At 32.0% G+C, this 60,948-nt stretch overlaps 1 protein-coding gene and 1 non-coding gene across 2 annotated transcripts; both read left to right on the top strand.

The window, feature by feature from the left end:
- Positions 1-601: 601 nt before the first annotated feature.
- On the top strand, positions 602-1,408 carry LOC131174443 (L10-interacting MYB domain-containing protein-like). The gene is made up of 2 exons (XM_058137784.1): positions 602-925; positions 1,052-1,408. The coding sequence occupies exons 1-2, from the start codon at positions 602-604 to the stop codon at positions 1,406-1,408; spliced, it is 681 nt and encodes a 226-aa protein (XP_057993767.1).
- Positions 1,409-30,779: 29,371 nt separating this feature from the next.
- On the top strand, positions 30,780-30,886 carry LOC131175157 (small nucleolar RNA R71). Its single transcript, XR_009145319.1, has one exon. It is a non-coding gene; the product is annotated as a small nucleolar RNA R71 (small nucleolar RNA).
- Positions 30,887-60,948: the final 30,062 nt, after the last annotated feature.

Here is a 60,948-nt window from a genome sequence, read left to right as displayed (position 1 = left end):
AATTAGGGACCTGAAAGTAGTATGGCTCAAATTTATTGATCAGTCCTTCGAATTCTCATTACTACTGATTTGGTTTTGGTTGAACATTGTTCTTAATCCAAGATAGAACAAACTTTAAAATTAAACAATTAATATGAAAAAAAGAATTGTTAATTATGTTAGATATATAAAGTCTAGAATATGGTGATCTCGTGTTTCTTGGTATTTTTTCAAGAGGTCAATTTGTAATAGAAGTTGGTTGTACAGTTCTTTTATTAACTAAACAAGTCAATTTCCAATTCTCATGATCAATTTTAATGCTGGAATTAGCTATAATACTAGGAATTATTTGATGTTTATCATTGGAATTTGGAGATTATGGAAAGAGTTATTATTAGTTATCTCATGATAAATTCATGTAATACTGAAGGTCTAGATTATTATTTTTAGTTTTATTTGCCTTTCAAAAGCTTGAATTCTTACAAAATAGGAAACTTACTTTCATGCTTTTTTTCTTGAATTAATCTCAAATGGGGATTTATGTTTAATACTTTTGCATACTTTTATTTACTTGAATGTTATTTTTATTTGGAGTTAATAGCATTCATCTTTATAGGTTGATATGGCTACAAAAAATAAGGGTGCTGGAAGGGTTGCATGGAGTAGTGAACAATTTAACTTGTTTGTTAAAATTTGTGTTCGAGGCACTAATTTGGGCAAGAGAAATGTCGGTGGATGGGGTGACAAAGGATATACATGGTTACAGAATGAATTGAGGCAAGTTGGTGTAGAGTATACTAAAGAGCAATTAAGGCACAAGTGGGATTGGATGAAAGATCAATGGAAGATGTGGAAAGCATTAAAAGGGAATGAAACAGGATTAGGATGGGATCCCATAAAAGGCACAGTTGTTGCTCCTGATGAGTGGTGGAACGAAAAAATTAAGGTAAGTTAAATAAAGAACTAGCTTTTAAGGCTTTATTAAACAAATAGGCATTTAATTATTTATTAACACTAGTGTTTTGATTTTTATATGTATTAAGAAAATTCAAATTTTGCAAGATTTCGAGAGAAAGGAATTGGACAAGAGCTTTATGAAAACTATCAAGAATTATTTCTAGGAACTGTGGCTACTGGAGAATTTGCATATGCACCATCATCTGGAGTTTTATCAAATGAAACTCAGGAGACGCAACAATTTAATACTGCAGATCATGTTGAGGAGAATATTAATGCAGAATCTAATTTTGATGATGATTTAAATGAAATGATGAATGCTGGTTTTGGATCTGGAGGTTCATTCAGTCAAGCAGTAGGTGAAAATGTGGGTTTAGAGAATACAAAAAATGATAATAGTCAACATAACGTGCAAAAACAAAAGAGGAAAGAGTTGTCTAATGACCTTGTAACAAAGAAAAAAAAAGGATAATAAGGGCAAAAAGGTTTCAGGTGCTACACAGATGACTGATACAGTTAAAGAGCTAAAAGAAACTATAAAAGAGACCATGGAGTTTAAGACTGCAACTATGTGTAGTCTTTTGGGAGATCGCCCAGGTTGTTCTATTGAAGAAGTTATGAAAGATGTATTAACTTTGCCACTTATAGAGAAAGGAAGCGATATTCATTTTTTCTGCACACTATTACTTGATCAAAAGTCAAAAAGAGAGATGTACAATACTCTCGAAGATGCAGAAACAAAGTGGAAATGGCTTCAATTTCATTTCTCATTATGGACTAATGGTGTGTGGAAGCCTTCTACTTAGTAGATGCTATTGCTTGTATTTGCTATTTTTCGTATTTTCATTACTTGTTCGAACTCTTAATTATCAAGTTTAGCATTATAAAGTTTTAGTGTAATCATGAACTTTTAAAGTTAAAATATTTAGTACTTGATATTAATTTATATATGAGGTTTATTTGTTTTTATTTTTTCTTGATAGATATGAATGTTGTTCAGCGAATGATTTGGGATGATGATGACGATGAAGTTTGGTAGACAACCACATATGCAGTTGATATTATATGTTGCTATTACTTGTCTTATATTCATAAAGAACCTTGTATGGATTCATTCCATACAGGACTTGTATGGTTACAAGAAATAATGAGAGGTAATGAGAGAAGATGTGTTAATTTATTCAGAATGGATAAAGACACATTAATAAAACTTTGTCTAGACTTGGAGTGTCATTACAAATTAAAATGTTCTAAAAAAATGACTATTTTAGAAAAAGTTGGCATGTTTTTATATGTTTTAGCTTTGGGAGCTTCAAATAGGCAAGTTCAAGAAAGGTTTCAACATTCAGGAGAAACTGTCAGTAGGAACTTTCATGAAGTATTAAAAGCAATGCTGTGCTTATCAATTGATATGATAAAATCGACAGACCTTGTTCAGTAATATTCCTCCTGAGATACTGAATGATGACAGATATATGCCTAATTTCAAGGTATATTTTTCAAATTTTTTTCTTATCTTTATATGTAGTACTATATTACAAATATCATTAAAAATCATTAAGTATTTTAATTTTAAAATCTAAACGTTTGAAAACTAGGACTGCATTGGAGCAATTGATGGAACTCATGTGTCTGCTTATGTTCAAGAAGAAAATTTGATTCGATTTATTGGTAGAAAAGGGGTGCCTACCCAGAATATTATGGCTGCTTGTAGCTTTGATATGCAATTTACATTCGTAATGGTAGGATGGGAAGGTACAGCTCATGATGGACGCCTTTTCCAGTATGCTATCAATAAACAAAATTTAAACTTCCCCAAACCACCACCAGGTAAATGCGTATTTTATTTTCATTTTTCTCATTTCTTTTTTCAATTGGTCATAAAAAGGCAAGTACACAGATGTACACAAATATATACACACAAACCTTATACTATTATACATTAGTGATTTGTTTTTTTAATAAAATATATTTCATATGTAGGAAAATATTATTTAGTTGATGCTGGATATCAACAGATGGAAGGATATCTTGCACCTTATAAAGGTACTAGATATCATTTACCTGATTTTCAACGTGGTGGAAGACCAAGGGGACTCAAAGAAATTTTTAATCGTTGGCATTCATCTCTAAGATGTTGCATTGAACGAACTTTTGGAGTTTGGAAGGCAAGATGGAAGATATTACGAACAATGCCTCCTTATTCATTTTATGTACAAAGAGATATAGTAGTTGTGTCCATGGCATTACATAATTACATTCGAAGAAAAGCGTTGGCTGATCCAGCATTTGAGCGATTAGATAAAAGTCCAAATTTTATACCACCAGACATATTTCGTGATGTAGATGACATTCAAGCGGAAGAAAGTAGTCAAGAAAGTGGAGCACTTCAAATGAATGCATTACGTGATCAAATCGCTTGTAGTTTAATGTTGGCAAACAATGATTATTAATTTTTTTAAATAAATATTATTTACTATAGTTTCAAATATATTTTACTTTAAAATATTTAATTTTTATTTATATATTTCAATAATAATTAAATTTTTTGAAATAATAAATTAATAATATATATTTATTTTAATAATAAAATAATTAGCAATATATAAGAAATTAATAATTATATAATTATTTTAATAATAAAATAAATTACATGATACATACCCTTATTGGTCATTTTACATATGAACAGCAGCAGCCAACATAATTTTACCAAACACTTAACATCAATCAGTTACTATCAGCTATCAGCTATCAGCTAACAGTAATAGCTATCAGCTACTAGTTATCAGCTGCATCTAACAGTTAAACCAAACAGGCCCTAAGTTTGAGAACATTCAAGGCCTCCCTAATTGTTGTGGTGTGGTTGAAACCACTTGCGTCGTGATCCTGTTGCCTTCCCCGGACACTTTAAGTAATGTATGGCTCGATAATGAGAAGAATCACAGCATGGTTGCAGGCAGTTGTAGTGCATGTTTGATATTATGTTTGATATTGAGTTTGGAAGTATTAAATTATTTTTTTTAATAAAAGTATTATTTTAAATGTTATTAAAAAATTAATTTAAAAAAATTATTTTATTATTTTAATATTTTTATAATTAAAATTTATTAAATTTAATTTTAATTTATTTTTTAATACTCATTGACTAATATATTTAAAAAAATAATTTTCTCGATAAATAATTTTATCAGCTATGTCACAATAAATATTTTTTTATTTTCAAGAGCTTGGTTGGCCAGCAAAGAAATTAGTTTAACTGTTACTTGAGAGTGTTTCTGAGATATGATCTCTGAATGCAGGCTATAAAGATGCAGTCAGTTTCCTTTTTCTTTTTTAATATTGTTATTCTTATTTATCAAATTGTAAATAGCCTGGATAAAATGGTGGATTACTTGGCATTGTTCATGAAACCATAAGGCAATGGTTGGGACAAGACAGCAATGTGAGAGAGACATTCCAATATAGGACTCAAAGTTGCTCACAGGAGTTTCTAAGACTCCTTCACGCTTCAGTAATGGCTCCAGAATAGAACTTCATCTTTTTGGTTTTATTATGGAAATCTCATATCTCAATTATCTGGTTTTACTATTATTTTTTTTAGTGTATCTGAGTATTCTTTATGTCCATTTTATGACCTACAGAAGATTAATCTCTTCAGTTTATAGCTACGTTATTTGGAAGTATAATGGGCCTTATCAATTTTACTATTACTAGTTTCTTTCAAAACGTGCATTGCATGTTTTCTGCACTAGTTGTATGTACTTGTAATTTAATATTTTTATACGAAAGTTTTTATTAATTTTTATATAAGATAATATATTAATTATTGTTATTATGATTTTTTTATGACATATATATTGTATGTATATTTATAATTTTTAGATTAAGTCTCCATTTGTTTCATGGAAAATAACTTGTATAGAAAAAATATTTTTCATGAAAAATATTCCATTGTTTTGTATATAATGTTAAATTAATGATATGTATTTATTTCATATATGTATAAATGTGTTCACATTTTAATAAGATAATTAAAATTTTAAAAATGAAAATGACTTTGTTTTTTGAAAAATGAAAGTCATTTTCCTTAAAAATGATTTAGTTTTTCTTTGACCAATTTTTCTAAGTGCCCCAAACAGTAGAAGATGCAGAAAATGTATTTCAGGAAAATATTTTCTGTGAAACAAATGGAGCCAAGTTAATGAAATAAAAGTATGCCAATGAAAATAAAAAATTATAGAAGTGAAATTTATTATGAAAAGTTTATTATTATAATATAATTTTATAACTAGTGTTTTATAAATATTTAAATTTAACTATTTGTTAATTTGTTGGTTCATATATTTTCGTGTTAAATTTATTCAATAATAAAGTGTTAAGTTTATAAAGACTAATTAACTTTTAACATTTTATAATTTTTATATAATATATATATATATATATATATATATATATATATATATATAATTAGTGTGAAAAATTTAAATTTTTTTTCAATAGAATTTATATATATAATAGTAAAATAAATTCAATTTGGTATAATTTCATATAATGTTAATCATTTTATTTCTTATTCTTTTCAATTTGATTTTAATTTTATTTGCTAAAATTAATTGTTAACACCAATATTAATAAATATCAATATTATTAATTTTTATTTAATATATAATATTTTACATAATTTCATATTTTCTTGTGATATGGAAAAAAAAACTTTAAAATAAGATTGACAAATATATTAATGCAAATAAATTAATAACTAAAATTTTCTTTTTATACAAAAAATAAAAAATCTATGTTAATAGAATAAAAATTATAGTAAAAAATATAATTATTATTTAGTTTATAATAAAATATTTTGTTAAACTAATTTATAATGTATTTTTAAATTAAATTTTTTATAATTATTTTTTAAAAGTAAATGTCAAATTTCAATAAAAGAGATTATTAAAAATAAAAAAATATATAATTTTTATTAAATGATGTAACGCTTGTATTTATATTTAAATATAAATTTATTAAATTAAAGTAATGATTCTATATTTAAAGTATAATTTTTAATTTTTTTCTATGTATTTATTATTTGCTAAGTTAGAATAAAATTATGGTATTAAAAAATTATTATTATTTTTTTTTTATATATATATACACATTAATATTGTTAAATTTTTTTATAATGTGCCATTTTAAAATAAACAAATTAGTCTTATAAATTTTAGTTATCCTATTAATTACACTAATTTTATAATTAAACTTAATTTTTTAAAAATAAATATTTATGTATTTAAGTTTTTTTCTCATATATATTATTGATTTTATACACATAATTATATATTATTTAAAAATTTTACATTCATATAATTTTATTGTGTATTACATATTATAATTAATTTTTTTTATAAATCAACGAATATATATATATATATAAATTAATAAAAAAATTTATATGTTTGACTGACAAAAATTATTTTTTTATTTATTTATGTAAATTTAAATATTATAGTATTAAAATATTTCTCATAAATAATAATAATTAAGATAGAGATAAAAATTCATTAAGATTCATAAAAAAAGTTATTCACTTAAATTTTAAGTCATAAGAATTTTAAATTTATATAAACTCTAAAATTAAATTAAATAATAAAAATATTATTGTAAATACTATAAATATTGAAGGATAATTTACATATATATATATATATATATATATATATATATATATATATATATTTTTTGTTTGTTTGGCCTACTACTTCCTTCGCTTTATTTCTCTTTGTTTTTTTATAAAAAAAATTAAAAAAAAAAAAATCCTCTTCTTCTTCGGTTTTTCTGGCAATCCAGCCTTCCTGATCCTAACAGGACTCCAAATAGTTGATACGGCTTTTAACCAAACTCTACCGTTCTCTTAAATCTTTATTATATGTATCTTCTTCTAATCCAAATCTTCTGTCCAAGAAGAAATCCCACAAAACCAAGTTCGACCCTCTATGTATATAACTCTTATCAATTTCAAGTAAACAATATCCTTGTTTAAAGAGAAACTTTCAGCCTCCACAACAGCAAGAGGAGCAACAAGCTGCTGCGATTTATTCCTACTATAAGCAGCAACAACAACGACGATTACTTCCAATGGATCTACAATTTTATGCATATCAGTATCATCAACAACAGCGACAACTACTACGTCTACAGCAGCATTATCTAAGGTTACAACAACTAGGTCTGGTTAATCAATCGGCAGTGGACTACTCGCAATTCACAAACTTCTTGACGAACGATTACTCGTTCTTGACGCCGTGGAGTTGGAAGCCAGATGATCAAAGTGATGGAGGGTCAAATACTGGAGAAAAGGAGCTAATGGTGTTCCAACCTGGTTCTTTCTTCAGTTATGATGTGAGTTCGTATGGTTTTCAACGAAGGTTACTTCTGTTTCTTATGCAAGGTAGATCAAACTTAGTTTACGAATTGTATCCTCTTGAAGATACCCACATGAAGCCTGAGAAAGGTTCAAAACAACCCCCAAACCTTTGAACAAAGATTTTACCTCTTTTGAAGAGGAAAGATTCTCTATTGTTCCAAGAGACTAATCAAGCTGGGAATTTTCTCAAGTTAGAGAAAAAAATTTTGAATTTAGAATCTTGCATGGCTAGTGACAAGTTATGTACTAACTCAAGCTTAACCTACTTTACTTCTTATCTACTTGTTGAGGGTTGAGTCTCTTTAGCATTTAACTGTTAGAATTGCTGTTAGAAGAAAAAAAAAATATTTTTTTAATATTAGTTTTGAATTTTTGATCATCGAAACACTGAAATAGCTAAACATATTTTTTTCAAACTTGTTTTTTCAACATTTAAAATATTTTCTTTTTCTGAAAAATAGTTTTGAATTCCAAACTTTTTTTTTTTTTTTTCTGAAAAATAGTTTTGACTTTCAAACCGCAATGTCAAACAGACACTATGAACCTTCTTATTGTTATAATTTATTATTTTAAGTTTTCTCTAATGATTTACTCTTGTATTCATTTTAGGAGTAGGATTTAGTTTAAACTAAAATAATTAAAAGAATTGGATTGAATAAAAAATTTAGTTCTAATGAAGAGATATATAACTATCATTTGAACTCTTGTCTACAAGTTTAAACTTTTAAATTGAGTGATTCCTTAACATGGTATCAAAACCTCTTAAATCAAAAGGTTTAGAGTTTGAATCCAGCTGAATATTTCATGCTTCCAACCTGGATGGTTTTGCGAGCAGGAGTGCAATAGAGAGATAAAATTAATTTTGAAATCTTCATCTCTAAGCTTAAACTCTTAGGTTGAATAGTTTCTTGACACGTTCCTTTTATAAAATAACTAGGCAAATAGCAATGCTTTTCACGTGACTAATAGTAATTTTAATATATAAAATATTTTTAAAATTAAATTAAATAATAATGGTATATTACAACCGTTTAAAAAATGAACAAAAATTTAAAGTTGATATATCCCCTTTTTTTTTTAAATATAATTTTTTAAATTAGTGGATAATTAACTATCAAAATTAAAGAAAATTAACTCTTTTAAATTGTCTAGATTTTGATTTTCAATATTTTAAGTTGGTGAATGATTAATTTCAAATTATAAAAAATAAAAAGAAAGTTGTTACAATTCCCGATTACCAATAGTTGCTATTGTTACAATATCACGTGACAGACTCTGAGAAATACCTTTCTGCTTTATGTGTGTGTGTATGTATATATATGCTTTATGTGTGTGTGTATGTATATATATATATATATATATATATATGCTTTATGTGTGTGTGTATGTATATATATATATATATATATATATATATATATATATATATATATACATACACACACACATAAAGCATATATATATATATATATATATATATACATACACACACACATAAAGCATATATATACATACACACACACATAAAGCAGAAAGGTATATATATATATATATATATATATATATATATATATATATATATATATATATATATCAACAACATTAATGTCGACTTGACCTTGACCTTTTTTTTTATAATTTAAATATTTTCCAACGTATTGTTTACACCAAAAATAATTATTTTATTTAATAATTATTTTTAGGTCTAAAAATTAATTAAATTAATTAAATTAATTAAATTTTATTAATTTAATTAATTTGTAGCTTTAGATAATTAATAATTAAATTAATGGTGGTTCTAAAAGAAAGGAGTTGACAGTGGTTTCAAGTAATTCTAAGGAATGGGTAGGTGACTACAAGTAGCTGCAGAACGTGACAAAGTGTGTTCTAGAGTCTTCCAGATACATGTAGGCAGAATTATAAAAGTAAAATACACTGCAACGTGAAAACCCCCCAACAATATCAAACAATAATAACTTAACCAGATTCTAGCAGTCTTTTATCTTTATTTTATTAGTACTTTATTTTTTCAAAGCTCTTATATTTAATTTCAGGCCTTGTATTTTCCTTTTAGGCAATCAAAGCATTCAATTCTAATTCACTTACCTTTAATTACTTGTTATTTATGAGATTGATGAAGTTGCGTACAGTAAAGTTAGTTTTCACATTTGTTTGATTTGAGAAGTCAGAGCGCAATCCAATGTGATATACTCTTAGTATCTGGCATGCTCGTGCAACCAAAAGCTGTGAGATAACTAAATTGCTTCTCAAAAAGGCAATAATTTTTAGCATGCTCAGTGGGACAAAGGTCTCATTTCATTCGGCATTACTGTTATCATTTTCGTTTTTACTGGTAGCATCATGCCTCCAAATACCAAAAGTGGTCTTGGTAAATAAACTATCGATCTTAGGACATGAAGGAAGTCCTGCTACAGAAGGCTCGAACATGCATGTTCCTCTCATGGTTGAATGCCTTAAAGGGAGATCAGGTCCTTAAGAAGAAGAAGTTCAAAATCCATTTACTACAGAAACTGTATGTACCTTATCTATTGATCTAGTTTAAGGGTGAGATGAGATATGTGAATGAATTCTTAATACATTGGAAACTCTTGCATCGACCATCACTGGTATCTTGATGAAAGACATTAAATAGTGGTTAGAAACTCTTAACCAATTAGTGGAGAGAATTGATGCAAGTATGGCAAAAGTGGTTGATAAACTTAATTCCCCAGTTCCAGTACTATCCGATGGCCAAGTCTTTAACATGGCATCCAGTGGCACTAATGAGCTTAGGGGACAATCTCAACCCTGTACCCCCTACGGTAGTGCTGATGGAAGCCGCGCTAGCAGTGAAGAAAGATACCAGCCACCCTACAGGAGAAAAGAACCAGTAGCTAGCAAACCAAGAATAGTAGTGACAAAACTATTGTTCCCACCTAAGTTTTCAGTAACACTAACCTGGTCATTTACTTTAGTGTTTATGATGCAAAGGTAGTTGTAGGTCCTTAAGTGGTATAAGCCTCTCAATAGGCGCAAACTCTTCAAGTGACCTTTGGCTCGGGGGGGGGGGGGGGGGTGTGGTTAATAACTTTAGAGGGATTATATTGTTTGCTATGCAGGATCTCCAAACAATTGCACCAATCCCTCAGATGGCGGCACTTGTAGCTCCAATTCCAGTAGTACCAATAATACCTCAAGTGACTCCAGACTCGGGGGGCAATGGTAACATCATCATCATGGGAACTGATGCCCCTATGGTATAGATTCTTAACATTACAACTCCAATTGATAAGTCCCTAGAAAAGCGAAATTCAATCTTGCAAATGACAGAAGGCAAATTTAGTCTCTAAGTTCCTATAGCTTCTAATGATCAGTTCCTCAGGCCGAAGGAGCCAAATTTGACTTCCAAGAGTATCAGAGAACTCAAGAGGCACCAGCTTAAAATTTCCTTAGGAGGCAATATTAGAGAAATTAATGATCCTATGGTCCAGGTTCCCCATATGACAATTCATGTTGCTCCGATCTTTAAGGTGGCTATTCTTATGACATGATTCTACAAGTCCAAAGTTGTAACACCTTTCAAAAAACCAATGGGATAACACCAAGCGTAAATTAGCTAAGGATGACTCACGACCTCAAATAGCCAACTTTATGGCTTTTTCTAATAACCTTGCAAAAAATGGAATAAATAAAGCCAACATAATGAATACAGTATAATTGAGTGAGCATTGTTGCCACTTATGCAAAATAAATAGAGGAATAATGTGATAAGTAGGCTTCATGGCCACTTTCATTAATAAATAAAAAGCCAAAACACGATTTATTGTTTAATAATTATCCAAGTATTTACATGTATGCTAAATTTATTACATCAAAATATAATGATTACATCATGCAGAAAAATTCTTGGAGGAAGCTTGGAGTCAATAAATAGCTCTAAAATAAGGCTGGATAGACAACTCCCCAGTATTTGATATCGACACTTGACGAGGAAGTGCCAGAGACCTACACTTACATTCTTTGCAAAAATAAGAATAAAGAAATGAACACCTATGAAAAGCACTTGAAGAAATTAGCTCTTTAAGTGTACAATGGTCTTTGGAGATCACAGGTACTTAAAGGAACCTTAACAAGAGTGGATGAAGGCTAAGTGCCTATAAAAGTACATGTAGAGGTATCAGGTTCCAAGTACTTATATAGACACCTGCGAGTCAGTAAAGGTACTTGGTCAACAAAGATTTTGATAGTCTCCTTTGTAATACAAACATTTAGAAAATTGGCTTTTCAATATTTATCCAATTTCTAATACAATAACAAAAACAACTGGCAGGGGAAGCACATAATATAAAGATTCATCTAGTAGGCACAGAAGTGGCAGAAGTATTTACACCAGGTGCTGGCACTTAAATGCAGATGTCGAGGTACTACAGCAGGGGAGCTGGTACCTATAGAGCTATAGATACCTGCAAGGTGGCAGGTACCTGAGTGGGCGCTGGGTACCAGTTGGTACCTATCAATGAGAGGAGAGTATAATGCCATCTCTACAAATACAAAGGATATGATTATCATTCCTAAGCAATAATAATCAAGCAAGAAACATAGGTTTTGACATACAAGTTCAAAATACAACACTTATATTTAATAGATACAGACAATTAACAGGTACCTGCCAACTTATTATAGGTACCAATCAACATACTGTAGGTACCGATCAATATACCATAGATTCTGACCAATATACTATAGTTACCTAAGTAGGTAGTTGCAAAATTCTGAAATCTAGGAATAATCAACAAGACCCATTCAAAATTCTCCAATGCTACATGATAGGACTACATCAAAGAAGTGATAGAAATTTTCAATTTACCTAAAATCAAGAGAAACAAGAACACAAGTGCCATTAACTAGTGACCAAAAGCTGCGAATAACGACCGATGTTTGAGATGATGCCATCGATGGTGAAGAGTGACCCGATGAAACTAGTGAAGGGAGAATCGCACGGCGGTGAAACAACGTGGATCTAGTAGGAAAATCAATCGCCAAAGCTTGCCCAAATGGCAATAGAGTGCTATTCTATTCGAGGGATATGACGATCGGCAAGACAACGATGATGGGGCACCAATAAGGTTAGAGGAACAATCGAGGAAAATGATCGGAATTGATAGCTTGTTGGCAAGGAGACTAGAATCTCATGGTGATAGTGCACCAAATGGGAGAGAAAGGAAGGAAAAGAAAAAGAGAGAAAGAGAGAGAAAGAAAGGAGAGAGAAGAAAAAAAAAAATTTATTGGTTTCTCTTGGTTGGATAGTGGTAAGTGTGATAATGAAAAAAAAAAAATAAATTAGCTTTGAGTGGCCCTTGGAAAGGTAAATCTGCAGTAATTAAGAGGTTTGTAGTAATTAGAATTCTACGGGAACAATGATTTGCAGTGATTAGAGTTCTACAGAAAATTGAACTCTTATTGGATAGAGTTAGTTTAAAATTCAAATTTCCAAGAAGATCATAAGGAATACTGGATTATTTTTTGAATTTTGAACAGCAAGAAGATGAGTTAGAACCAGTTCTTGTCCACTCAGAATGGCTTAGTCAACCAATCCAGGTGCAGGGGGCAATTATTTACACCAAAAATAATTATTTTTTTTATTAATTACTTTTAGGCCTAAGAACTAATTAAATTAATTTTTTTTTGTAAAATTAATTTAATTAATTTTATTTTATTAATTTAATTAATATGTGACCTAAGATAATTAATAATTAAATTAATGATGGTTATTGGATGGTCATATGAAAAAAAGGAGTTGACAACATTTTCAAGTGGTTCCAAGCTATTCTAAGGAATGGGCATATAACTACAAGTAACTACAGAATGTGACAAAGTGTGTTCCAAAGTCTTCCAGGAGTCTTCCAGATACTTATAGGCAGAACTATAAAAGTCAAATATATTGCAACATAAAAAATCCCCCAACAACATCAACCAACAATAACTCAATCAGACTCTGGTAGTCTTTAATATTTATTTTATCAGGCTTTTATTTTTCTAAAGCTCTTGCATTTAATTTCAAGCCTTGTAATTTCCTTTTAAGCAATCAAAGCATTTAGTTCCAATCCACTTGCCTTTAATTTACTTGTTATCATGAGATTGACGAAACTGTGTATAATAGAGTCGATTCCCACAATTGTTTGATCCAATAAGTTAGAGCACAATCCCAAATGATATATTTAATATTTGGCATGTCCGCAAAACCGTAAACTGTGAGACAACCAAATTGCTTCCCGAAAAAGAAAAATGTATGATTTGAATTTTCAACCTCTAATTGAAGGGTACAACATGAATTTTTTTTAATCCAAAAATAGGAAAATGGTTGAAATTTTTTGCTCTAGTTTATTAGTTCTTCTAATTTTAAGATATTTTTATGGTTGAATTATATCAAATTACTTTTTATACATTTAGTGGTAATAACTTATTATTTTTATCAAATTTTGATTAAAGATATCATAATTAGAGTCCCAATTAATATTTTCAGTTATTAAATTATTAAAAATCGATAAATGTGACTCAATTGAAATCAATATATATTTTATTTTTATTATAATAAATTAAAAATTCATAATTTACTAAAAGTAATGGTAATTTCAATAACTTTGGATGACTAGTTCTAAAAATAAAGTCCTAAAATCAGAATCTGGAACCATTTTTCTAACGTTATATTTAGAACAAGGAAATAATAATTTTCAATTCACAGAATATAAAAATAAAAAAGTTAACAAAATTAATAATTACTCATATTTAAAAAAATTTAAAGAATAGAAATATTTTAATAAAAATAAAATAATACTTCTGAAAAAATTTATAATAGTAAAAAAAATTATTATCTCAAAAGAAAGCTGGGTGTGTTTAAAGAGAACTAATTCTTTTTTTTTTTTTTTCCTTTCAATTTTGTTAAACTCTGTAAATATTTACTTTCTGAAAATAGTAAATTAAATAATATTTCACTAAATTTTATTTTATTATTATTTTTTTAAATTTACTTGAAAGGTAATGAATTAAAATATAATAAAAATATGAAGCATCTTTCTTTTCAAAAACCAATCAATCGATTACTTTTCAAAAATATATGGAAATTTTTGTAATTTATTTGGCTTGCACAGTTGTACCCTGAAAATGATAATAGTGAAACACAACAGAAGATAATTTTCGAGGTTTCACTTAGCTATCTGTAATCTAAGGGAAGAAATAATGAGAAAGACAAAAAAATAAATTTAATAATTACAATTGTCTTCTATTTTGGTTGGTTAAAAAATAATTTAAAATTTATTATTATTTAAAATTTTTTAATTTGATTAATTAAATTAGTTTCCATTTAAATCCAAATTGTAATATATTAAGAAATATTGTCTATATTAAAAAAAAAAGAATGGTATCTTACGCTAATAACATGGCTTAACAGCATTGAATCTATCGCTAATCTAGTCTAATTCATCACTAATAATTTTTAATTACTCATATCCTTCGGTAACAGTGCTTAGCAATGATGTTTTATGCAACAAACAAAATTTGAAAATAAATTCAATTTTTAGTGTTATTATAATTAATATAAAAATAAAATTTTGTGTTATAAATTCATATTTATGATGGATGTCAATTTAGATTTTTAATAAATCAATTTGTCTTTTTTATAAGTCTATTTTAAGGAATAATTTGTATCCTATAAATAGGAGTTTTCTTAACTCTATAGTGATCATCTATAGACTCATCTTCTATCAATATAATAAAGTTCTCTCTACTTTTTCTTATCTTTGATTGTTGTTATTTTATAATACGTAATTTTACCATTCTAAGCACTTGTTTTGAAATAGACTTAAGGTATTTCCTTCTTTCTTCATCATGGCAAACCTTGCAAAACTTGAATTTGTGGCCCTTGATATTTTGGGCAAGAATTATCTGTCATGAATTTTAGATGTTGAAATTCACCAAGATGCAACAGGTCTTGGAGACAGCATCAAAGATAAAAATCAAGCATGAAAACAAGACTGTGCCAAAGCAGCATTTAAGGCTATAAGATTTTAAATCAATTAGTGAGTATAATTCTGCTATGTTTAGAATAATATCTCAGTTAAAATTTTGTGAAGAGACTTTTAACGATAATGATGTGTTAAAAAAAACATTATCCACCTTTCATGCCTTGAATATGCTCATGCAGCAGCAATATCGAGTGAAGAGTTTTTAGAAATATTCTAAGCCAATTTCATGCCTTCTTGTGGCTGAACAAAATAATGAATTGTTAATTAAAAATCATGAAAGTTGACCAATTGGTTCTACCCCATTCCCTAAAGTGACTACTTATTATTATAGACATGGAAGTGGTCATAGCCCTAGTCATGACCGTAGTTGAGTAAGAAATATGCATTTTAATCGTGGTGATCATATTTGTAATTCATCAAATTATAAGAATATGTCTCACCATCATAAGTGGAAAAAAATGATGAGAAACCAGAAACAAGACAGTATAAAAGTTCAAAATAAGTATGCTATTGGTGTGGTGTGAAAGGACACTGGTCACGTGCCTATCATACACCAAAATATCTCGTTGATCTTTATCAAGCATCATTAAAAAAGGAAAGATCAAAATGCAGGAGAAAATTTTATTTTAGAAAGTGATGATGTTGATATTGATATAAGATACCTGGATATAACAGATTTCTTTGAGCATCCTTAAAGAAAAATTGATCATTTGATTAGTGATGGGACTATCCATTAAGTCATTGAAATGCTTTTATTTTTGTCTGATTATCTTAGTTAATATTGTCATTACATGTTATTTTTTATATTTTACTTAAGGTATTTTTGTCATGTCATATTAATAATATTATGATGTTTTATTTTGGTAATGATTTTTTTTTTTAAAGTCTTACTTTATCTATTTCTCATATTGTATTTCCTTTTCTTTTTCTTTTGAAGATAATATGGATATAGATAGTTCAAAGTTTATGTTTGGGTTAAAGTTAAATGATGAAGATATGTGTCTAATTAACAACGCAATTACATATACCATATTTAAAAATAAAAAATAATTTTCTCATTTGCTTATGGAAAAAGCAAATGTTAACACAATATCTAGTAGTGCAAATTTAATTGAAAGCTCTAGAAGAGCCACCATATTTCTACCTGAGGGAATAAAACTCATAAACAATGAATTGTTTTCTTTCCAAGTCTCAAAGAAATTTATTAAGTTTCAAAGTTATCAACTGAAATGGATACCATAGACACTAAATGAAATGAATGTTAAATATCTTTGTGTTACTGATAATATCTCAAGTAAGAATTTTGTATTAGAAAAACTACCCACTTTGTCTTTTGGCTTTTACTATACAAAAATTAGTACAATTGAAGCACATCATATTGTAAACCAGAAGTTTACTGATCTAAACATTTTTATACTTTAGCATAATTGATTGGGACATCATGGATCCATAATGATGAGAAGAATAATTGAAAATTCACATAACCACACTTTAAAGAACTAGAAAATTCTTATAACTAACGACTTTTCTTGTGTTGCTTGTTGTCAAGGTAAAATGATTATTAGACCATCACAAACAAAGGTTGGAATTGAATCCCTTACATTTCTAAAATGTATCCATGGGGATATATGTGGACCTATACAGCAACCTAGTAGGGAATTTAAATATTTTATAGTCCTAAAAAATGCCTCTTCAAGATGGTCACGTGTGTTTATTATCAACTCAGAACTTGGTATTTGCAAAATTGCTACAATTTCCATATTATCCAATTAAATCTATTTGCCTTGATAATGCTACATAGTTCTCATCCCATGCTTTTAATGAATATTGTTTATCAATTGGAATAACTATTGAACATCCTGTAGCATATGTTCATACACAAAATGACCTAGCAAAGTCATTTATAAACATCTCTAATTGATAGCAAGATCATTACTTTTGAGAACAAAATTACCCATTTCTGTTTAGAGTCATGCTATTTTTCATGCAGCAGCATTTGTTCGTCTCAATCCAACAAATTATCATAAATTCTTCCCATTATAATTCGCTTTTTGTTATGAACAAAATATTTCTCATCTAAGAAATTTTTAAATGTGCTATATATGTGCCAATAGCACCACCACAACGCACCAAGATGGGTCCTCAAAAAAGGTTAGGCATATATATTGGATATGAATCACCCTCCATTATTTGCTATCTTGAACCATTGATAGGAGATTTATTTACGGCTCATTTATCTTGGTCCTTGTGTAGCCATATGTGAACAAGAAGTTCAAAAGATCATTCATTTGTAAAAAATAGCAAATCAAATGTCAAATGCATTTACTGATTCAAAAAGAATAACCAAATCACCTATACCAGCTACAAATATTCCAGTTCAGATTAATATCCATTCATTAGTGCTATTGCTAATGAATCTAAAGTACGTTTGAAGCTTGGTAGACCATTGGATTCTATAGATAAAGATCCTAGAAGGAACAAAATAACAAATAATGAAAATAACACTATTAAAGAATCAAATGAAAAGGATCAAGATATCATTAATCATCAAATTCTTACACAAATAATTCTTGAAGAAATTCATATACCTGAACCTCAAGAAATGAGGAGAAATCAATAAGTTTTGTTAATGTAGGGAGAAATTTAAATCGAATGGCAATAATAATCGATGATGTTTTTGCTTATACCGATGCACTTGATATTGTAAAAGATAGTGAGAATCTTAAAACTTGATCTTTCGAAGATTGTAACAAAGATATGATTGGCTGAAATGGAAAGATGCAATTCAATCATAATTGAATTCACTTGCAAAATGTGAAGTTTTTAGACCTATAGTCCAAACAACAAAGGGTGTGAAACTAATTGGATGTAAATGGGTTTTTGTGCGAAAACAAATTGAGCATAATGAAATTATAAGATATATAGGATGCCTTGTGCACAAGGTTTTTCGCAAAGACTTGGTAATGATCATGAAGAAACATATTCTCTTGTATGGATGTAATTACATTTTGATATCTCATATGTTTGGCAATACAAGAAAGCCTTGAAATGCATTTGATGGATGTGGTTACAGCCTATGGCAATATAGGAAAGCCTTGAAATGCATTTGGTGGATGTGGTTACAGCCTATCTATATGGCTCATTTGATAGTAACATCTATATGAAAATCCTCAAGTATTTAAATTGCCTGAAGCATATAAGTAAAATTCCTAGGAAATATATTTAATTAAATTACAAAGATTTTTGTATGGCTTAAAGCAATCTTGACGCATGTGATACAACAGCCTTAGTGCATATCTGGTTAAAGAATGCTATATAAATGACCCAATTTATCCATGTGTTTTTATAAAGAAATCACTATCTGAATTTGTTATTATTGCTGTATATATTGACAATATAAATCTCATTAGAACTCCAATAGAGTTCTAAAAGATAGTGAATTATTTGAACAAAGAATTGGAGATGAAATATCTTAGAAAAACAAAATTTTATCTCGTCTACAAATTGAACATTTACCAAAAGGAATTTTTGTTCATCAATCTACCTATACAAAAAAAAGATTTTGAAACAGTTTTGTATAGATAAAGCACACCTATTAAGTACCCCATTGGTTATTTGATCATTAAATGTGAATAAAGATCTATTCAGCCTCAAGAAGAAGAACTCCTTAGTTCTAAAGTACCATATCTCACTGTAATCGATGCACTTATGTATCTTGTCACTACTACAAGACTGGATATAGTCTATTAATATGCTTGCAAGACTGGATATAGTCTATTAATCTCAGGATATTAATATGCTTGCAAGATATAGTTCCACTCCTACTCGGAGACATTGGAGTGGAATTAAGCATATATAATGATATTTAAAGGGAACAATTGATATAGATCAAATCTAATTGGTTATGCAGATATAGGGTATTCATCTGATCCACAAAAAAGCAAGATTTAAAATAGGCTATTTATTCATTTGCGGCTATATCATGGTGATCTACAAAAAAAAATCTATACTTGCTACTTCTTTAAATCATGCAAAAATAATAGCAATTTATGAAGGAAGTTGAGAATACATTTGGTTGAGATCCATGACTCATTTTATTTGAGAGAAATGTTGCTTATCTTACAATAACATACCCACAGTATTATATGAAGATAATGCAACATGCATAGCCTAGTTAAAGGGAGGATTCATTAAGGGAGATATAACGAAACATATTTCACCAAAGTTCTTTTTCACACATGATATTCAGAAGGATGATGATATCGATGTGCAACAAATTCATTCAAGTGAAAATCTGGCAGATTTGTTCATCGAGTCTTTACCAACTATAACATTTGAGAAAATGGTATATAAGATTGGAATGCGTTGGCTTAAGGTTTTAAAAACAGATCTTCATGAGGGGGAGTTAAATTATTAGGCACAAAGAATACGATAGATCGAACAAAGTGGTGGGAGTTTAAAGGAGTAAAGCAAGTCAAGTTTAAAAATGAGCTTCTCGAGTCCAAAGCATGGAAGCTGGATGTGGAGGCCAATGGTATATGGATACAGAAGGCATCAAAGATTAGAGAAGTAGCTAGAAAAGTACTAAGAGAGTCTAGAGGACATGAACCACCCTCAAAAGAGAGATGGTGGCGAAATAAGGAAGTATAAAAGGCAGTGAAGAGAAAAAGGGAATGGTATAAGAAATTACCTAAGTGTGATAATAAATAGGCATATAAACAGTACAAGATAGTAAAGAAAGAGGCAAAAAAGGCAGTTAGTCAATCAAGAGCACAGGACTTTGAAAAGTTATATGAAAAAATTGAAACTAAAAAAGGGGAGATAGATATTTATAGATTAGTAAGGAGGAGAAAAAAAATGTTAAGATCTCAATCAAGTTAGGTGCATTATGGATAAAGAAGGAAAAGTGTTGGTGAAAGATGAGGACATTAAAGAAAAATGGAGAAATTATTTTGATGATATCTTTAATAATAGTTAAATTGGTAGTAGCGTGGATGTAGACTATAGAGTAATAGAAAAGAATGTGAATTATACTAGAATTTTTAGAAGTAAAGGAAGCGCTTAAGAGAATGAAAGTGGATAAAAGCTGTGGACCCAATGGAATACCAATTGAAGTGTAAAAGTGTTTGGGAGGTATGAGAGTGGCATGGTTAACTAAATTATTTAATAAGATTCTAAACTAAAAGAAAATGCCTGATAAATGAAGGAGGAATATTTTAGTACCTATTTTTAAAAATAAGGGAGATATACAGAGTTGCTCAAACTATAGGAGAATTAAAATCATGAGCCACACTATGAAGTTGTGGGAGAGAGTTGTGGAACATCGACTATGTCATGACACTTCTATCTCTCCCAATCAATTTGGCTTCATGCCCGATCGTTCAACTAGGGAAGCGGTCTTTCTCATTAGAAGCTTGATAGAGAAATTTAGAGATGTGAAGAAAGATCTACACATAATTTTTATCGATTTGGAGAAGGCTTATGATAATGTTCTAAGAGATGTCTTATCAATAGTGTTAGAATAAAAGAAGGTATCTATTAGGTACATACAAGCATTAAAAGATATGTTTGAATGAGCAATTACTATTGTGCGCATAGTGGGAGGGGACACAAGAGATTTTCCTATCTCAGTTGGATTACACCAAAGTTCAGCTGTAAGCCCTTACCTTTTTACATTAGTTTTAGATGAATTGACGAAACATATACAAGAGAGTATCCCTTAGTTCATGATGTTTGCGGATGATATAGTTCTGATAGATGAGACACGAGAAGGAGTCAATAGAAAGCTAGAGCTTTAGAGAAGTACTCTAGAGTCAAAGGCTTTAAGTTAAGTAAAATGAAGGCAGAATCATGCATTACAAGTTTAGTGAAGGCTGAACTGATGAGGAAGGAGTTAATTTGGATGGAGTGATACTGCCCCAAAGTAATCACTTTAAATATCTCAGCTCAATCCTTCAAGTAGATGGGGGATGTAAGGAGGATGTTAGTAATCGGATTAAAGCCAGATGGTTGAAGTGGAGAACTGCCACGGGAGTTTTATGTGATCGCAATATTCCCAATAAGTTAGAAGGAAAATTTTACAGTACAGTCATACGACCAGCCATGTTATATGGTAGTGAGTGTTGGGCACTGAAGGAATCATATGTGTCTAAGATAAGAGTTATAGAGATGAGAATGTTGAGGTGGATGAGTAGCCATACTAGACTAGATAAAGTCCGTAACGAAAGTATTAGAGAAAAGGTATGAATGGTGCCAATTGAGGATAAGTTGAGAGAAGCGAGATTGAGATGGTTTGGTCATTTGAAGCGTAGACATACGGAGGCTCCAGTTAGACAAGTAGAGCACATTAGGTTAGAGGATAGAAAGAAAAGAAGGGGTAGACCTAAGCTGACTTGAAGGAGAGTAGTACAACATGACCTAGAAGCATTACATATTTTTGAGAATTTAACCCAAAATCGTTTAGAGTGAAGAAAAAGAATTCATATAGCTGACCTCAAATTTTTGGGATAAAGGCTTAGTTGAGTTGAGTTGTATGATTTTTTTCTCACTAGGTTCAAGGGGAAGTGTTATAAATCCATAGTTATGATGGATGTCCATCAGATTTCGATGAATTTATTTATCTTCACCGTAAGTCTATTTAATATTTCATTTAATATTGTATCTTTTGGGGTATAGTTGGTATCCTATAAATAGGGGCTTCCTCAACCCTATAGAGATCATCTTTAAACTCATCTTATATCCGCAAGATAAAGTTCTCTCTACATTTTTTTATTTTTGATTGTTGTTATTTTATAACATTTTGATATTATTTTAATAATAACTTTACTTATACAAAAATCCTACTATAATTCTTAATTTAGAAGTTTGATAATTCCATGGGATAATTAATTTATTAAAAATGGTTCAATATATTAAAATAAAATGAATAAAATCTTAAACACTGAATCTCACTTTCACTAATTTATTTTTTTAATTATTCTATATATTACAAACTTATACTATTAAATTTTAATTAATAAAAAGTAACTGTATGTGCTTCAAAAATTAATAAATTCAAATCAATTATTTGACAATTTATGAATCTCAATTCTATTTTGACTATAATTTTGTGTCAAGACTTATAAAATCTTAATACCATAAATAGCTTTTATAAAAATAACTCTTAATTATATAAAACAAATCTCTTAATTAATATATTTATAAGTAGTTCACTAAACATTTAAGAAAAGAAAAAGTTTCTTGAATATGTGAGCGAAAAATAAACTTCACAAATAAATTTCTATATAAAGGTATTTGAATCCTTTTTATTCATTAGCTTTTATAATTTTCTTTTCCTTTCCTTAATTTTATGCATTGAGTTATTATTAGTATTTTTATACTGATTTTGATATTATGGTCAAATGACATATATGATTGAAGTTTGTTTAAAAGAACTATAACCTATATTCAATCATAAGTTTATGTAAAAATCTAAATTAATTTTACTGAAAATTTGCCAAACAATATGTATATATTAAAATTAATTATTTTATAAAATATATTAAGTAATTATATCTATTTTAAAATGTTATTAATTATAATTAAACATAAAAAAATTATAAAATATTAATTCTAATTTAATAGCTATAATAAACAAAGTAAGACAAACAATTTTAGTTTTGTGATATTAAAATAATATTTTTATCTTTTAAAAAAATTATTCTTTAATGATATGCATATGATTTTCATTTTATTAATATTTTACTTTATTTCTACAACAGTATCTACGCACACACAAATATATCTACCCATCCCATAACTAATTTTATTATATACAAATATTTTACACCATTCTAAATTCTACCTATAATTATCATTTTATATATGAAAATATTAAAAATAAAAATATTGTTCGTCAAGAGCTTTTTTTTTACATTTAATAATATAAAAAATATTATAATTATATTTGAAATGCTAGAAACTCCAATTATTTAATTTCCATATTAGGATACATCAGTGATCCCTTCAGTCCCTTTCTCCTTTGCATTAGCCCTGACATTAATTGGAGCAGGATGTATTCGCTATTGTGGTGGCATAATAGAAGCCTGTGACTCATGTTTCGCTGCTGCATCTTTGTTTGTGCCCTTCGTTAAAAACCATGTAAAAACAAATAATTTGCAGGCATAAATTTGTAACTCACTAAAATAATGGCATAAATAATTGACCAGGGTTTCAATTTATAACCGAGTGATATTGGGTTTCAATGGACACCCATTTTTGTTATGGTCTTGTTCCCTACATAAGGAGCTTGTCATCTTTACACCCTTCTTAGAATATTTTCCTATCTTCCTTGGCTCATCCTTATCTTTTCTTCTATTCTTCTTTGGTCTTGTTGGTTATTTATTAATTACAAGTGGCTTAGTTAGTTTCCTATTCTCTTTCCTCATCTTCATTCCACTAACTAGTTGAATACATGCACCATATTTTGTCATGTAATACTCCTTTACGTAGTACATGGAGATCACCATCTTGGCGAGGATTCTACCTCTTGAAGTTATTTTAGGGCATATATGAACTTCATGGTTACCTCAGTTTGTTGAACCCTTTTGGGGATGTTTAATGCTCCGATTAAGGCTTATGTTCACATATTAGAGGCCTTATAACTCTAGTTGTGTTAAGAGTTATGCCCTTAGAGTATGACGTGCCCAATTTTTATCGAGCACTTCAATTTTTTTCAATTTTTAGCCATTTATATGTTTCTTTGACATAGTTATTGCTACCAAATTACCAAATCACCATTTGAGAAGGCAGGAGTTCATTTAGGCTTTCAAATGAAAAATTCATTATGAGCCCTCGGAGGTGAATTTTCCAACGGATACCTCTTGGAAAATTTAGAGAGGGTTATTTTATGACAAAATTGAACTCGAGGATGACCTCAGTTGGTCATGCCCTTTTAGGGATATTTAAATCTCTGAGTAAGGATTTTGTTGATGTATTACAGGCTTCATAAATCTAAGTGTGTCAAGAGTCATGCCCCTTGAAGTATGACAAATCCGTTCATTACCAACATGCTTCAATTTATTGCAATAATTTGGCCATTTATGTGCTCATTTGAGGCTGTTATCAACTCCAAATCGCCAAATCACAACTTTTGGGTAGTATGAGTTCATCTAGGCTTTTAGTTAACAAATTTGTTATGAGCCCTTGGAAATAAATTTTCAAAGAGGTATTTATTGGAAATTTAAGGGCTATTTCAAGGTAGATTTGAATTAAAAGATGATGATTGTTGGTCGACATGTTTAGGGCTATGAGTAAGTTTTTTGTTGATATATAACAAGTCTCATAACTCCAATTATATCAAGAGTTATGGCCCTTGAAGCAAGACGTGCTCTTTTTTACCGACACGCTTTAATATTTTACAAGATTTTAGTCATTTATATGCTCTTTTGAAGTAGTTATGGAGTCTAAATTGCCAAATCACCATTTTGGGGTAGTAGGAATTCATTTAAGCTTTTACTCAACAAATTTGTTTCAAGCCTAAGGAGTTAATTTTCAAAAGGATAACCATTGAGAAATTTAAAGGGCTTATCGCGAGGCATATTTGAATTAGAAAATGATGTCATTTGGTCAAGCCCTTTTGGGGATCTTTAGGGATCTGAGTAAGATTTATGTTTATATAATTATAAAGATTTATGTTGATATAATTATAAGCCTTATAACTCCAATTGTGTCAAAGTTATGGTCCTTGGAATACATCATACCCATTGTTTACCGATGCACTTCAATTTTTTTTATTTATAATATTTTAGCCATTTATGTGCTCCTTTGACGTGTTATCGACTCCAAATTGCTAAATATTCATTTTGGAGAGACAGGAGTTCATGATATAGGCTTTCAGTTGGCAAATTCATTTTTAGTTATTAGAGGCCAATCATACTACTTGGAAAATTTAAGGGGTCATTTCGAGATAGATTTTGAATTAGAAAATGATCTCAATTGATCAAGCCATTTTGGGCTGTTCAGGGCTCTAAGTAATTTTATGCTGATTTATTATAGACCTTATAACTCCAATTATGTCAAGATTACTTAATGTTGTCAAATGCACCAATTAAATAAAATACTATACTAAATTAACTAACTTGTAGCAAGAGCAAGCAAAGGTCGATCCCATAGAGAATGATTAACCAATTAGCAAGGTGAACTCATGTACTCATCTACACTAATAATAAAAAAAAAATAGGGAGTTTTGAATTTTAGTAATTCTAAGGAAACTAAACTAGGCCAATTAAACTAAAAGGTAAAAGTATGCAAATCACTAACGATGAAAGTGATAAGAGTGCAACTAAGACAAATAACACAATATGGTAAACGACTGAATAGAGAGATATGTATCCACCATGGAAATTAACTATCAATCATTGACACTAATGTAATAATTCATTCAATTAAACAAATTGGCTGTAGAAACTGAACAAGCATCAATTTCCATATCTCTCCTTGCTTATTAGATTAATCGAAACAATCATCTAATTAACCCCTAACCAATTGAACAATCTTAGTCAAGCACAAGATTTAGCTCAATGATAGGTTTAACATACTAGAGAAACATGAACAATTCTAGATAATAAATACAGAACAAGCAGCATAATCATTTAACCTAGACTATCAAACTCTAAGCAATATGATGAATTCACACAATATCGCCGTGCTATTGATGTAAAGTTAATCAAGTAGTTACGAATTTAATCAACTAGACTAGCATTAGAAATACATGAACAATTAAGTAGTAGGCCACCTAAATAATTAAACATGCCATCTTTTCATGAATTATAAGAGAAACATATATATTCAAGTGAAGAAAATAATGATTTTATTGATAGCTCAAAATAGTCTCATAATATTTATTCAATGGTTTCAACAATCCTCTTTACTAAACAAGCAGACTACTCACTCATGATAACAATAGAAAACACATTCAAAATAACAAAAACAAAGAAGAACATGCTCCCTTTATGAATGGAATTACAACAACTTAAATCTAATATTAATGATGATGCCACACACTCCAAAGGGAAGCACAAGCGTTCCGTAAGCCAAAGAAGAAGAAGAAATCACACCAATAACTAGATCAAGTAATTAACACCTTTGAATGCAGAAAGAAAGAATTTGGCCACTATAAGTAGAAGGGAATTGATGAGCTCCAGATCTATATTTTAGACCTTTTTTTATAGAGAAAAACAGGTTAACTAAGACCTAGATCTAATTTGAAGTCCTAAATGCAATCTGACTTCATTCTCTCTTAAGAATCCTAGTTAAAATAGGAAAACAGGTTAGTCACCTTATATAGATTTGCCACTTGCACTATCTTGGGGACCCACATACCTATATTTTATTTATTTTGGTCCTTAAATAAAATAATTAAACTCACCAATTAAGGCCCTAACTCTTGGTTCCACATAACTCAATATAAAAAGCCCAAACATACCCAACATGCGACCTTCAATGTGATCTGGCCCAATTGCACTCATTTTCCATATAACACCTCAAAATATGTTAATTAAGGTCCATCTAAGCCCATAAGGTCAGATTCAAACTCTAAATAGCGTATCACATACAAACTCCATTAAAGCTGTCCAAAGAAGCTCAATGTGGGTTGATGTCCAAATCTATTCGTCTTCACCATTAGCCATCAAATATCATGAATAGGACTCCTCTAAGCCTATTTTGTCATTGGATAAGTCCTTATTAAAATTGCACCTTCATATGCCTTAAAATGCTTAATGTATGCTTTGCTCTTTTTTTTTTTATGCACAATTCACCTCTTTATGCTTCAGAAGCTCTTCCATGTTCTTGTAAACACGTAAGAACATCAAAACAAGCATTAACAAGCTAATTAAACAAGAAATAAACTCAAAAGTCTAAGTGTGCATTCATAAAAATATGACATTATAAGCAACTATCAAATTCCTCCACACTTAGCTTTTGGCCATCCTCGATCAAAACTAACTAAAACCTAGAACAATGACTCAATCTATACTTCTTAAGATTATAAAAAACAAGCATATCATAAGCATGTACATAAGCAAGCTCTCTAAGTATCATAAATATCATATAAAAAAAAAATCTCTTCACATGCATTAGAACTTCACTTAACATAACAATCTCATCAAAAAAACTAAACATACCAACATGGAGGATCCTCACATAGGCACAAGAATCACTCCATCTCTCATGTGTTTGGGATAAAGTGTTTGCTCTCAAAATTCAATTCATGAACATGACCAACCATAAGCTTGCTTGTTCATCTCATCTCTACTACTTACATTATATGCATATCACAAATCAAAAGGTCTTTATCAAGGTTGTAATGAGGCTAGGGTAAAGGTATGGAATAAAGGATAAATAATTTTAAAAATCAAAGAAACTATTAGAGCATTCAAATATTTAAACTCATGAAACATGCATATCACATTAAAATCATAGTTCTTCAACTTTCACCATAAACTCACTAGTTCTTTCTTTCCTTTCTTTTGCTTCTTTTCATTCTTGTTTTTGTTCACCCTGAACTTACAATGAGAATTCAGCTTGTGTTCCTTGCATATGTATGAGAGTCATATCACCTTATTTACATGCATGCATACATACATACATACATATATATATATATATATATATATATATATATATATATATATATATATATATATATATATATATATATATATATATATATGTATATATATATATATATATTACATTTTCACAACTCTTTACTTTTGGTTTTTCTTTATGCACATGAAATAAAAGAAACACAAGCTGTACATTAAGAGTATAACATAATCACTTTACAACTTTTTGTCCATATGAACCAACCATAACCCATCCTATCACATATTCAAATGCTCCACTAATCCTAAGGTTGGGGTAGAAACATTTGTTTTACGGGCCAAAGCTTGTACTATAGTTAAATCACAAAGAATAGTAACAATGTAGGCTTAACATTGACTCACTAATGGGATAACTCTCAGTTGTCAATAGGGACAACTCTCAATTGTGAATAGATTGGCTATTTAAGCTCAAGTGGTTACTCCTAATTTGCCTTCATCATTTTCATGGATGCATATATCAATTTAATCTCAATAAGATTAGAAGCAAGTTTTAGAGATACAATATCCATGAATAAATATCGCACATAATAAGAAATAGAGATTGACACAATTGTCTCAATCTTAGGCTTAAAAGCTCACATAAGGGCTATTGATCCACCATGTTATCATATTCAACCTTTTAATTCAACTACCACATGCAAAAAGACTAAGTTGTAATTTAACTCATTCACTTTATCCATTCTCTCATCAAGCTCGATCAATCCATACTCATAACATACCTAATCTCATTAATCTTAAAAAGCACACACAAAAGACATAACATGTAGGCACCAAAAATTTGAAAAGAAAATGCAAAAAAGACATTAACTCCTCCCCTACACTTAAAACTTGTATTATCCTCAATGCAAGGGAAAGGAAAAGAAAAACAAAACATAAAAGTAAAGAGGATAACGAAAGCAAATATGATTATTGAAGATCCTTGGGTTGCCTCCTAAGCAACGCATTTGTTTAAAGTCTCATGCTCAACTTCAAGTTTTTCCTCTCATCCAACATCAAGGAAATACAAAATCTCCTCCATCTCTTCACCAATGGCAAGCTCCCTTTTGAATTGGTGATACTTTCTTTTTTCAAATAATGGAAAAGGTCCACCTTTAATGGGTCCTCATCACCTAACTCACATATCTCATCAGCACATCATTAATAACATCTAGGTGAGAAACAGAATGCACATCACTAAGATATCACATGGCATCAAAAATATTAAACCTGCAAATCTCACCATCAAATTCCATGGTAAGTGAACCATCACGCACATCAATCTTTATCCTAGATGTCTTAAGAAAAGGTCTACCTAACAAAATTAGAGATGAACTATAAGAATGATCATCCTTCATGTCAAGAACATAAAAATTAGTAGTAAAGACCAATTCATTCACTTACATTAAAACATCCTCAATCACACCATCAGAATATACATTTGACCAATTAGCCAATTGTATGATAACACTAGTATTTTGCAATGGTCCCAAATTTAATGAAACACATATAGATCCATGCATGACATTTATAAATGCACTTAAATCTAACATAACTCTTTCAAATCTAGTGTTACCAATCTTGCAAGAAATAAAAAAAATATATGGATCTTTGTACTTGAGGGAAAGCTTCTTTTGTATGATAGCTGAAACATTCTCTCCCACACTTACCTTTTCATTACCTCTCAACTTCCTCTTGGAAGTGCACAATTCTTTTATAAATTTGGCATAACTAGACACTTGCTTAATAGCATCCAAGACAGAAATGTTTACTTCCTCTTTTCTGAACATATTAAGAATCTCCTTCTCCTCCTCATCTTTCCTAGACTTTACAAATCTACTGGGGAAGGGGGTGAAACTTTAAATTCAGTATTAGAAGCAAGAGGTGTTACCTTAGATGATGAAGATGATGCATTGACCTCTTTGGATGGTTCAAGCTCCTTTTCTACTTTTTTTGCTTTCTTTTTTTTCTATGGTCCTTTTTGGTGGTTCTTCCAAATCTTGACCACTCCTCAATATAATTGTACTAGAATTTTCTTTTGTATTAATAAGAGTTTGGGAAGTAAGCTTACCTGACCCTTGTGTTTCTAATCTACTCACTAAAGAAGCCAGTTGGCTCATTTGATTCTCCAAGTTTTGAATACTAGTCCTTGTCTCTTTTTGGAATTGTAAAGAATTGGATGCAATTGTTATGACCATATCCTCAAGTGGAATACCTTGGCTTTGAGATGGCGTAGCTGGTAGCCTTTGGTGGTATTGTGGTTATGCTTATTAGAAACCTAGAGGACCATTAGGAAAGTTGTTCCTTTAAACTTAACCACCATAGCTCAAATTGGGGTGATCTCTTCATCCTGGATTATATGTGTTAAAGTAAGAATCATAACTCCTTTTTAGCTATCTAGGATATCTACCCATAGCACTGACTTGCTCAATTGGCTCATCTTGCAATGTTAGGCACTTGTTAGTTGCATGCCCTTGTAGTGAGCAAATTCCACATTTTTTGACTTACTACACATTACCTACAACCAATTGGCTCACAATAGAGGTAAGATTGGCTATTTGATTTTCTAAAGAAGAATGACTTACCTCACTCACTTTCTTTTGTGGTGCTTCACACTTAGTGTTAAATTGTTGAGAATTGGCTGCCATATTTGCAATCAAGTTCCTAGCAGCTTTAGGTGTCTTATCAACCAAGGCACCACCACTTTCAATATCAATCATGCTTCTATCAGTTTAGAGAATCCCTTCATATAAGTACTAGATGAGTAGCTAATCACTAATTTGATGACGGGGGCAACTAGCACACAATTTCTTAAACCTCTCCCACTACTCATGTAACGTCTCTCCATTGTACTGCATGATGCCGCAAATTTCCTTTCTTATATTGGTAGCTTTAGAGGCAGGGAAGTATTTATCTAAGAAAAGCCTCTTCATGTCATTCCATGAGGTGATGGATCCTGGTGATAAGTAGTAGAGCCAATCCTTAGCTAAATTGACTAGAAAGAAAGCACAAGCTCTAAGCTTGATTTGCTCTTTAATGATCCCTATTGGTTTCATGGTAGAGCACACCATATGCAACTCCTTTAAGTGCTTATGAAGGTACCTGCAAGACCATAGAAAGAAGGCAAAAGATGTATCAATCAAGATTTCAATTCAAAAAGCACCATTAAAGTTGGTTACTCAATACACAATTATTTTTTTATTAGTGTTAGAAGTGGCCAACTCCTTTATAGTAGGATTGTCATTTTGATTCACAACCATTTACAAGTGAAAACAAGCTGCACATGGTGAGTTTCCATGGCTGCCGAAATGGTGTTTCACCATTAATCCATCAAACCTCAAAACTTCCTCAATAAAACAACTCACTACAACATCCACTCAAAGTTTAATGAAACAAGAATGGAAAATACTCACTTACCACTTTTGCAGCTTGATCAAAACCTTACTAAACTTCTTAAAATTGCTATCAAACTCTTCCTTGCAAGGTGAGGATTAACTTTAATGAAGGAACCTAGTGAAAATGGTGGCTTAAGGTTGGTTGCATGAAGCTCCTTCAAGCTCGGCCATGGAGGTTTTTCTTTCAAATTATTTCGGCTAGTTGTCCCAAGGATGAAGATGACAGAATTTTCTATCCATATACTGATTAAAAGTCCACTTAGGTGATGTTAGTGGAGCACTAATAAAGTTATAATATTTGTTTAATAAAAAGTTTCACAATTCCCACATTTAGCCTCATTTCTTTTACTATTTAAATTATGGACCACCATTTTAATTTTCATGATATTTTCAAAGTTTAATATCATTTATTTTTAATGGACATTTAAGTCAAAAGACAACTCGGGATGTCAATTGACTACAATGCCCCTATTTGGGTTGCATTTTGACTTTTTCAGTAACACCGATTTTTGTCGGTTCTTTTCGATTTCTCGTTTTTCTTTGTACTAATTAATTAATTTTTGTTTGATATTTTTAATGAAATTTATGCTTTAATAAGTCTTTAATTATATCTCGAAACTAAATTCTGAGGGTTCCCTGCAGTCCTGGGGTTGGCTATTGCCTGCACCGTAACTTCCCCGTGTAGTCACCCATCGCTGCGGTGCTGGCTCGTTTAACTTAGCTTCATTTTATTGCTATTATTTTTCCTTTGTTTTTCTTGTATTTTCTTATTTTGTATTTTATTATTTTATGTCTCCTCACTAACAATTAAATGTAGTTCTAGGCATCCTAGCTGTTCGGACCGACACTGATCGTTGGAACAGTAGAACGCACTACCGAACATAGGGGTGTTACAATTCTCCCCCCCTTAAAATAAATTTCGTCTGTGAAATTTTACTCAATAGCTGTCTTACAATATTCACACATTATTTTCTCCTTTTTATATGATCGTATAATCTTCTTTCCTCTGAATTTGTGTAAGACTTTTAACAATCTAATATAATATTTACTTTGTTTATACAACACTAATCTTTTCTTACTATCATTCTGTCTAATATTTCGATTCATGTTCCCTTCTTGAATGACCATTATGGTCGTATTAGAATTACTTATCTAATCATGGGTCCTTTGACCATTCTAGTCAATAATCTTATTCACATTCGTAACATTTCTTTGTTATATCTGAGCCAACTGTTCAAATTTTTACTTCCACAAGTCTTTTTATCTATTAATATTCTATAATTTACTTCCCTTTTGTACTAAACTATAACCTTTCGATATTCTAACTTTTGAGTTATAACTCCCTAAGTAGGATTTCCAAACTTATTTCCAATAATAAAATTTGTCCTGGCATAACTATACCAAAACAGATGCCGTTGGCAACTATTCTCATCTTGGTGTACTATCGGGTAGTACGTAGCTCTACACAATAATCTCAAGTCAGTACTGTAATCTGCAGCTTACAGTATAAACATCAAGAACATTGCATAGTTACTACGATACGTTCCCATAGATCAAACTTTCCTATATTTTATCCTTTTCGAATTTACTAATATTCGAATCTTATTCTGTTTACAATATCCATCAACAATTACTAATAGTAACATCTTTACCCTCATCTAGGGCGATTCTATTACTGCAATTTACTTTTACGTCCTCTTGCCTTACATTAAGTAGGCTTGCCATTTAGCTTTATAATTTATGGTGTGTTAAAAAATACTTTTTGCTGATAAACTCTTCCAAAACTAATTTCACTTATTATCACAATCCTTATCTTAAAGGACTAATCACTAATGCATCAAAATTTATTTCCCTGTAAAGGAATAACAATAGAACATATAGTTCTAACACTAACATACAACTAAGTAGTGCTGGGATTAAACAAAAATAATTAATTGTTTCTTTCAAAAATTAAGAATTTACTAGTAACTACATCCGAAGTTTTTGTTCTTTTCCCTTGGCGCATAGTGGACGCTCTAGCTGATGCACTACTATGTTCGGGTTGATTCACTATGTTATGGTTGTGAGGAGTACCAACTCCATTTCTATCTTGACCTCTACTGACTGTCTGTGAACTTTCGAGAGCAGATCGAGGTACTCTAGTACAATTTCTAACAAATTTTCCAAGCTTTCCACAATTGTAGCAGGCTCCAGAGGCCTTACGACAAATATCTCCATGTAGCTTACCACAAACATGGCAGAAACGGAACTTCTGGTTGTTCGACGATTAGATCTTGGTGTTCTATGCCCTGATGATCTGCCTCTGTCATATCCCTGAGCTCGGGATTCCTCAAATTCTTTTCTCTTTGTGACACCCCTTACCTGTCTACAGTGTAGCAGAGTAAGATATGCCACATAATGTACCGGAACACCATATTTTATTTTATTCATTTTTATCCTTCCTTATTTATTTTTATCATAGTTATGAAGTACAATATATTTCATTTAAGTCATATATTGAAATTATAATTTATTTGAGGTTCCGCAAATTTTATAGAAAATCCGGCAGAGTATCGGCTAAAAATGGATAAAACAGTTCTTCAGAACCTGTGAAAAACACTTCCAAAATTTTCAATCAATCCCAAACTCCATTTCATCAACAAAATCTCAGTATTTCTCAAATATACTCCCATTTCTCATTCATTCATTTCATATGATATTATATAAAAGTCATAAATAAATGTTCACTTTTTCATTCATAAACACAATTTCCATTATTTACATCAATACCAAAATACATTACTTAAGTCTTAATTACACATGAGAAAATAAAAGTTAATTACAAAATATCAAAATAAAACCTAGTGTCCTACCAATGCACTGATGACGGTGAGTTGATACGGATACTATACAGAGTTGCAGAAGATCTCACCCAGTCTGTGGTCTACTGGGCTCTCGGTCGGTCTCTCCAGAACCTACGCATGACAAAAAGCAACGCGCTAAGCAATAATACTTAGTGGTGCCAATAATAAAATAAAAAGAAATAACAGAAAATAAATATGCAGTGCATGTTCTGATGTCTTATGCAGACAATTTTTCGATCATTACTGGTAATCTTATTTATTTTGTACTTGTTATATTCATAATTTCATTAAATTTATTCACTTTCATTTTTTGGTTGTCCAAGTAACCTATAATGGATGACTGGACTGGATAAACTGGTAAACTGGCACTAGGTATCTAGTACCTCGAGCCGTCACACCATTGGTCACATATGCATCTCCCGGTGTGTAATAGAACAACTAATTAAGCTGTAATAACATTAGGCACAAGGCCAAGTATCAACATAATGACAGAATGGCTAAAAGCCATGAAATCACAGAATGGCATAATGCCATGTGCAGTACTGCTAACTGAACCCTATTGGCATGCCAACCTATCCAAACCAATCTTGCTAGGTGTACTAGGGCATGTTACACTTTTAAATTTTTCAATTCGTGAAATTTAAGTTTAGGTGTTACTATTCATTTCATTAGTCAACTAAAATGTTGACTTTTGCATAGACAATAGGTACATTGGTTCTAATACTCCCAACATACCACATTTTGCATTCTAAAATTGTTGGTATTGGTTGCCAATACCATTTCTAAGCTTAGTGTTAGTTATTCAAAATTTTTAAATTTCAAGCCTCATATTTACTGTTCCATTGGTCATTTGTACAGTAGGAATTTGGCAAAATTGTCTTCATGAAAGTTGTTCCTTATTTTGTCCAGTTACATTTCCTTTTTTGAATCACTCCATTTGGTGTTTTGTAACTCAAGTTATGGCCTAAAAACCATAACTGGCTGGATTGGACAGAATCCAAAATTCTGGGCAAAACTGATTCTGCCAGATTTGGTAACCTAAGTTTGGTTGACAATTTGACTAGGTTATGGTCAGATTTGGATTTATGTTCTTCATGAAAGTTGTAGGTATATGTCTCAGCTTTCTTCTAGTAAAATTTTAGGTCAATTGGACCTTTCTACACTGAGTTATGACCAAATGAATAAGCACTGTTCATTTGGTCATTTTGCCCAGGCACAATGCAAGTCACCCGGATTAGGGCAACTTTTAGGTCAACTTGGTTTGGTTTTCTGGGCAAGGTTTCTTCACCAAAATTGTGCCATTATGTGTCTAGTTTCATGTCCAATTGGCCTTGCACCAATTGAACCTCTACAACTCCAGTTATTGCTGCCCAAACCTGCTAGACTCATACTCAGTCCTGTAGGTCAGCCAAGGCAGCTCACCTAAACTCAAATCCAACATCCTTACTCACTTCAATTCCTTCTCACACACATTCAAATGGTCACTAATTGACCATTACAAGGTTAATAAACCATTACATGAGTAACCCCTAGCTAACAAAAGTTTTAGAGTGCACACACACACATTTTTATCTTGTTTTCTTACATTTCCTACTTACTTCATGCCATTAAACATGAATTTAATCAAAATAGCAAAAGTTTGGACACTAACCTTGATTTAGATAATTCCCAAAGCTTAAGAACTCCTCTTTTTCTCTTTCTTTTTACTGCCCAAGACTTGCTCTAGGTGTAAGGGTAAATATTTATGAAGGGAAGCTAGGGTTTTGGGGTGATTTGAGTGGTAAACTCAAGCTTGGTAAAGCTTTAATGGAGTTTTCCTTCCTCTCTCTCTCTCTCTATGTTTTTGGCTGCCCTAAAAGTTGAAGATAGCTGTTTAGTTATTTAATTTTTATCTCCTTTTATTTATTTTTAAGTAGTTTATAATGACGTGTCAAAATTTGGTTGGGTGGGAGGATGTTTAATGACATCATAATGATGTCATAATTCAAATTTCTTTCAGTTTCTTTCCTTTCCTTGTCTACTTAATTTGAATTTAATTTTAGCAATATTTATTCACATTTTATGTCATAATAATTATTTACTTAACTGGACAAGTTGGCCAAAAATCGCCTCTGAAGGCGAAATGACCAAAATGCCCTCCGTTTGGCTTAACAGACCAAAATTATCTGTACCGATTAAAAATTTTTTCTAAACATTTCTTGGAATTTTAATGCCATAAGAACCTCAATGACCCTTTTTTGGAGCCCCAAAAATTATTTTATGAATTTTTTCCCGAGTCTAGGGCTCCTAGTTGCGAGAACCGCAACTTCCCACTGGGTTGCCCATCGCTAGGGCACCGGCTCATTTAACTTGGTTGTATTTATTTCTAAAATTTTTTCTAAATTTTTCTTATTAATATTTGAGTTAATTATGGTTCCTCACTTTAGTTTAAATATTTTTCTGGACATTCTAGCTATTCGGACTGACACTGGTCACTAGAACAATAGAATGTACGGAGTTGCTACAGGGAATGTGCTACAACTCTTCCCCTCTAATTTAAATTTTGTCCTCGAAATTTACCTGATGTAAATAGTTGAGGGAACTGTTACCTCATCGTCTCTTCACTTTCCCAAGTTGCCTCCTCAGTGTTGTGGTGCCTCTAAAGCACTTTCACCAGTGGAATCTGCTTACTCCTCAACTCTTTCACTTCCTGAGCCAGGATCTATATGGGTTCTTCTTCATATGTCAAATCCGGTTGTACTTCAATTTCTTCCATGGAGATGACATGTGAAGGATCTGAGCGGTATCTTCTTAGCATAGATACGTGGAACACATTGTGGATCTTGTCCAGCTCTGGTGGTAAAGCTAGCCTGTAGGCCACTGGACCCACACGTTCAATGACTTCATATGGGCCAATGAACCTAGGGTAACTTACCTTTTCTTCCAAACCTCAGTACCTTCTTCCACGGTGACACCTTGAGGAATACTTTGTCGCCAACTGTTTAATCTTTTTCTTTTCTCTTCAGGTCGGTATAGGATTTTTGTCTATCTGAGGCAACCTTCAGATTGGCTTTGATTAGCTTTACCTTCTCCTCAGTCTGTTTCACCAGGTCTGGGCCTACCAGTTTGTCTTCGCCCAATTCAGTCTAGCACATTGGAGTTCTACATTTTCTCCCATACAGTGCTTCATACGGGGCCATTTGGATACTAGCTTGGTAGCTATTGTTATATGCAAATTCTGCCAGTGGGAGGTATCTATCCCAACTTCCCTCAAATTGAATGACACAACTCCTCAGCATATCCTCAAGGACCTGACAAATATTTCATGTTATTATTATCATTTCAGTTCAATATTTGTATTAGTTCAATTGATTTCAATTGTTTACCTGGATTACTCTTTCTGATTGCCCATCCGTCTGAGGATGGAAAGCTATGCTGAAGTGGAGTTGTGTACCCAAGGATTCATGCAACTTCTTCCAGAATCTCGATGTAAACCTTGGGTCTCGATCAGATATGATGGAAAGTGGAATTCCATGCAGTCTAACTATCTCACTGATATACAATTCTGCTAACTTCTCCAATGAGTAGTCAGTCCTTACTGGCAGAAAGTGTGTTGACTTCGTCAATCTATCTACTATCACCCATACTGCATCATGCTTCTTCTAGGTGAGAGGTAGACCACTTACAAAATCTATGGTGACCCGATCCCATTTCCATTCAGGTATGCGTATAGGCTGTAGCAAACTCGATGGAACTTGATATTCTACCTTAACTTGCTGACATGTCAAGCATTTAGTCACATAGTCAGCTATGTCCTTCTTCATACTAGGCCACCAATAATGAAGCTTCAGATCATGAAACATTTTTGTACTTTCTGGGTGCATAGCATAAACACTGGTGTGTGCCTCTTTTAGAATATTGGCTTTCAATTCCCCATTATCTGGTACACATACTCTTCCTTTGTAGTACAGACACCCATCTACTTCACCTCATAGTCAGTTACTTTCCCTTCTGAGACTTTACTCACAGTAGTCATTAACTTTTCATCTACCTTCTACCCATCTAAAATCTGCTATAGCAGGTTTGGCCTCATTTGCAACTCAACCAAAATAGCTCTATCTCGTGCTAAGGATAGACGGGCATTCAATGATCTCAAAGCTGTGATGGATTTTCTGCTCAAAGCATCAGCAACTACATTTGCCTTCCCAGGATGGTAGTCAATCACACAATCATAGTCCTTCAGGAGCTCAATCCATCGCCTCTATCTGAGGTTGAGTTCCTTCTGGGTTGGCAAGTATTTCAGACTCTTGTGGTCTGTGTAAATGTAGCACTTTTCACCATATAAGTAATGCCTCCGTATCTTCAGTGCGAAGATAATTGCTGCAAGTTCTAGATCACGGGTAGGGTAATTCTGTTCATGTGGCCTTAGCTACCTGGAAGCATAAGCGACCACCTTCCCCTCTTACATCAATACACACCCTAACCCATTATGAGAGGCATCACTGTAGACCACAAAGTCCTTTCCCGACACTGGCTGTGTTAACACTGGTGCCTCTATTAACATAGCCTTTAACTTCTTAAAACTGGCCTGACACTTGTCATTCCAGTCAAATCTGACATTCTTGTGTAACAACTTGGTCATTGGAGTAGCTATTAAAGAAAATCCCTTCACAAATCTTCTGTAATACCCAACTAGCCCCAAGAAACTTCTGACCTCAGTTGTATTTCTGGGAGGCTTCCATTCCATCATTGCTTCTATTTTCTTGGGATCCACTCTAATCCCATCAGCTGACACTATGTGTACAAGGAATGCAATCTCATTCAACCAAAAGTCACACTTGGACAACTTAACATACAGCTTCTTTTCTCTCAGGGTTTGCAGAACAATCCTCAAATGCTCATCATGTTCTTCACTAGTCTTGGAATACACCAAAATATCATCAATAAAGACAACTATGAACCGATTTAGGTATGGATGGAAGATACAGTTCATAAGGTACATGAATACTGCTAGTGCATTTGTTAGGCCAAAGGGCATCACCAGAAACTCATAATGCCCATATCGGGTCCTGAATGCAGTCTTTGGCACATCTGCATCCTTCACCCTCAACTCATGATACCCTGATCTGAGATCAATTTTGGAAAATACTGCTGCTCCCTTCAACTGATTAAACAGATCGTCAATTCTAGGCAACGGATATTTGTTATTCACTGTCACTTTATTCAACTACCGGTAATCGATGGCCAACCTCAAAGTCCCATCCTTCTTTTTCACAAACAGCACTGGAGCTCTCCATGGTGACACACTGGGGTGTATGAACCCCTTATCCAGCAACTCCTGTAATTGGATTTTCAGTTCCTTCAATTCTGTGGGTGCCATCCTATAAGGAGCAATAGAGATTGGTGTTGTACCCGGCAGTATTTCAATAGCAAATTCAACTTCCCTTGCTGGTGGCAATCCAGGCAATTCTTCAGGGAACACATCTGGGAAGTCTCTTACTGTGGGTATGTCACACAGATCTGGCTTAGCCTACCTAGTATCCACCAAATGTGCGAGGTAGGCTTCACAGCCTTTTCTCATCAGTTTTCTTGCCACTGTGGTTGAGATGACATTGGACAAAAAATCTGTCCTTTCGCCCACAATTGTGATCTCATTACCCTCAGGAGTTTTCAAAGAAATTCTCTTCAATTTACAATCAACCATTGCTTGATGATGTGACAACCAGTCCATTTCCAAAATCATGTCAAACTCATGGAAAGGTAACTCAATCAGGTCTGCCAAGAATTCATACCCCTGAATCCTTAACGGGCAACCTTTGTACACTTTGTTCACCACTACACTGTGGTATAATGGATTAGTGACCAGGATGTCTTGGTCACTCTCCCCTACTAGTATCTCCCTTTCTATGGGTAGGTTGATGCAGATGTATGAATGAGTAGATCCTGGATCCACCAATGCATGTAGAGATGTATTGTAGAGGGAGAATGTACCCCTGATGACATCCGGGGCATCTTGCTCCTCCTGAGCTCTTATGGCATAGGCTCAGGCAGGTGCTCTGACCTCTGGCCTCTCTGATGGCTCAGATGTAGGTCTCTATGATGGTCCCACTGCCTCAGATTTGCCAGATTTCCTACCCCTTTATGGTGCAGGAGCAGGTTTGTCTACTTGTGTTGGAGCAGCTGTAGCAGTTCTGCGTGGACAGTTCCTCAACTGATGCTTTGTTGACCCACACCTTAAGCAGGCACCAGTCACTCTCCAACACTCCTCCTTATGCCACTTCAGGCAATGTGGACATACAGAAGATGCTGGGGCTAGTCCCTTGAACCCCGTCCCTAGAGAGCTGCCCACTGATGGTGTGGACTGACCTCTCCTAGGGGTAAACTATGGCCTGGGCCCCTGAGATTGACCCTGACCTTGAGGTTGACCTAAACTCTATGCAGGTAGACCTTTGAACTTCTTTCCTGGTGCAGGAGATGAGCTAGACTGACCTGGGCCCCTCTTCTGCTATTTCTCCCTTTTGGTCTGCTCACTTATTCTAACCTTTTCAACTTTTAATGCAGCTTCCACTAACTTGGTGAAGTCTGTAATTCCCAAGGCAGTAATCATGATCTTTATGTTGTCATTTAATCCCTCTTCAAATCTCTTACACCTTTCAGCTTCATTAGGGACTATCTCCCTTCTGTAGCGGCTTAGTCTGACAAATTCCTTTTCATACTCGGCCACTATCAGCTGTCTTTGCCTCAGGTTAATGAATTCTCTTCTTCTCTCTTTCAGGTATACACTACCCACATATTTCTTCTTGCATTCTGAGAGGAAGAAGTCCTAAGTTATTACTTCTGGTTGCACTTCACTAGACACTGTATCCCACCATTGGTAGGCATCATCTTGCAACAGAGATACAACAGCTTCTAGATTTTGTTTTGGAGTGCAGTGAGGTTGTTTTAAAACCCTTCCTATTCTGTTCAACCAATTTTGGACTGTAACAGAATCATCTTCTCTCTTGCCAAAAAAAATCCACTGCTCCAAATTTTCTCAGTCTTTCCAGGTGTGATTTCTGCTGTGGAGGTGGTGGTGGTGGTGGTGGCATTACTCCAGCCATTTGTCTGAAAAACTCGACCATTTGCTGGAACATGGCCTGTAGAGGCCGAAAGGTGCTCACTGAGTCAAGTGAGCGAGTTCTCCCCTACCCCCAGTCTCAATTGCTGCAGGTGGAGCATGACTCTCCACTTTTTCCTCAACTGCCCTCTGAGATGTAGGGTCCATATCCTATTTAACAAAGACAACAGATCTGCATTAGTGTCACTTCGACTCTTACAAATGCAATGCATGGTATGGACTCGATCTAGGCCTAGAAACGCCTAAACTATGCTCTGATACCACTAAATGTGACACCCCTTACCCGTCTATAGTGTAGCCGAGTAAGATATGCCACACAGTGTACCGGAACACCATATTTTATTTTATTCATTTTTATCCTTCCTTATTTATTTTTATCACGATTATGAAGTACAATATATTTCATTTAAGTCATATATTGAAATTATAATTTATTTGAGGTTCCGCAAATTTTATAGAAAATCCGGCAGAGTGCCGGCTAAAAATGGATAAAACAGTAAAAACACTTCCAAAATTTTCAATCAATGCCAAACACTATTTCATTAACAAAATCTCAGTATTTCTCAAATAAACTCCCATTTCTCATTCATTCATTTCATATGATATTCATATAAAAGTCATAAATAAATGTTCACTTTTTCATTCATAAACACAATTTCCATTATTTACATCAATACTAAAATACATTACATAAGTCTAATTACACATGAGAAAATAAAAGTTAATTACAAAATATCAAAATAAAACCTAGTGTCCTACCAATGCACTGATGACGGTGAGGTGACACGGACACTATACAGAGCTGCAGAATATCTCACCTAATCTGTGGTCTACTGGGCAATCGGTCGGTCTCTCTAGAACCTACGCGTGGCAAAAAGAAACTCCCCAAGTAATAATGCTTAGTGGTGCCAATAATAAAATAAAAAGAAATAACAGAAAATAAATATGCAGTGCATGTTCTGATGTCTTATGCAGACAATTTTTTGATCATTATTGGTAATCTTATTTATTTTGTACTTGTTATATTCATAATTTCATTAAATTTATTCACTTTCATTTTTTGGTTGCCCAAGTAACCTATACTGGATGACTAGACTGGATAAATTAGTAAACTGGCACTGGGTATCTAGTACCTCGGGCCGTCACACCATTGGTCACATATGCATCTCCCAGTGTGCAACAGAACAGCTAATAAGCTGTTATAACATTAGGCACAAGGCCAAGTATCAACATAATGACAGAATGGCTAAAAGCCATGAAATCACAGAATGGCATAATGCCATGTGCAGTACTGCTAACTGAACCCTATTGGCATGCCAACCTATCCAAACCAATCTTGCTAGGTGTATTAGGGCATGTTACACTTTTAAAATTTTCAATTCTTGAAATTTAAGTTTAGGTGTTACTATTCATTTCATTAGTCAACTAAAATGTTGACTTTTGCATAGACAATAGGTACATTGGTTCTAATACTCCCAACATACCACATTTTGCATTCTAAAATTGTTGGTATTGGTTGCCAATACCATTTCTAAGCTTAGTGTTAGTTATTCAAAATTTTCAGATTTCAAGCCTCATACTTACTATTCCATTAGTCATTTGTACAATAGGAATTTGGCAAAATTGTCTTTATGAAAGTTGTTTCTTATTTTGTCTAGTTGCATTTCCTTTTTTGAATCACTCCATTTGGTGCTTTGTAGCTCAAGTTATGGCCTAAACACCATAACTGGCCGGATTGGACAGAATCCAAAATTCTGGGCAAAACTGGTTTTGCCAGATTTGGTAACCTAAGTTTGGTTGGCAATTTGACTAGGTTATGGTCAGAATTTGGATTTATGTTCTTCATGAAAGTTGTAGATCTATGTTCAGATTTCTTCATGTAAAATTTCAGGTCAATTGGATCTTTCTACACTGAGTTATGACCAAATGAATAAGCACTGTTCATTTGGTCATTTTGCCCATGCAGAATGCAAGTCACCCGGATTAGGGCAATTTTTAGGTCAACTTGGTTTGGTTTTCTGGGCAAGGTTTCTTCACCAAAATTGTGCCATTATGTGTCTAGTTTCATGTCCAATTGGCCTTGCACCAATTGAACCTCTACAACTCCAGTTATTACTGCCCAAACCTGCTGGACTCATACTCAGTCCTGCAGGTCAGCCAAGGCAGCTCACCTAAACTCAAATCCAACATCCTTACTCACTTTAATTCCTTCTCACACACATTCAAATGGTCATTAATTGACCATTACAAGGTTAATAAACCATTACATGAGCAAACCCTAGCTGCCAAAATTTTTAAAGTGCACACACACACATTTTTATCTTGTTTTCTTACATTTCCTACTTACTTCATGCCATTAAACATGAATTCAATCAAAATAGCCAAAGTTTGGACACTAACCTTGATTTAGCTAATTCCCAAAGCTTAAGAACTCCTCTTTTTCTCTTTCTTTTTGCTACCCAAGACTTGCTCTAGGTGTAAGGGTAAATATTTGTGAAGGGAAGCTAGGGTTTTAGAGTGATTTAGGTGGTTAACTCAAGCTTGGTGAAGCTTTAATGGAGTTTTCCTTTCTCTCTCTCTCTCTCTACGTTTTTGGCTGCCCTAAAGGTTGAAGATAGATGTTTAGTTCTTTAATTTTTATCTCCTTTTATTCATTTTTAAGTAGTTTATAATGATGTGTTAAAATTTGGTTGCGTGGGAGGATGTTTAATGACATCATAATGATGTCATAATTTAAATTTCTTTCATTTTCTTTCCTTTTCTTGTCTACTTAATTTCAATTTAAATTTTAGCAATATTTATTCACATTTTGCGTCATAATAATTATTTACTTAATTGGACAAGTCGGCCAAAAATCACCTCTGAAGGCGAAATGACCAAAATGCCCTCCGTTTGGCTTAGCAGACCAAAATTATTTGTACCGATTGAAAAATTTTTCTAAGCATTTTCTTGGCATTCTAATGCCATAGGAACCTCAATGACCATTCTCTGGAGCCCAAAAAATTATTTTATGAATTTTTCCTTGGGTCTAGGGCTCTTAGTTGCGAGAACCGCAACTTTCCACTGGGTTACCCATCGCTAGGGCACCGGCTCATTTAACTTGGTTGTATTTTATTTCTAAAATTTTTTGTAAATTTTTCTTATTATTATTTGAGTTAATTATGGTTCCTCACTTTAGTTTAAATATTTTTCTGGGCGTTCTAGCTGTTCGGACTGACACTGGTCACTAGAACAGTAGAATGTAAGGAGTTGCTACAGAGAGGGTGTTACACTCTTCCCCAAATTACTATTCAAGCTTTGACCCATAGGTTTCTCCCTCTTCTCTATTTCACACTGCCCTTGTGGGGGTTGGGTTTGTGCTTGAGCTTGAGCTGATAGAGTATCAGCCATTTGTTGAAAGAAAGTGGCCATTTGCTAGGCCATTTGTGCAATAATTTGTACCGGTAAAACTGGTATTGTCAGGCCTTCGACACTTTGTGGAGCTAGGGCCTCAACTTGTACTTCTGCCATCACAGACTATTTTATTGTCTCATTCTTCTCTTTCATATCTTTTCACAAGATTTTCTATTCTTGTACAACTAACACAAGGAGATTCCTCTCCATTAGTTCATATTTATGATGTAAATGTACTATATATATCAAACATTTGAGCAGTTATAGTTGCCGACGAAAAGATTTCAAATTCACAGTTCGAAATTTACTTTAAAACCATTGCTCTGATATCACAAAATATGTCACACCCTACTCCCCCGTAAGATGTAACATGATCCTGTAGTACACCTGATGAATTACCGTACTTCGCCTACCAATAACACATTAGATATATTACAAGTGATTTTAAAATAATTTTCATGAAATTTAAATCATCGATTAAAATCTGGTGTTATAAAAATTTTTCAAAATTTCGGCAGAGTACCGGCTGTATTTTGAGAAAACAGTTCTTCAAACCTGAAAAGGTAACTCCTAATATGTTTTCTCAAATACAACTCCAATAACTTCATTTCAACTCACAATTCAAATCTCAATAATCAAATCAATTCATTTTCAAACCAATCTCATTATAAAGAACATTTCATTGATTACAAGACTCAACATTTATATCACAATAATTTACATTTAATTACATACCAAAATATTTTACAAGAGGTTTTATACAACTGCTCAAATAATTTATATACATTTTATTACATGCATACATCAAAACCTATGTACATGGGTATACCTATGATATACCTGGAGCTGATCTGAATGTGTCTTCGAAGAAGCTTACTCAATTACTCTATGCTCTTTTCACCTGCGACAGCATACAAAGCTATCGCTGAGTGGTGAACTCAGTGGTGCACAACTATAACTTAAAACATAGTTCAATATAACTTAGCAAAATTACAACAAATAATTTGGAAATCAGGATACTCATCAAATTCCAAAAATCAAATTATTCAGTACCAATAACATAATCATTTGTATGAAATGACTTTGATAACAAAATTCAATTTATCAAATCACAACGAAACATTTAAAGTAATTTCAACAAAATCAGTTATACATAAATCATAATTGAAATCACAATTCTTTACTATTCAAAAACCATTCTTTATCTCAAAAGCCATTCTTTATCTCAAAAACCATTCTTTATCTCAAAAGCCATTCTTTATCTTAAAAACCATTCTTTATCTCAAAAGCCATTCTTTATTTTAAAAACCATTCTTTATCTCAAAAGTCATTCTTTATCTCAAAAACCATTCTTTTTCTCACTAACTATGCAAGACTAATCCGAAAGGGCCATCTTCGGGGATCTAACTCCCTATGGTCGGGGAGGTCGAATCGGATTCTAACTCCCTATGGTTGGAGAGGTCGAATCATCGTGCACAGTACACATCACAATAATGAATCTTCCGAAATGGCCATAACATAAAACTTAGATCTAACCTCTAATTAGTCTCATACCAATTGGAGTTACACACTTAAGGTTCTAAGCTAAAATATACACTGCCCTACTACACATTCTTCATCACTTACTAATTACACATCCTATACTTACCAAGTTAACTCTTTCATGCCAATTCTGGTTTGTACCATACCATTAACACACTTTACAACACATTTTGGTCATTTTGGACAGGTTGTAACCATTCTCAATATACACACTATAACTCAGAATTTTCCAAAGTCCATTTACACAATTTAACCACATGAACATACCTCATTTACATATCCAAATCCAAACAATTATACACATACACATGCTGCCACAAAAAACACCATAATTCAATAAACCAAACCATGAAACAACACATTTCAACTACACTTTAAAGTTGCCGAATTACCTTATGAACACATCTCCTTCAAATTTGCTTTTAAGCTTCCCAAACTAAGTGCACTATCACACATACACTTAGTATACATTATCTAAATTATTTCTATACGCATAAACACTTACATCAACATCTTAAACAACCATTTACAAGTGAAAACAAGCTACACATGGTGAGTTCCCATGGCTACCGAAATGGTGTTTCACCATTAATCCATCAAACCTCAAAACTTCCACCACAAAACAAGTCACCACAACATCCACTCAAAGTTTAATGAAATAAGAATGGAAAATACTCACTTACCACTTTTGAAGCTTGATCAAAACCTTACTAAACTTCTTAAAATTGCTATCAAACTCTTCCTTGCAAGGTGAGGATTAGCTTTAATGAAGGAACCTAGTGGAAATGGTGGCTTAAGGTTGGTTGCATGAAGCTCCTTCAAGCTTGGCCATGGAGGTTTTTCTCTCAAATTATTTCGGCTGGTTGTCCCAAGGTTGAAGATGATAGAATTTTCTATCCATATGCTGATTAAAATTCCACTTAGGTGATGTTAGTGGAGCACTAATGAAGTTATAATATTTGTTTAATAAAAAGTTTCACAATTCCCACATTTAGCCTCATTTCTTTTACTATTTAAATTATGGACCACCATTTTAATTTTCATGATATTTTCAAAGTTTAATATCATTTATTTTTAATGGATATTTAGGTCAAAAGACAACTCGGGATGTCAATTGACCACAATGCCCCTATTCAGGTTGCATTTCTACTTTTTCGGTAACACCGATTTTTATCGGTTCTTTTCGATTTCTCGTTTTTCTTTATACTAATTAATTAATTTTTCTTTCATATTTCTAATGAAATTTATGCTTCAATAAGTCTTTAATTATGTCTCGAAACTAAATTTTGAGGGTTCCTTGCAGTCCTGGGGTTGGCTATTGCCTGCACCGTAACTTCTCCGTGTGGTCACCCATCGCTGTGGTGCTGGCTCATTTAACTTAGTTTCATTTCATTGCTATTATTTTTTCTTTGTTTTTCTTGCATTTTCTTATTTTGTATTTCATTATTTTATGTCTCCTCACTAAAAATTAAATGTAGTTCTAGGCATCTTAGCTGTCCGGACCGACACTGGTCACCAGAATAGTAAAACGCACTACTGAACATAGTGGTGTTACAATATCTATATTTTGGACCCTTTTTATAAAGAAAAATAGGTTAACTAAAGATAGGTTAACTAAGACTCTAGATCTGATTTGAAGTCCTAGATGTAATCTGACTTCATTCTTTCTCAAGAATCCTAGTTAAAGTAAAAAAATAAGTTAAAAATAACTCTCCTTATACTGATCTACCGCCTGTATTTTATTTATTTTGGACCTTAAATAATGTAATTAAATATACCAATTAAGGCTCTAACTCTTAGTCCCACATAACTCAACATAAAAAGTCCAAACACACTTAACATACGACCCTCAATGTAATCTGGCCCAATTGCACTCATTTTCCATATAACACCTCAAAATATGTTAATTAAGGTTCATCTAAGCCCATAAGGTCATATTAAAACTCTAAATAGTGGATCATATACAAGTTTCATCAAGGCTATCCAAAGAAGCTCAACACGGGTTGATGTCCAAATCTGTTTATTTTTCACCATTAGCCTCCAACTACTATGAATAAGACTCCTTTAAGCTCATTTTGTCATTGGCTAAGTCCTCATCAAAATCGCACCTTCATATGCCTTAAAATGGTTGATGTGTGATTTCTTCTTTTTATTCTCAATTCATCTTTTTATACTTCATAAGCTCTTCCATATTCTTATAAACACCTAATAACATCAAACAAGCATTAACAATCTAATTAAATAAGAAGCAAACTCAAAAGACTAAGTATGCAATGATAAAAATATGACATTTTAATCAACTATTATTTATGCCCGTTAGACTACATCGTTCCCATTGTTTATTCAAATGCTTTAATTTTTTTTTTTTTCAATATGTTGGACATTTAAGTGCTCATTTTACTCAATTATCAACTTCAAGTAATCAAATCGCGATTTTGGGATGGCAAAAGCTTACCTAGATTTTTAGTTGATTAATTCATTTTGGCCATCAGAGGTCAATTTTTAAAAGAATACCCTTTGTAAAATATAGGGGTTATTTTGGGCAAATTTGAACTAAAAGATGACATCAGTTGGTTGAGATCTTCTAAGTATTTTTAAGGCACCTAGTGAGTTTTTTGTTGATATATTAGAGGCATCATAACTCCAATTGTGTCAAGAGTTATACCCTAGAAGTATAATATGCCTTTTTACACTAAAATGCTTCAACTTTTTACAATATTTTGCCCATTTATATGCTCGTTTGGACTAAATATCAACTCTAAAACACCAAATTACCATTTTAGAGTGGCAAAATTTTATATATGCTTTCAATTGATAATTCATTTCAAGCCCCAGGAGGCCATTTTCATAAAAGGTAATCCTTTGAAAATTTAGGCACTTATTATGGGGCAGATTTGAATTGGCAGATAACCTTAGGTTGTGAGGTGCTTCTACGGATATTCAAGGATCTAAGTAAGATTTCTATTTATATATTGCAAATCTCGTAATTGTGTCAACAGTTATGACATTTGAAGTACGCTGTGCCTATTTTTTACAAAAATGTTTTAATTTTTTTTGTAATATTTGGCAATTTATGTGCTTTTTTAACCCAATTACCAACTCTAAATCACCAAATCATCACTTTGGGGGTGGCAAGAGTTTATTTAGGATTTCAGTTGACATATTCATTCTGGGCCTTTGAAGGTTAATTTTCAAAGGGTGCCCTTTGAAAAATTTAGGAGATTATCTTAGAACAGATTTGAGCTAAAAGATGGCCCCAATTTCTTGGGATGTTTAAGGTTTTGAATAAGCTTTCTGTCAACATATTTTATTTTTTTTTTTCCCAATGTTTTGGCAATTTAAGTCCTCATAATCCTATTACTGACTCTAAATTGCCAAATCACCATTTGGGATGCCAGTTCATCTATATTTTTAATTAACAAATTCTTTTCGAGGCCCTAAAGGCTATTTTTCAAAGGAATACCCTCTTGAAAATTTAAGAATTATTTCAACACAAATTTGAACTAGAATATGACCTCAGTTGGTTTAGCCTTTTTGGAAATATATAAGCTCTAATTAAGTTTCTTGTTGATATATTATTGGTCTTACCAATCTAATTATGCCGAAAGTTATGGATCTTGGAGTATGGCATATGTTTTTTTATGATATACTTTAATTTTTTGTAATATTTAAGTTAATTATATGCTCATTTGTTCCAGTCAACAACTCCAAATTGCCAAATCGCCATTTTTAACTGGCAGAAGTTCATATGAACTTTCAATTGACAAATATGTTCAAGACCCTTAGAGGCCAATTTTTAGAAGGGTATTATTTAGAAAATTAATAGATTATTTTAAGGTACATTCGAATTAAAAGATGACCTTAGTTGATCAAGCCTTTCTCAAGATGCTTAAGGCTTTAAGCAAGCTTTTTGTTGGTATATTATAGGCCTCATAACTCTGACTGTGTTAAGAGTTATGTCCATTGGAGTACAACATGCCCTTTTTTACTAACGCATTTTGTGCTTTTGCAATATTCTAATCATTTTTTGTATTTTTTAAATCTAGTTATCAATTCCAAATTAACATATTAACATTATGGGGCTTTAGAAGTTCATTCAGGCTTTCGATTAACAAATTCATTCTAAGCCTTTATGGCTTATTTTTTAATGGGTACCTATTGAAAATTTTACAGGTTATTTTGGGATAGATTTGAACTAGAAGCTGACCTCATTTAGTCAAGCACTTTTGAGATGTTTAAGGCTCTGAGTAAACTTTCTTTTTGGCATATTAGAAGCCTCATAACTCTAATTGTATTAAGATTTATGCCCTTAAAAGTATGACATGACCCTTTTTATCCATTCATTTTAATTTTCACAATATTTTGGTCATTTATGTCTCCTTTGTCCCAATTATTAACTTCAAATCACCAACTTGGGGAGGGAGAAGTTCACCTAGGCTTTCAGTTAACAAATTTATTCCTCGTTCTTAGAGGACAATTTTTAAAGGTACGCTTAAGAAATGAAAGGAGTTATTCTAGGAATATTTGAACTAAAAGATTACCTTGGTTCATCAAGCCCTTCTTGATATTATTAAGGCTCTGAGTAAGTTTTTTGTTGATATATTATAGGTCCCATAATTCCAATTGTGTCACCAGTTATGACTCTACAAGATAGATGTGTGCTTCCTTTTTACTAAAGATTATACACACACACACACACACACACACACACACATATATATATATAGTACTTTAAACATTTATATGCTTGTTTAATCTGGTTATCTACTCTAGATCACTAAATCACCATTTTGGAGTGGTAATTGATTTAGGATTTTAGTCGACAAATTTGTTAGGGACCCTAAAGGCCAATTTTCAAAAGGGTACCCATTAGGAAATTTAGGGGTTATTTCGAGGCAATTTTGAACTTGAAAATGACCTCAGCTAGTTGAGTCCTTCTAATGATATTTAAGGGTGAGTAAGCTTTCTATTGATATGTTATAGGCCTTATAACAACAACTGTGTTAAGAATTATGTCCTTTGGTATTTGATGGATGTTTTTTTACCGATGCACGAAGCCACCTATTTTCCCACAAATCTTCAAATTCTTTGTAATAGGTGGCCTAATCTTTAAGCTTTTCCCTCTTACACTTCAGTTTCACATGAAATTTTTGCTTTGGTTTAATGTTTCCACACATGGGAGACCTAATTGCTCAATACATTAATCAGAGTCATATAATCAAACTCAGTTTAAACAAATTACATAAACCTAACTTGAGCACAACTTTAATTTTTGAACCATTTCACAAGGTATATCCAAGACTATGGTATACAACTTCAATGAAATTTGCACAGTTAGTTAATAAAATTAAAAAGACTTTAATCTAAGTGTACAAAATGTAGTTAACTAGTTTTGTAAGATAAAAAAATTTAGCCAACAAAACTAGTTAACTAAGTTGACTTAGAATAAAAAAGTTGTTAACTAGTTTTGTAAGATAAAAAATTTAGCCAACAAAACTAGTTAACTAATTTGGTTACTACTTGACTTGAAATTTGAAATTTTGAGTTTTTGAAAGAGAGTTGTAAAAATTATTTTGACCACTTAACAACCTTATGAATGATACAAAAACACTTTCTAAACACTTGAATTTAAAAAATAAATTGTTTATAGGTCTCAAATGCCATAAATTCTCTCTAACCTTACACAAATGACCTATGAACATAATTCTATCTTGTGTTATACAAGATGATTCATCTTGTGTTATACAAGATGATAATCTCCTTTTAGATTAGCCACCTTAATAAAATAGCCCTTCCACTAATGTCTTTGCAAATTATATCCTGTAAGATCGTTTAAAATACTATGCACAAAGGGTATAAGTATTTTTCATAAAGTTTTGCTATCATCAAAACCAAGCTCTTAAAGCTTATGGGGCCTACATTATCCTCTTTTTTGATGATATCAAAACTTAATGATTCTATGAAGCGCAGAAAAATTAAATTGTATATCTATTTACATGTGTTATGTATATAAGAACTTGCTTTGATGCAAGCTTCTTCTATGTGCATGTGTAAAATCATTCAAAGCGTAATAAAGTTTAGGAACCACAAAATAACACCCTTTTAATCCAGTATCCACATCTTTTTGAATAGAACAACACATATATAACAATTTCTATTGCTTACAATCAACCAACTTAATGCAAAATATATTAGTTTAACTCAATATAAACTCTCAAAGTCAAGAGTAAAGGATAATCAAATTCCATAATTGTATTAACTTGCCAAAATATCCAAATATTCATCAAATATATATAAAAGGCACTATTTACATCATATTGAAATGTATTCAACATATGTAGTAGAAAGCAAATAACAACAAATTAAAAACTAGTTAACTAAAAATATACTAAGTTAACTAAAATAAAATTGTCAGATGAGCACATGCATACTTCTCCCCCCTTTTTAACATTAATAAAAAGTAATAGGAGAGTTAATCCAAACACAATCCAAAATAAGTTTTTCAAAAACCAGATGCAACAATCCAAATCTGGACCATCACCAATGCTAGGGCACTGGAAAGCATAAGGCCACAAAAACTCGTAGCGAGCCTAATCCTGACATTTCTTTTAGCTACTTTATATTGCATCTTTATAAATATTTGGGTGAGACAAATTAGCACATTAATCAAAAAATATAAATTCATTTATCAATTCCCCCAATTTACTAATAGATTCCACTTTTGTTTCATGGAGCTCATATTATATAGGGCCTAAGCAAGGCTTATCATCTCTTTCATTTGCATCCTTTCTTTAAAATTGGAATCTACGTAAATGGAGTCTTTCTACTTTCTCATACTTTCACATTCAATTTGAAAAATACAATACTTTCTCATAAGATTTGTAAATATCTTTAATGTAATCTTAATGCAAAACACAGTAGCAAGTGCAAAGCCAAAGCAACTAAAATTTTGCATGTCTCAAAGTGCCTCCACAAAAATGATACAAAATACATAGACTTGATTACTTTAAAACTTAGAGGTTAATTATCCTAAGTTTGCTGATTATTGCCCTTATTCATGTCCGTATAGGGGATAGATAGAAGAAGGGGACTAAGTATAAAAATTAGAGAATAGAGAATTACTAGGGAAAGTAAAACAATAATAAAATACATTTGAAGCATATGAATGCATTCATCCATATGAATAGTTAAATAACACAAATAAGTCACAGTAAGTTAGCTATATCACCAAAGGTTCCCCCTATCCCTTGCTTCTAATTAGGTGTTCTCCTTTTAACTCTAGCCCTTTTAATTCTATCTTAAATCTATAAAGAGACAGTGTACAAAAGAATATTCAATTAATTGTTTTCTAAAAGTCAAGTAATATATATGTGTGTGTGTGTGTGTGTGTGTGTGTGTGTGTGTGTAGACAACTTTGACAACTGAACTTGACTTCAGCTCCCAAAGTTGCATACATGTGTTACCTACTATTTACAATACTATTTACATAGATTAATTAATCCATTGAAACCCTATCATCAAGTGCTACTTTAAAATAATTCTACTTATTTATGCTACTTATTTAAATCCTTCAATTAAAAGAACATAGATTCAAGGAGCACTTACTTGTTAAGCTTCTAGGGTTTTCCTTTCTCCTTTTTCTTCCTTGACCTTAGATTCTCCTCTCTTATTCCTTCTAATGTTCTTTAAGCTATAGTGTATCTAGGTTTTCCTTAGTTATTATTTTTAATTAGCCTTTTCGTTATTCTTTCACTTTATTATTAGTCATTAGGATTTTTAGTCATCCTGTCCTGAGAGAACATTCTGTGAAAGGTGTTACACCAAAAAAATTGGGAATAAAAAGTTTGAAACCATAATGAAAAAAGACTTAAAACAACCCTAATGGTCTAAAGATTTATCCTTGTTGCCATCTTATCCAAGCTTTGCTACTTTGGTGGCCATAGGAATTTTGCCACTCCTTTTAAGCTAGGTAGGATCAATGACTTTAGGTTGTTTCTTCTTCTTTGGAAGGGTTTTTTCAATTATTAGCATTGGAATGCTTGGAGGTATAGGTAAAACTTGCATTTTATTTCTTTTAGAGCCATAGTGTAGAGGCAAAAAAAGGTATGACTGAGGTGCAGGTTGTAAGCTAGTAGCAACAGGGTTTGGTTGGTTAAAAGGTGGCTTTTATGGCTATTCATCTATTGTATTATAGTTGCTACCACCATCTTCTTTTTCCTCCTCTTGACATGAGCTACTACTGCTATCATTTTGCCCTTCCTCACTACTGCTACTACTTGTAGAGCGTGATGAGGAAGATTTCTTAGATTCTTCTTTATCAAATTCTACTTCCTCCTTAGATTCCTCTTCCTTTTCTGATTGCTCATTTATAGCCTCTTCCTGGTCATAAAATTTCTCTTTTTCCTCAATTATAGCCTGTTCAGATTCTCCTTTTCCCTTCTCATCAGCTTCCACATTTTCTTCCTCATCCACCTTAGAAATTTTTTCACCATTTGGACCAATGAAATGAGATTTTTCAGTCTCCTTTATACTACTACTACCAGTTGTTCCTTGTGGATAACTTGAAAATAACCAAATTTCCTAAAAAAATCACTAAATAATTTATTTTCTACCTTTATCACAAATCATTCCCATCCATCCATCCTATTAATCAACATATCTATTTTGGAATTTTGATTTGCCAAAATGCCTTACTATTGTTCTTGAGATTTCTCTAAGAGAATAAAACTCAAGCCACTAATTTCTCTGATTTCCCTTATCATCTCTATATTAGCTTTAGCTAATTCCATGAAATCATGCATAGTTGGCTTCTTTTTCTTTTTCTTCTTTGAACTCTCTCCTTTTTTAACATTTTTCTCTACACTACCTCTTTTCATTTTGCCTCCAAGAATGTTAGATTTAGTTTCAAAATCTTATTCTATTTCAGATTAAATCTCCATTTCAGTTTGCTCATTCTTCTTTTTCACTTCCTTATTTCTCCTTTTTCTACCATCATCTTCCTCAAAGATCTCCTAACAGGAATGTTATTATTATATCCTTTCTCCTTTCTTAAATCAACTCCCATTACTAGAAAAATTAGGGTCAAAGGCATTGCATATGGTAACTTTATATACTTATTAGTCTTGACAATAACTTTGAAAATCAAATATGGCAAATTTAGTTAGACTTTGTTAACCAAGTACCACATAATGCATAAATCAAGATTAATAGCATAAGAGTGACTTCCACTTATAGGGTTTAGCAAGTACCGAATGAAGGATTACAAAATTCTATATTTTTGAGGGACAAAACTTATATTAGTTAACTCATCATCAGGAGTACCTTCAGGAAATATAGTTTTCTGAAACTTTTCTTTATCATAATCCTTAAAATCCTTGACTTCTTTAAAATTCCCTATCCTATTTCATTTGTTAGGAAGCTTTAAAACAAATGCCAAAAACTCAACAATGATAACCTAACTTTTCTTCTTAACTTTTACACTAAAACCTTCTCCTTTTTTTTTTTTTTTTTACTTCTTTTATACTCTTATAAAACTCTTGAATCAGGTTTGGACAATAAAACTCATTTAACTTAGAAAATTCCATCCATTCTGCAGCAACAAAAAGATTCTTAACATCAAATGGTAATTCAAAGAAAAAGTCCCACTATTGCATAAAGGGTTTTGGAATAGGAGCCTTCTCTATTTTCTTATTCTTCTTTGATGGTTCTAACGCAGCAACTACTTTCCCTTTTCTCTTTCTAGCCAATTCATCTACTATCTCTATTTCCTCTTCACTTTCGTCAACCTCTGCCTTCTCTTCTCTTTCCTTTCTTGAACCACGAGGCATCTCCCATGAATTTCCAAGGGCGATGTGCCACTTGTTTTACTTTAGCCATGGGTTTTGAATAATTTCAAAGTTTGGTAAAGATTTGACGAACAAAGGGTATTCGGTGTTTAGGATTTTTGAAGAGGAAATTGGAGAATTTTGGTATGCAAATGATTTTAGGAATTCTAAGGTAGTGGGAAAGTTAATGTAACAAGAAATAAGGACATTTTTAAGGGATTGACTGAATTGATAGATGATAGTTTCCAAAAAGATGAAAATAATTGAAATTTTAAAAGAGAAAAATTGCCTCCTTTGTTAATACCAGGAAACTAATTTATGCCCAGAAATCATTTTTGCCCTTCAAAACATAAAACACTTTTTGTCTTAGGGGTAAAAAGGTCAAAATAAAAATATAAAAATAGAAAAATTCTTGTTAGACAGAAACTAGTTTTAAAATAGGCACATTCTCTAAAAAACATATAGAGGCAAAATTAGTTAACTGATTTTTCAAACCCAGCTAGCTAGTTTTATACAGGTACAAAACTAGATAACCACCATCAAAAAATAGTTAACTAGAAACACACACACAAAAGAATTAACACATTGCACAAGTATAGAACTAGACAACCACAATCAGAAAATAGTTAACTAGAAACACATACACACAAGAATCAACACATTTTGTAAACAAATACATATTCCACAAATTCAAGTAGCAAATTCACATCAAATGCAACAAATATAATTTAATAGCTTCACTTATGCCAAGATCTCTTGTAATTCTACAAAAAATTTTCTCATTGAGTGGTTTTGTAAAAATGTCTACCAATTGTTATTCTGTAGGAACAAACTTTAACTCAGTATCTCCATTTTGAACATGATCTCTAATAAAGTGAAGTCTAACTCTATATGTTTAGATCTAAAGTGTTGGACTAGCTTTTAGGATAGGTTGATGCATTAGTGTTATCACACCTTGCAAGAACATGATCAACTTCTAGGTCAAAATCTTCTAATTGTTGCATCATCCATAAGATTTGTGCAACATAACTTTCTGTAGCAATGTATTTTAACTCAATAATAAAAAGGGCTACAAAAGTATGTTTCGTGCTATACCAAAACGCTAAGGGATGACCTATGAATTGGCAAGTACTCGAATTACTTTTCCTATCTAGCATACTTCCAGAAAAGTCATAGACACTATAACCAACTAGATCAAATGTGTCACACTTAGGATACCATAAACCAAATGAGTGTGTGCCAATGGGGTATTTGAGAATTCTTTTAATAATAATTAAATGAGATTCCTTGGGACATGATTGAAACATTGCACACAAACACACACTAAAATAAATGTTGGGCCTAGATGCAATTAAATACAAGTGAGCCAATCATACCTCAATATAACCTTTGATCCACATCTTTACATTTCTCATTATTTTCCTATATGATGTTGGAGCTCATAAGAGTTCCAATACTCTTAAAGATATCCATCTTGAATTTCTTTACATATCTTTGATGTACTTGGATTGATTTATGAAGATACCATCTTTATGTTACATAATTCTGTAGTTAAAAGGAAAAAGGTGAGTTCTCCCATCATACTCATCTTAAATTTATTTTGCATTATCTTGGAAGAACTTTTGCATAAAGAAGCATTAGTAGTACTAAAGATGTATACCATCAACATAAATTTGAACAAGAAGCATATCATGCTTGTGTGTTTTAGTTTGTTGTCTACCTTTCCTTTTTGAGGAACATTTTTCAAAATAAACTTACTAAGCCTTTTATACCAAGCTCTAGAACTTTGTTATAGTCCATACAAGACCTTAGTAAGTTTGTAAACATGAATAGGAAATTCATAGCTTTCAAAATTGAATGGTTGTTCAACATAAACTTCTTCATCAATGTAACCATTAAAAAATGCACTCTTAACATTCTTTTGATATAGCATGGAATTCTCATAGCATGTAATTGCACATAACATCCTAATAGCTTCAATTCTATCAAAGGTCCTTAGGATGTTATATGCATTTGCATGCTTTAAGAATTTCAAGCTATATCAAATGGATATTAAGCGTGCATTCTTGAATCATTACATTGATAAAGAAGTTTATGTAGAACAACCACCAGGTTTTGAACGCTATGAACTTTCTAATCATGTTTACAAACTCACTAAGGCCTTGTATGGATTGAAATAAGCTCCTAGAGCTTGGTATGAGAGGCTTAGCAAGTTTCCTTTGGAAAATGGTTTTCAAAGGGGAAAAATAGGCAGCATGCTTTACAAAAACACACAAACAAGGTATGCTTATTATTCAAATTTATGTTGTTGATATTATATTTGGTGCCACTAATGCTTCCTTATGCAAGATTTTTTCCAAGATGATGCAAAATGAAATTGAGATGAGTATGATGTGAGAATTCACCCTTTCCTTGGACTACAAATTAAGCAATACAAAGATGGTACCTTTAAAATTCAATCTAAGTACATCAAAGATATGCTAAAAAAATTCAAGATGGATAATTTGAAGAGTATTGGAACTCCTATGAGCTCCACCATCAAATTAGAAAAGGTTAAGAAAGGTAAAGACGTTGTGCGTCAAATGCTATATAAAGGTATGATTGGCTCACTCTTGTATTTAACTACATCTAGGTCTGACATTCATTGTCGTGCGTGTTTATGTGCAAATTTTCAATCATGTCCTAAGGAATCTCATCTAATTATTATTAAAAGAATTTTCAAATACCTCATTGGCATTCGCTCAATTGGTTTATGGTATCCTAAGTGTGACATATTTGATCTAGTTGATTATAGTGATTCTGAATTTGTTGGATGTTAGCTAAATAAGAAAAGTACTTCAGATACTTGCTAATTCTTAGGTCATGCCTTAGTGTCTTGGCATAGTAAGAAACAAAATTATGTATTGCTACAGGAAGTTGTGTTGCACAAATCCTATAGATGAAGCAACAATGAGAAGTTTTTGGTATAAAGGTTTATCATGTTCCTACAAGGTCTGATAACACTAGTATCATCAACCTAACCAAAAATATAATCCAGTACTCTAGATCTAAGCACATACAGACTAGGCATCACTTTATTAGAGATTGTGTTCAAAATGGAGATATTGAGTTAGAGTTTGTTCCTATAGAATAACAATTGGCAGACACTTTTGCAAAGTCACTCAGTTAGGAAAATTTTTGTGGAATTAAAAGAGATCTTGGCATGATGAAGCTATTGAATGATATTTGATGCATTTTATGTGAATTTTCTACTTTAATTAGTTAAATATGTATTTGCTTGCAAAATCTCTTAATTCTTGCACGTAGCGTATGTGTTTCTAATTAACTCTTTTCTGAATGTGGTTTTGTTGTTCTATACCTGTACAAAAACTAGTTAGCTGGGTTTCAAAAATCAATTAATTAATTTTGCCTTTATATGTTACTGAGAAAACATGCCTATTTTGAAACCAATTTTTGTCTGATGGGAATTTGGTTCTCTTTGTATTTTCATTTTGACCATTTTACCCCTAAGTAAAGATAAAAGTGCTTTTACGTTTTAAAGGGCAAAATTGATTTTTGGGCACAAATTTTCTCTTTTAAAATTCAAATTATTTTCAACTTTTTGGAAACTATCATCCATCAGTTCAATCAATCCATTAAAAATTTTCTTATTTTTTGCTTCATTAACTTCTCCACTGCCATAGAATCCCAAAAATCATTTGCTTACCAAAGATCTCTAATTTCCTCTCTAAAATCCTTAAACACCAAACACCTTTTTTCCTTAAATCTTTACCAAACTTTAAAACTCTTCAAAACCCATGGCTAGAGTAAAACAAGTGGCACATCACCATGAGAAATTCATGGGAGACACCATGAAAGCTCTTTGTGGTTTGGAAAAGAAAAGAGAAAAGGAGGTAGAGTTTGAGGAAAGTGAAGGGAAATTAAGATAGTGGTTGAAATGGCTGGAAAGAGAAAAGGGAAGCACTTTTTAGGTCAAAACCATTAAAGAAGAAGAAAAAAGTAGAAAAGGCTACTTGTTTTGAAACCCTTTGTGAAACAAACTATCTTTAATCCAAGGTACATTAAATAGGACTCTTTTCTGAATTACTTTTTGATCTTGAAAGTCTGTTTATTGCTCAACAATGGATGGAATTTTTTGAGTTAAATGAGTTTTATTATCCAAACATGATTCAAGAGTTTTATGAGAGTATAAAAAAAGTAAGAACTGGAGAAAGTTTTAGTGTAAAAGTTAATAAGAAAAATCAGGCTATCACTATTGAGATTTTGGCCTTTGCTCTAAAGCTTCCTAACAAATGAAATAGGATAGGGAGTTTTAAAGAAGTTAAGGATTTTAAGGAATATGATGAAGAAAAGTCTTAGAAAACTATATTTCCTTAGGTTACTTCTAATGATGAGTTACTAATATAAGTCTAGTCCCTTAAAAATATAGAATTTTCCAATCCTCATTCAGTACTTGGTAAACCCTAGAAATGGAAGTCACTCTTATGCTAATAGTCTTGATTTATGCATTATGTGGCACTTGATTAACAAAGTCTAATTCAATTTGCCATATTTGATTTTCAAATTTATTGCCACAACTAGCAAGTATAGAAAACTATTTATTATGTCTTTGACCCTAATTTTTCAAGCAATGAGAGTGCATTTAAGAAAGGAGAAAAGGCTATAGCAACACATTCTTATTAAATAAATTTTCAAAGCAAATGATGGTAGAAAAAGGAAAACTAAAAAAGAGAAAAAAAAAAAAGGGATAAAAAAACTTAAGTGGAGGCTAAATCTAAAACAGAATCTAATATCCTTGGAAGTAAATTGAAAGAAAGAGATCCCTCAAAAATGTAGAAAAAGGAGATAGTTCAA

This window comes from Hevea brasiliensis, chromosome 16 (genome assembly GCF_030052815.1).
Source record: "Hevea brasiliensis isolate MT/VB/25A 57/8 chromosome 16, ASM3005281v1, whole genome shotgun sequence".
Classification (NCBI taxonomy): Eukaryota; Viridiplantae; Streptophyta; class Magnoliopsida; order Malpighiales; family Euphorbiaceae; genus Hevea; species Hevea brasiliensis.
Note: the sequence above shows the minus strand (reverse complement) of the source record. Positions and strands in the feature narration are given on the sequence as shown.

Coding starts and splice junctions, on each gene's coding strand:
- LOC131174443 (XM_058137784.1), top strand. CDS start 602: ATGGCTACAAAAAATAAGGGTGCTGGAAGGGTTGCATGGAGTAGTGAA. Junction 926..1,051: donor GGTGGAACGAAAAAATTAAG/GTAAGTTAAATA, acceptor AGATTTCGAGAG/AAAGGAATTGGACAAGAGCT.